This window comes from Arachis ipaensis, chromosome B1 (assembly GCF_059453495.1).
Source record: "Arachis ipaensis isolate K30076 ecotype BB chromosome B1, ASM5945349v1, whole genome shotgun sequence".
NCBI classification, from domain to species: domain Eukaryota; kingdom Viridiplantae; phylum Streptophyta; class Magnoliopsida; order Fabales; family Fabaceae; genus Arachis; species Arachis ipaensis.
In genome coordinates, this window is record NC_142436.1 from 101,136,661 (window position 1) to 101,208,749 (window position 72,089).

At 37.8% G+C, this 72,089-nt stretch overlaps 2 non-coding genes across 2 annotated transcripts; both read left to right on the top strand.

The window, feature by feature from the left end:
• Positions 1 to 21,457: 21,457 nt before the first annotated feature.
• On the top strand, positions 21,458 to 21,565 carry LOC148577668 (small nucleolar RNA R71). The gene has a single exon (XR_015903451.1). It is a non-coding gene; the product is annotated as a small nucleolar RNA R71 (small nucleolar RNA).
• A 39,920-nt stretch (positions 21,566 to 61,485) lies between these two features.
• LOC148577669 (small nucleolar RNA R71) lies at positions 61,486 to 61,593 on the top strand. The gene has a single exon (XR_015903600.1). It is a non-coding gene; the product is annotated as a small nucleolar RNA R71 (small nucleolar RNA).
• Positions 61,594 to 72,089: the final 10,496 nt, after the last annotated feature.

The window sequence follows — 72,089 nt, forward strand, 5'->3', positions numbered from 1 at the left end:
GAATGCAGTTGCAAAACCAAAACCAAAGTACAATTTAGGATTCCTATTTAAAATAAATAATAATATGTTAGGATTTCTTTTTCCCGTTTTTTTATATGTATAACATATTAGGTATATGTATAATATGTTATACCTCTTATATTTGCATATGGTTAAGTTAATTGCTATGGTTGAAAATCATATGTTGTTGGTTTTATTGACACTTTAACACTTGAAGTTATATTGTTATGGTTGAAAATTATTTGCTAGACTTCCTGTTTTTTTTCACTTTTGAATTTGTGCCTGGATTTGTGCATCTGTTTATCTTTGTCTATTGCCCATTTATCTTTGTCTGCATTTGCTTTGGATTTTTCCTTGTTCTCTTTTGTTGTTTTCTGCATCATTTGTAGCTTCAGTTTGACTCTTTTATTTGATTTGGGCCTGGAACTATATTGTTCTTCTCCTGCTGCAATTTATTTTCTTTTCTATTTTTGTTGGGAGCCTCTTCTTCTAGTCGTGCCTGGATTGTTCTATTTTTGTATCTTTAGGTTCACTAGCTTCTCCAATAGTTTCTTCTAGCTATTCACATTCTTTGCATCTTGCATATGCCCTTCTTTGGTTTTCCCTTTTTCTCTGTCATCTCCATCCTCTCCATTTGTTATTTTTACCTCTATTATTTTAGCCCTGATCGAAGGTCCCTATTCCTTAGATTTTCATTGCGTTCCATCTTCTTTCTCCTCTGCTTTCTCGCAAGATCCTTCATCATACCCTATCATCCTAAAAAAATAGCATATTGTTGGGAGCTTCTCATACTTGAAGTCATATAAAGATTATTAGAGTTGTGCTAACTGAAGCAGCACCAAGAATTGTGCTAACTTTATTTTTTAAGTTGACATAGTTTTGATAATTTATACAACTATTTTCAGTTTGGTTTCTAATTATTTTCAGTTTGATTTTTTAATTTTTATAATTGCAAATGTCATTACAAATTTTTTTAATTACTTTTTTATATAATTATAGAGGATAATATTGAGTATGATAATGAAGATTAAGCAGTTTATCATTGTGGTTTATGGGTTAAGATGGAGTAATGTTGAGAATAGATACAAGTATAGTAGACTAATTACTTTTATTAGAACATACTTATATAGAATATAATATTTTAGTTTTTCGTAGAGTATTGTAGTAAATTCTATGTGGTTTCATGCCTATTTTGATATGGCTATGTTTAATTTAGTGTGAGATGTATGAATATTAGTACTTTTGAATTATTATAAATATATTTTATTTACAGATAATCTTTATTATTTAAAGAAATTATTTAGTGTAATTATGTATTTATTTTTATTTTATAATATTTAACTCATTTAATTAAAAGTACAGAATTATATATGTAATCATATTACTAAATATTATGTACAAAAAATTATTAGAATATGAATATATATATATATATATATATATATATATATATATATATATATATAGGAACCTATGGCTACACTTATATAGAGTAGCTTTGGCTATACAAAAAATAAAAAAAAATAATGAGAAATGGTGCACGAATTGTGAATCACACTTTTCACAACTCGTACCACTAACCAACAAGTGCACTGGGTCGTTCAAGTAATACCTTACGTGAGTAAGGGTCGATCCCACGGAGATTATTGGTTTGAAGCAATCTATGGTTATCTTGTAAATCTTAGTCAGGAAATCAATTAAAATTATCAGTATGAATTGTAAAGAATAAAAGAGCATGGACCAAATACTTGTTCTGCAGTAATGGAGAATATGTTGGAGTTTTGGAGATGCTTTGTCTTCTGAATCTCTGCTTTCTCCCTGTCTTCTTCTTCACGCATGCAAGGTTCCTCCTATGGCAAGTTGTGTGTTGGTGGATCACCGTTGTCAATGGCTACCATCTGTCCTCTCAGTGAAAAAGGTCCAGGTGCGCTGTCACCGCACGGCTAATCATCTGTCAGTTTCCACTCGTGCTGGAATAGGATCCATTGATCCTTTTACGTCTGTCACTACGACCAGCCCTCGTCACAGTCATTTAATCCCTAAATCCTACTCAGAATAGCACAGACAAGGTTTAGACTTTCCGGATTCTCAAGAATGCTGCCATTGGATTCTAGCTTATACCACGAAGATTCTGATTAAGGAATCCAAGAGATATTCATTCAATCGAAGGTAGAACGGAGGTGGTTTTCAGGCACGCGTTCATAGGTTGAGGATGATGATGAGTGTCACGGATCATCATATCCATCATATTGAGGTGCGAATAAACATCTTAGATAGAAACAAGCGTGTTTGAATAGAAAACAGAAATAATTGCATTAATTCATCGAGACACAGCAGAGCTCCTCACCCTGAACAATGGAGTTTAAAGACTCATGCCGTCAAAGAGTACAAAGTTCAGATCTAAAATGTCATGAGTTGCAAAATAAATCTCTAAAAGTTGTTTAAATACTAAACTAGTAACCTAGGTTTACAGAAGATGAATAAACTATGATAATTGGTGCAGAAATCCACTTCTGGGGCCCACTTGGTGTGTGCTGGGGCTGGGACTTAAGCTTCTCACGTGACTAGGCTATTTCTGGAGTTGAACGCCATGTTGTAACCTGTTTCTGGCGTTCAACTCCAATCTATAACCTGTTTCTGGCGTTTGACGCCAGACTGCAACATGGAACTGGCGTTGAACGCCAGTTTACATCGTCTATCCTTGAGCAAAGTATGAACAATTATATATTGCTGGAAAGCCCTGGATGTCTAGTTTCCAACGCAATTGAGAGTGCGCCATTTGGATTTCTGTAGCTCCAGAAAATCCATTTCGAGTGCAGGGAGGTCAGAATCCAACAGCATCTACAGTCCTTTTCAGCATGAATCAGATTTTTGCTCAGCTCCCTCAATTTCAGCCAGAAAATACCTAAAATTACAAAAAAATACACAAACTCATAGTAAAGTCCTGAAATATGATTTTTATTTAAAAACTAATAAAAATATAATAAAAACTAACTAAATCATACTAAAAACATACTAAAAATAATGCCAAAAAGCGTATAAATTATCCGCTCATCACAACACCAAACTTAAATTGTTGCTTGTCCCCAAGCAACTGAAAATCAAATAGGATAAAAATAAAAGAATATACAATGAATTCCAAAAACATCTGTGAAGATCAGCATTAATCAGATGAGCGGGGCTATTAGCTTTTTGCTTCTGAACAGTTTTGGCATCTCACTTCATCCTTTGAAGTTCAGAATGATTGCCATCTATAGGAACTTAGAATTCAGAAAGTGTTATTGACTTTCCTAGTTCAGTATGTTGATTCTTGAACACAGCTAGTTTACGAGTCTTGGCCGTGGCCCTAAGCACTTTGTTTTCCAGTATTACCACCGGATACATAAATGCCACAGACGCAAGACTGGGTGAACCTTTTCAGATTGTGACTCAGCTTTGCTAGAGTCCCCAATTAGAGGTGTCCAGGGTTCTTAAGCACACTCTTCTTTTTGCTTTGGATCTCGACTTTAACCGCTCAGTCTCAAGTTTTCACTTGACATCTTCACGCCACAAGCACATGGTTAGGGACTGCTTGGTTTAGCTGCTTAGGCCAGGATTTTATTCCTTTAGGCCCTCCTATCCACTGATGCTCAAAGCCTTGGATCCTTTTTATTACCCTTGCCTTTTGGTTTTAAGGGCTATTGAATTTTTCTGCTTGCTTTTTCTTTTTTTTTTCTTTTTCTTTCATTTCCGCTTTTTTTTTTTGCAAGCTTTTGTATTCACTGCTTTTTCTTGCTTCAAGAATCATTTTTATGATTTTTCAGATTATCAAATAACATTTCTCCTTTTTCATCATTCTTCAAGAGCCAACAATTTTAACATTCATGAATCGACAATATCAAAAATATGCACTGTTCAAGCATTCATTCAGAAAGACAGAAGTATTGCCACCACATCAAAGTAATTAAACTCTTTTAAAATTCAAAATTCATGCACTTCTTTTTCTTTTTCAATTAAAAACATTTTTCATTTAAAAAAGGTGATGGATTCATATTCATAACTTTAAAGCATAGACATTTAGACACTAATGATCATGTAACAAGACAAAAACATAAACATAAAGCACAGTAAATGAAAAACAGAAAAATAAGAACAAGGAGATTAAGGAATGAGTCCACCTTAGTGAGGGTGGCGTCTTCCTCTTCTTGAAGAACCAATGGTGCTTTTGAGCTCCTCTATGTCTCTTCCTTGTCTTTGTTGCTCCTCCCTCATAGCTCTTTGATCTTCTCTAGTTTCATGGAGGATGATGGAGTGCTCTTGGTGCTCCACCCTTAGTTGTCCCATGTTGGAACTTAATTCTCCTAGGGAAGTGTTGATTTGCTCCCAATAATTTTGTGGAGGGAAGTGCATCCCTTGAGGCATTAGTGGTTATGGAAAAACAAAAAAAAAGCACTACTTTTTCCACACCAAACTTAAAATGTTTGCTCGTCCTCGAGCAAAAGAAAGAAAGTAGTAGAAGAAGAAGAAAATAGATGAGATGGAGAGGTGTGAGTGGTTTGAATTTGAGTGGGTGGGTGTAGGTGGGTTGTATGATGGTTTTGGAGGAGTAATGGAGGTGATTGGTGGAGGTTAATTTAGGGAAGAGTGTTATGGAAAGGTGTAATAAGGAGAGAAGAAGAGGTGGGGATCCTGTGGGATCCACAGATCTAGTGGGTTAAGGACTTAACATCCCTGCTCCAATTAGGCGTGTAAAACGCCCTTGCTGTGCAATCCTAGCGTTTAACGCCAGACTGCTGCCTGTTTCTGGCGTTAAACGCCCAAATGTAGCTTGTTTCTGGCGTTTAACACCAGGTAGATGCTTGCTTCTGGCGTTAAACGCCAGCTTGGTGCCTGTTTCTGGCGTTAAACGCCAGACAGATGCTTGTTTCTGGCGTTTAAACGCCAGACTATTCCTCCTCCAAGGTGTGCTATTTTTAATGCTATTTTTTCATTCTGTTTTTGATTTTTCAGTTGTTTTTGTGACTTCATATGATCATCAACCTAAGGAAAACATAAAATAGCAATAGAAAATAAAAAGATATAGTTAAATAACATTGGGTTGCCTCCCAATAAGGGCTTCTTTATTGTCTTTAGCTGGACCTTGCTGAGCTTTTAATCTAGCCTCAGCCTTGAGCACTCTTGCTCAACATTGCCTTCAAGATAGTGCTTCATTCTCTGTCCATTAACAATGAACTTCTTATCAGAATCAATGTCTTGAAGCTCCACATAACCATATGGTGATACACTTGTAATCACATATGGTCCCCTCCACCGGGATTTCAGTTTCCCGGGGAATACCCTGAGCCTAGAGTTAAACAACAGAACCTTTTGTCCTGGTTCAAAGACTCTAGATGACAGCTTTCTGTCATTCCACTTTTTTTATTTCTCTTTATAAAGTTTGGCATTTTCGAAAGCAGTGAATCTAAATTCCTCTAGCTTATTCAGCTCGAGCAATCTTTTTTCTCCAGCTAATTTGGCATCAAAGTTTAGGAATCTGGTTGGCCAGTAGGCCTTATGTTCCAGTTCCATGGGCAGATGACAGGCCTTACCATACACAAGCTTGTATGGAGAGGTCCCTATAGGAGTCTTGAATGCTGTTCTGTAAGCCCATAGAGCATCATCCAAACTTCTTCCCCAATCCTTTCTATGGGTATTTACAGTCCGTTCCAGGATTCTTTTTATTTCTCTATTAGAAACTTCAGCTTGTCCATTTGTCTGTGGATGATATGGAGTCGCCACCTTGTGGCGAATCCCATACCGGACCATGGCAGAGTAAAGTTGTTTGTTGCAAAAGTGAGTGCCTGGTGCACGAAATTGTGATCCCTGGTGATGGCTCCAAAAACTTAGTGCTCTAATATTAATTCATAATTTGTCACAACTTCGATACAACTAACCAGCAAGTGCACTGGGTCGTCCAAGTAATAAAACCTTACGTGAGTAAGGGTCGATCCCACGGAGATTATTGGTATGAAGCAAGCTATGGTCATCTTGTAAATCTCAGTCAGGCGGATATCAAATGGTTATGGAGTTTTTGAATAATAATAATAAATAAATAGAAAATAAAGATAGAAATACTTATGTAAATCATTGGTGAGAATTTCAGATAAGCGTATAGAGATGCTTTCGTTCCTCTGAACCTCTGTTTTCCTGCTGTCTTCATCCAATCATTCCTACTCCTTTCCATGGCAAGCTTTCTGTAAGGCATCACCGTTGTCAATGGCTACATCCCATCCTCTCTGTGAAAAAGGTCCAAATGCTCTGTCACGGCACGGCTAATCATCTGGAGGTTCTCGATCATACTGGAATAGGATTCAGCCTCCTTTTGCGTCTGTCACTACGCCCAGCACTCGCGAGTTTGAAGTTCATCACAGCCATCCCTTCCCAAATCCTACTCGGAATACCACAGACAAGGTTTAGACTTTCCGGATCTCAGGAATGGCCATCCATGGGTTCTAACTTATACCATGAAGATTCTAATATCTCGGACTCGGTCCTCTGTATTAGATATCTAAGAGATACTCATTCTAGCTTGTTTACATGTAGAACGGAAGTGTTTGTCAGGCACGCGTTCATAAGTGAGAATGATGATGAGCGTCACATAATCATCACATTCATCATGTTCTTGGGTGCTAATGGATATCTTAGAAGCAGAATAAGTTGAATTGAATATAAAACACTAGTACTTTGCATTAAATCATGAGGAACAGCAGAGCTCTACACCTTAATCTATGGAGTGCAGAAACTCTACCGTTGAAAATACATAAGTGATAATGGAGTTCATTGGTCTTGGCCCCATAGGGGAACCGGAGTAACCAAGACTTGATCAAAGGATCAAAAGATAATCCAAAGATGTAAATACAATAGTAAAAAGTCCTATTTATACTGGACTAGCTACTAGGGTTTACAGAAGTAAGTAATTGATGCAGAAATTCACTTCTGGGGCCCACTTGGTGTGTGCTTGGGCTGAGCATGAAGCTTTCATGTGCAGAGGCTTCTTTTGGACTTGAACGCCAAGTTGTAACGTGTTTTTGGCGTTCAACTCTGGTTCGTGACGTGTTTCTGGCGTTTAACTCCAGACTGCAGCGTAGAACTGGCGTTCAATGCCCTTTTGCATCATCCAAACTCGGACAAAGTATGGACTATTATATATTGCTGAAAAGCCCTGGATGTCTACTTTCCAATGCCATTAAGAGCGCGCCATTTGGAGTTCTGTATCTCTAGAAAATCCACTTTGAGTACATGGAGGTCAGAATCCAACAGCATCAGCAGTCCTTCTTCAACCTCTGAATCTGATTTTTGCTTAAGTCCCTCAATTTCAGCCAGAAAATACCTGAAATCACAGAAAAACACAAAAACTCATAGTAAAGTCTAGAAATGTGAATTTAACATAAAAACTAATAAAAACATCCCTAAAAGTAACTAGATCCTACTAAAAACATACTAAAAACAATGCCAAAAAGCGTATAAATTATCCGCTTATCACAACACCAAACTTAAATTGTTGCTTGTCCCCAAGAAACTGAAAATCAAATAGGATAAAAAGAAGAGAATATACTATAAATTCCAAAATATCAATGAAACATAGCTCCAATCAGATGAGCGGGACTTGTAGCTTTTTGCCTCTTGAATAGTTTTGGCATCTCACTTTATGCATTGAAGTTCAAAATGATTGGCATCTATAGGAACTCAGAGTTCAGATAGTGTTATTGATTCTCCTAGTTCAGTATGTTGATTCTTGAACACAACAACTTTATGAGTCTTGGCCGTGGCCCTAAGCACTTTGTTTTCCAGTATTACCACTGGATACATAAATGCCACAGACACATAACTAGGTGAACCTTTTCAGATTGTGACTCAGCTTTGCTAAAGTCCCCAATTAGAGGTGTCCAGGGTTCTTAAGCACACTCTTCTTTTGCTTTGGACCTTGACTTTAACCGCTCAGTCTCAAGTTTTTACTTGACACCTTCACGCCACAAGCACATGGTTAGGGACAGCTTGGTTTAGCCGCTTAGGCCAGGATTTTATTCCTTTAGGCCCTCCTATCCACTGATGCTCAAAGCCTTGGGATCCTTTTTATTTACCCTTGCCTTTTGGTTTTAAGGGTTATTGGCTTTTTGCTCTTGCCTTTTGGTTTAAAGAGCTTTTGGCTTTTTCTGCTTGCTTTTTCTTTTTCTTTCTCTTTTTTTTTCCGCAAGCTTTTGTATTCACTGCTTTTTCTTGCTTCAAGAATCATTTTTATGATTTTTCATATTATCAAATAACATGTCTCCTTGTCATCATTCTTTCAAGAGCCAACATATTTAACATTCTTAAATAACAACTTCAAAAGACATATGCACTGTTCAAGCATTCACTCAGAAAGTTAAAGGATAAATTCGAAACTCATGTACTTCTTGTTCTTTTGAATTAAAAACATTTTTCATTTAAGAGAGGTGATGGATTCATAGGACATTCATAACTTTAAGACAAAGTTACTAAATACTAATGATCATGTAATAAGACACTAACATAGATAAGCACTTAACATAAAGAAAACGAAAAATAGAAAATTTTGAGAACAAGGAATGAGTCCACCTTAGTGATGGTGGCGTTTCCTTCTTGAGGAACCAATGATGTCCTTGAGCTATTCTATGTCTCTTCCTTGTCTCTGTTGCTCCTCCCTCATTGCTCTTTGATCTTCTCTAATTTCATGAAGGATGATGGAGTGCTCTTGATGTTCCACCCTTAATTGTCCCATGTTGGAACTTAATTTTCCTAGGGAGGTGTTGATTTGCTCCCAAAAATTCTGTGGAGGAAAGTGCATCCCTTGAGGCATCTCAGGGATTTCTTGGTAATGAGCTTCTTCGTGCGTCCCTTGAGATCCATGAATAGGCTCTCTTGTTGGCTCCATCCTATTCTTAGTGATGGGCTTGTCCTCATCAATGAAGATATCTCCCTCTATGTCAATCCCAGCCGAATTACATAGGTGGCAAATGAGGTGAGGAAAGGCTAACCTTGCCATAGTGGAGGACTTTTCAGCCACCTTGTAGAGTTCTTGAGGTATAATCTCATGAACCTCCACTTCCTCCCCAATCATGATGCTATGGATCATGATGGCCCGGTCTATAGTAACTTCAGACCGGTTGCTAGTGGGAATGATTGAGTGTTGAATGAACTCCAACCATCCTCTAGCTACAGGCTTAAGGTCCAGTCTTCTCAGTTGAACCGGTTTGCCTTTTGAGTCAATCTTCCATTGAGCTCCTTCCACACATATGTCCATGAGGACTTGGTCCAACCTTTGATCAAAGTTGACTCTCCTTGTGTAGGGGCGTGCGTTCTCTTCCATCATTGGCAAGTTGAACGCCAACCTTACATTTTCCGGACTAAAATCTAAGTATTTCCCCCGAACCATGGTGAGATAATTCTTTGGGTTCGGGTTCTTACTTTGATCATGGTTCCTAGTGATCCATGCATTAGCATAGAACTCTAGAACCATTAGAATTCTGACTTGTTGGATGGGGTTTGTTAGAACTTCCCAACCTCTTCTTTGGATCTCATGTCGGATCTCCAAATACTCATTTTTCTTGAGTTTGAAAGGGACCTCGAGGATCACCTTCTTCTAGGCCACAACATCATAGAAGTGGTCTTGATGGGCTTTGGAGATGAATCTTTCCATCTTCCATGACTCGGAGGTGGAAGCTTTTGTCTTCCCTTTCCTTTTTCTAGAGGATTCTCCGGTCTTAGGTGCCATCAAAGGTAATGGAAAAACAAAAAGCTTATGCTTTTACCACACCAAACTTAGAATATTGCTCGCCCTCGAGCAAGAGAAGAAAGAAAAGAAGAAGAAGAAGAAGAAATGGAAGAGAGGGAGAGAGGGTTGTGTTTCGGCAAAGAAGGGGATGAGAAAGTTGTGTTGTGTAAGAATGAAGAAGAATGGAGAGGTTTATATAGTGGAGGGAGAGGGGTTAAGGTTCGGCCATATGGGGTGGGATTGGGTGGGAAAGTGATTTTGAATTTTGAAGGTAGGTGGGGTTTATGAGGTAGGTTTATGGGGAAGAGTGGATGGATGTGAGTGGTGAATGGGTAATAGGAAAGAGAGAGATTGAGGTGATTGGTGAAGGGTTTTGGGGAAAGGTGTTTATTGGGAAGAGAGGATGAATGAGAAGAGGGGAGAGTATGAGTGGAGGTAGGTGGAGATCCTGTGGGGTCCACAGATGCTGAGATGATCCTGTGGGGTCCACAGATCCTGAGGTGTCAAGGATTTACATCCCTGCACCATTGGGGCATCTAAAATGCCTTTGCATGCAATTCTGGCGTTTAAACGCCGAATTGATGCTTGTTCTGGGCGTTCAACGCCCAGATGCAGCATGTTTCTGGCGTTGAACGCTAGTTCTATGCTTGTTTCTGGCGTTGAACGCCAGTTCTATGCTTGTTTCTGGCGTTCAGTGCTAGCTTTCCTCAGTGTACATTCCTGGCGTCTGAACACCAGGATGCTGCTTGTTTCTGGCGTTCAACGCCAGATGCTCCTTACTGGCATTTAAACGCCAGTAAGCCCTTCCTCTAGGGTGTGATTTTTCTTATGCTGTTTTTTATTCTTTTTTTAATTTTTCTATTTATTTTGTGACTCCACATGATCATGAACCTAATAAAACATGAAAGAACAATAAGAATGAAAATAAAATTAGATAAATAAAAATTGGGTTGCTTCCCAACAAGCGCTTCTTTAATGTCAATAGCTTGACAGTGAGCTCTCATGGAGCCTCACAGATGTTCAGAGCATTGTTGAGACTTCCCAACACCAAACTTAGAGTTTGGATATGAGAGTTCAACACCAAACTTAGAGTTTGGTTGTGGCCTCCCAACACCAAACTTAGAGTTTGACTGTGGGGGCTCTGGTTGACTCTGCAGTGATAGAAGCTTTTCATGCTTCCTCTCCATGGTTACAGAGAGAGGTCCTTGAGTTTTAAACACAAGGTTGTCCTCATTTAGTTGAAGGACTAATTCACATCTGTTAACATCTATCACAGCTCCTGTTGTGGCTAGGAAAGGTCTTCCAAGGATGATGCATTCATCCTCATCCTTCCCAGTATCTAGGATTATGAAATCAGCAGGGATGTAAAGGCCTGCAACCTTTACTAGCATGTCCTCTACTTGTCCATAAGCCTGTTTTCTGTAATTGTCTGCCATCTCTAATGAGATTCTAGCATCTTGTACCTCAAAGATTCTCAGTTTCTCCATTACAGAGAGTGGCATCAGGTTTATTCCTGACCCAAGGTCACATAGAGCCTTCTCAAAGGTCATGGTGCCTATGGTACAAGGTATTAGGAACTTTCCAGGATCCTGTTTCTTTTGAGGCAATCTCAGTTGATCCAATGCATTTAGTTCATTGGTGAACAGGGGAGGTTCATCTCCCCAAGTCTCATTACCAAATAAATTGGCATTCAGCTTCATGATTGCACCAAGGAACTTGGCAACTGGCTCTTCAGTAACATCCTCATTCTCTTCAGAAGAGGAATACTCATCAGAGCTCATGAAGGGCATAAGGAGGTTCAATGGAATCTCTATGGTCTCTAGATGAGCCTCAGATTCCTTTGGTTCCTCAAAGCGAAACTCCTTGTTCATCACTGGACGTCCCAGGAGGTCTTCCTCACTGGGATTCACGTCCTCTTCCTCCCTTGTAGGTTCGGCCATATTGGTTATATCAATGGCCTTGCACTCTCTCTTTGGATTCTCTTCTGTATTGCTTGGGAGAGTACTAGGAGGGGTTTCAGTGATCTTCTTACTCAGCTGGCCCACTTGTGCCTCCAAATTTCTAATGGATGACCTTGTTTCATTCATGAAACTCAGAGTGGCCTTAGATAGATCAGAGACTAAATTTGCTAAGCTAGATGGATTCTGCTCAGAATTCTCTGTCTGTTGCTGAGTCGATGATGGAAAAGGTTTACTATTGTTAAACCTGTTTCTTCCACCATTATTAAAACTTTGTTGAGGCTTTTGTTGATCCTTCCATGAGAAATTTGGGTGATTTCTCCATGAGGGGTTATAGGTATTCCCATAAGGTTCACCCATATAATTTACCTCTGCTATTGCAGGGTTCTCAGGATCATAAGCTTCTTCTTCAGAAGATGCCTCTTGAGTACTGTTGGATGCAGCTTGCATTCTATTCAGACTCTGAGAAATCATATTGACTTGCTGAGTCAATATTTTGTTCTGAGCCAATATGGCATTTAGAGTATCAATTTCAAGAACTCCCTTCTTTTGAGGCATCCCATTACTCACAGGATTCCTCTCAGAAGTGTACATAAACTGGTTGTTAGCAACCATGTCAATAAGTTCTTGAGCTTCTGCAGGCATTTTCTTTAGGTGAATGGATCCACCTGCAGAAGTATCCAATGACATCTTAGCTAATTCAGACAGACCATCATAGAATATATCCAGGATGGTCCATTCTGAAAGCATGTCAGAAGGACAATTTTTGGTCAGTTTCTTGTATCTCTCCCAAGTGTCATAGAGGGATTTTTCACCTTCTTTCTGTCTGAAGGTTTGAACATCCACTCTAAGCTTGCTCAGCTTTTGAGGAGGAAAGAACTTGGCTAAGAAAGCCGTGACCAGCTTATCCCAAGAGTTCAGGCTATCTTTGGATTGAGAGTCCAACCACACTCTAGCTCTGTCTCTTAAAGCAAACGGGAAAAGCATAAGCCTGTAGACCTCGGGGTCAACCCCATTGGTCTTAACAGTATCACAAATCTGCAATAATTCAGTTAAGAACTGAAAAGGATCTTCAGATGGAAATCCATGAAACTTGCAGTTCTGTTGCATCAGAGAAACTAATTGAGGTTTCAGCTCAAAATTGTTTGCTCCAATGGGAGGAATGGAGATGCTTCTTCCATGTAAATTGGAATTAGGTGCAGTAAAGTCACCAAGCATCCTCCTTGCATTATTATTATTTTCGGCTGCTATCTCCTCTTCTTGATCAAAAATTCCTATAAGGTTGTCTCTGGATTGTTGTATTTTAACTTCTCTTAGTTTCTTTTTTAGAGTACTTTCAGGTTCAGGATCTACTTCAACAAGAATGTTCTTGTCCTTGCTCCTGCTCATGTGAAAAAAAAGAGGACTAAAGATACCGGGGATCCTCTTTACCACAGTATAGAGGTTCCCTTGTGTGAGTAGAAGAAAAGAAGAATAAGAATGTAGAAGAGAAGAATTCGAACTCAGAGGAAATGAAGGGGTTCGAATTTTGGGTGAAGAGAAGTGTTAGTGGATGAATAAATAAATAAAAGGATATGAGAGAGAGAATTTCGAAAATTACATTTTGAAAAAGAGTTAATGATTTTCGAAAATTAAGATAAAATTAAAATTGAAATTAAAAATTGAAACAATTAATTAATTAAAAAGAATTTTTGAAAAAGAGGGAGGTATTTTCGAAAATTAGAGAGGGAAGAGTAGTTATGTGGTTTTGAAAAAGATAAGAAACAAACAAAAAGTCAATTAGTTAGTTGAAAAAGATTTGAAAATCAATTTTTGAAAAGATAAGAAGATAAGAAGTTAGAAGAGATATTTTACAATCAAATTTTTTAAAAAATTAGATTTAAAAAGATATGATAGAAAGATATGATTAAAATTAGTTTTGAAAAAGATTTGAATTTTAAAATCAAAATTAATGACTTGACTCACAAGTAATCACAAGATATGATTCTAAAACTTAAAGTTTGAATCTTTCTTAACAAGCAAGTAACAAACTTGGAATTTTTGAATCAAAACATTAATTGTTGATAATATTTTCGAAAATTATGAGATAGAATTAAGAAAAAGATTTTTGAAAATCAAATTTAAAAATTTTCGAAAATAATAAAAAAAAATGAAAAAGATTTGATTTTTGAAAAAGATTTTTAAAAACATAGGATTTTTAAATTGAAAATTTGATTTGACTCATAAGAAACAACTAAATTTTAAAAAGTTTTGGAAAAGTCAACTCAAATTCTCGGAAATTTATGAGTGAAAAAGGGAAAGATATTTTTTTGATTTTTCAATTTTTAATGATGAAAGAGAAAAACATCAGAAATACTCAATGCATGAAAATTTTGGATCAAAACATGTGATGCATGCAAGAACACTATGAATGTCAAGATGAACACCAAGAACACTTTGAATGTCAAGATGAACACCAAGAACTTATTTTTAAAAAATTTTTTATGCAAAGAAAATATGCAAGACACCAAACTTAGAAATCTTTAATGCTTAGACACTATGAATGCAAAGATGCACATGAAAAACAACAAAAAACACAAAATAAGAAAACATCAAGATCAAACAAGAAGACTTACCAAGAACAACTTGAAGATCATGAAGAACACTATGAATGCATGAATTTTCGAAAAATGCATAAATTTTTAGAAAAAATACAATTGACACCAAACTTAAAAATTGACTCAGACTCAAACAAGAAACAAAAAATATTTTTGATTTTATGATTTAATTAAAATTTTTTTTTTGGATTTTTGTATATTTTTATTTTTTTGAAAACCTATAGGGAAAAGGAAGCAATGAATTCACAGTCCTCAATCAAGATTCCAGGAATCATACCAGGTTAGTCTAAAGCTTGATGGCCAGCCAAACTTCAGCATACCATTTTGAAACTTTAGAATTCATTCTTAAAATTTTTTAAAATAATTTTCGAAAACAAAGGAAAAAATTTTTTTGAAAGATTTTTGAAAAAATTTTTTTTCTTTTTTTTGAAAATAAAACAAAAAGAAAATTACCTAATCTGAGCAACAAGATAAATCGTCAGTTGTCCAAACTCGAACAATCCCCGGCAACGGCGCCATAAACTTGGTGCACGAAATTGTGATCCCTGGTGATGGCTCCAAAAACTTGGTGCTCTAATCTTAATTCATAATTTGTCACAACTTCGATACAACTAACCAGCAAGTGCACTGGGTCGTCCAAGTAATAAAACCTTACGTGAGTAAGGGTCGATCCCATGAAGATTGTTGGTATGAAGCAAGCTATGGTCATCTTGTAAATCTCAGTCAGGCGGATATCAAATGGTTATGGACTTTTTGAATAATAATAATAAATAAACAGAAAATAAAGATAGAAATACTTATGTAAATCATTGGTGAGAATTTCAGATAAGCGTATAGAGATGCTTTCGTTCCTCTGAACCTCTGCTTTCCTGCTGTCTTCATATAATCATTCCTACTCCTTTCCATGGCAAGCTTTCTATAAGGCATCACCATTGTCAATGGCTACATCCCATCCTCTCTGTGAAAAAGGTCCAAATGCTCTGTCACGGCACGGCTAATCATCTGGAGGTTCTCGATCATATTGGAATAGGATTTACCCTCCTTTTGCGTCTGTCACTATGCCCAGCACTCGCGAGTTTGAAGTTCGTCACAGCCATCCCTTCCCAGATCCTACTCGGAATACCACAGACAAGGTTTAGACTTTCCGGATCTCAGGAATGGCCATCCATGGGTTCTAACTTATACCATGAAGATTCTAATATCTCGGACTCGGTCCTCTGTATTAGATATCTAAGAGATACTCATTCTAGCTTGTTTGCATGTAGAACGGAAGTGTTTGTCAGGCACGCGTTCATAAGTGAGAATGATGATGAGCATCACATAATCATCACATTCATCATGTTCTTGGGTGCGAATGGATATCTTAGAAGCAGAATAAGTTGAATTGAATATAAAACACTAGTACTTTGCATTAAATCATGAGGAACAGCAGAGCTCTACACCTTAATCTATGGAGTGCAGAAACTCTACCGTTGAAAATACATAAGTGATAATGGAGTTCATTGGTCTTGGCCCCATAGGGGAACCGGAGTAACCAAGACTTGATCAAAGGATCAAAAGATAATCCAAAGATGTAAATACAATAGTAAAAAGTCCTATTTATACTGGACTAGCTACTAGAGTTTACAGAAGTAAGTAATTGATGCAGAAATTCACTTCTGGGGCCCACTTGGTGTGTGCTTGGGCTGAGCATGAAGCTTTCATGTGCAGAGGCTTCTTTTGGACTTGAACGCCAAGTTGTAACGTGTTTTTGGCGTTCAACTCTGGTTCGTGACGTGTTTCTGGCGTTTAACTCCAGACTGCAGCGTAGAACTGGCGTTCAATGCCCTTTTGCATCATCCAAACTCGGGCAAAGTATGGACTATTATATATTGCTGAAAAGCCCTGGATGTCTACTTTCCAACGCCATTAAGAGCGCACCATTTGGAGTTCTGTATCTCTAGAAAATCCACTTTGAGTACATGGAGGTCAGAATCCAACAGCATCAGCAGTCCTTCTTCAACCTCTGAATCTGATTTTTGCTCAAGTCCCTCAATTTCAGCCAGAAAATACCTGAAATCACAGAAAAACACAAAAACTCATAGTAAAGTCTAGAAATGTGAATTTAACATAAAAACTAATAAAAACATCCCTAAAAGTAACTAGATCCTACTAAAAATATACTAAAAACAATGCCAAAAAGCGTATAAATTATCCGCTTATCACAACACCAAACTTAAATTGTTGCTTGTCCCCAAGAAACTGAAAATCAAATAGGATAAAAAGAAGAGAATATACTATAAATTCCAAAATATCAATGAAACATAGCTCCAATCAGATGAGCGGGACTTGTAGCTTTTTGCCTCTTGAATAGTTTTGGCATCTCACTTTATCCATTGAAGTTCAGAATGATTGGCATCTATAGGAACTCAGAGTTCAGATAGTGTTATTGATTCTCCTAGTTCAGTATGTTGATTCTTGAACACAGCTACTTTATGAGTCTTGGCCGTGGCCCTAAGCACTTTGTTTTCCAGTATTACCACTGGATACATAAATGCCACAGACACATAACTGGGTGAACCTTTTCAGATTGTGACTCAGCTTTGCTAAAGTCCCCAATTAGAGGTGTCCAGGGTTCTTAAGCACACTCTTCTTTTGCTTTGGACCTTGACTTTAACCGCTCAGTCTCAAGTTTTTACTTGACACCTTCACGCCACAAGCACATGGTTAGGGACAGCTTGGTTTAGCCGCTTAGGCCAGGATTTTATTCCTTTAGGCCCTCCTATCCACTGATGCTCAAAGCCTTGGGATCCTTTTTATTTACCCTTGCCTTTTGGTTTTAAGGGTTATTGGCTTTTTGCTCTTGCCTTTTGGTTTAAAGAGCTTTTGGCTTTTTCTGCTTGCTTTTTCTTTTTCTTTCTCTTTTTTTTTCCGCAAGCTTTTGTATTCACTGCTTTTTCTTGCTTCAAGAATCATTTTTATGATTTTTCAGATTATCAAATAACATGTCTCCTTGTCATCATTCTTTCAAGAGCCAACATATTTAACATTCTTAAATAACAACTTCAAAAGACATATGCACTGTTCAAGCATTCACTCAGAAAGTTAAAGGATAAATTCGAAACTCATGTACTTCTTGTTCTTTTGAATTAAAAACATTTTTCATTTAAGAGAGGTGATGGATTCATAGGACATTCATAACTTTAAGACAAAGTTACTAAATACTAATGATCATGTAATAAGACACTAACATAGATAAGCACTTAACATAAAGAAAATGAAAAATAGAAAATTTTGAGAACAAGGAATGAGTCCACCTTAGTGATGGTGGCGTTTCCTTCTTGAGGAACCAATGATGTCCTTGAGCTATTCTATGTCTCTTCCTTGTCTCTGTTGCTCCTCCCTCATTGCTCTTTGATCTTCTCTAATTTCATGAAGGATGATGGAGTGCTCTTGATGTTCCACCCTTAATTGTCCCATGTTGGAACTTAATTTTCCTAGGGAGGTGTTGATTTGCTCCCAAAAATTCTGTGGAGGAAAGTGCATCCCTTGAGGCATCTCAGGGATTTCTTGGTAATGAGCTTCTTCGTGCGTCCCTTGAGATCCATGAATAGGCTCTCTTGTTGGCTCCATCCTATTCTTAGTGATGGGCTTGTCCTCATCAATGAAGATATCTCCCTCTATGTCAATCCCAGCCGAATTGCATAGGTGGCAAATGAGGTGAGGAAAGGCTAACCTTGCCATAGTGGAGGACTTTTCAGCCACCTTGTAGAGTTCTTGAGGTATAATCTCATGAACCTCCACTTCCTCCCCAATCATGATGCTATGGATCATGATGGCCCGGTCTATAGTAACTTCAGACCGGTTGCTAGTGGGAATGATTGAGTGTTGAATGAACTCCAACCATCCTCTAGCTACAGGCTTAAGGTCCAGTCTTCTCAGTTGAACCAGTTTGCCTTTTGAGTCAATCTTCCATTGAGCTCCTTCCACACATATGTCCATAAGGACTTGGTCCAACCTTTGATCAAAGTTGACTCTCCTTGTGTAGGGGCGTGCGTTCTCTTCCATCATTGGCAAGTTGAACGCCAACCTTACATTTTCCGGACTAAAATCTAAGTATTTCCCCCGAACCATGGTGAGATAATTCTTTGGGTTCGGGTTCTTACTTTGATCATGGTTCCTAGTGATCCATGCATTAGCATAGAACTCTAGAACCATTAGAATTCTGACTTGTTGGATGGGGTTTGTTAGAACTTCCCAACCTCTTCTTTGGATCTCATGTCGGATCTCCAAATACTCATTTTTCTTGAGTTTGAAAGGGACCTCGAGGATCACCTTCTTCTAGGCCACAACATCATAGAAGTGGTCTTGATGGGCTTTGGAGATGAATCTTTCCATCTTCCATGACTCGGAGGTGGAAGCTTTTGTCTTCCCTTTCCTTTTTCTAGAGGATTCTCCGGTCTTAGGTGCCATCAATGGTAATGGAAAAACAAAAAGCTTATGCTTTTACCACACCAAACTTAGAATATTGCTCGCCCTCGAGCAAGAGAAGAAAGAAAAGAAGAAGAAGAAGAAGAAATAGAAGAGAGGGAGAGAGGGTTGTGTTTCGGCAAAGAAGGGGATGAGAAAGTTGTGTTGTGTAAGAATGAAGAAGAATGGAGAGGTTTATATAGTGGAGGGAGAGGGGTTAAGGTTCGGCCATATGGGGTGGGATTGGGTGGGAAAGTGATTTTGAATTTTGAAGGTAGGTGGGGTTTATGAGGTAGGTTTATGGGGAAGAGTGGATGGATGTGAGTGGTGAATGGGTAATAGGAAAGAGAGAGATTGTGGTGATTGGTGAAGGGTTTTGGGGAAAGGTGTTTATTGGGATGAGAGGATGAATGAGAAGAGGGGAGAGTATGAGTGGAGGTAGGTGGAGATCCTGTGGGGTCCACAGATGCTGAGATGATCCTGTGGGGTCCACAGATCCTGAGGTGTCAAGGATTTACATCCCTGCACCATTGGGGCATCTAAAATGCCTTTGCATGCAATTCTGGCGTTTAAACGCCGAATTGATGCTTGTTCTGGGCGTTCAACGCCCAGATGCAGCATGTTTCTGGCGTTGAACGCCAGTTCTATGCTTGTTTCTGGCGTTGAACGCCAGTTCTATGCTTGTTTCTGGCGTTCAGTGCTAGCTTTCCTCAGTGTGCATTCCTGGCGTCTGAACACCAGGATGCTGCTTGTTTCTGGCGTTCAACGCCAGATGCTCCTTACTGGCATTTAAACGCCAGTAAGCCCTTCCTCTAGGGTGTGATTTTTCTTATGCTATTTTTTATTCTTTTTTTAATTTTTCTATTTATTTTGTGACTCCACATGATCATGAACCTAATAAAACATGAAAGAACAATAAGAATGAAAATAAAATTAGATAAATAAAAATTGGGTTGCTTCCCAACAAGCGCTTCTTTAATGTCAATAGCTTGACAGTGAGCTCTCATGGAGCCTCACAGATGTTCAGAGCATTGTTGAGACCTCCCAACACCAAACTTAGAGTTTGGATATGGAAGTTCAACACCAAACTTAGAGTTTGGTTGTGGCCTCCCAACACCAAACTTAGAGTTTGACTGTGGGGGCTCTGGTTGACTCTGCAGTGATAGAAGCTTTTCATGCTTCCTCTCCATGGTTACAGAGAGAGATCCTTGAGTTTTAAACACAAGGTTGTCCTCATTTAGTTGAAGGACTAATTCACATCTGTTAACATCTATCACAGCTCCTGTTGTGGCTAGGAAAGGTCTTCCAAGGATGATGCATTCATCCTCATCCTTCCCAGTATCTAGGATTATGAAATCAGCAGGGATGTAAAGGCCTGCAACCTTTACTAGCATGTCCTCTACTTGTCCATAAGCCTGTTTTCTGTAATTGTCTGCCATCTCTAATGAGATTCTAGCATCTTGTACCTCAAAGATTCTCAGTTTCTCCATTACAGAGAGTGGCATCAGGTTTATTCCTGACCCAAGGTCACATAGAGCCTTCTCAAAGGTCATGGTGCCTATGGTACAAGGTATTAGGAACTTTCCAGGATCCTGTTTCTTTTGAGGCAATCTCAGTTGATCCAATGCATTTAGTTCATTGGTGAACAGGGGAGGTTCATCTCCCCAAGTCTCATTACCAAATAAATTGGCATTCAGCTTCATGATTGCACTAAGGAACTTGGCAACTGGCTCTTCAGTAACATCCTCATTCTCTTCAGAAGAGGAATACTCATCAGAGCTCATGAAGGGCATAAGGAGGTTCAATGGAATCTCTATGGTCTCTAGATGAGCCTCAGATTCCTTTGGTTCCTCAAAGCGAAACTCCTTGTTCATCACTGGACGTCCCAGGAGGTCTTCCTCACTGGGATTCACGTCCTCTTCCTCCCTTGTAGGTTCGGCCATATTGGTTATATCAATGGCCTTGCACTCTCTCTTTGGATTCTCTTCTGTATTGCTTGGGAGAGTACTAGGAGGGGTTTCAGTGATCTTCTTACTCAGCTGGCCCACTTGTGCCTCCAAATTTCTAATGGATGACCTTGTTTCATTCATGAAACTCAGAGTGGCCTTAGATAGATCAGAGACTAAATTTGCTAAGCTAGATGGATTCTGCTCAGAATTCTCTGTCTGTTGCTGAGTCGATGATGGAAAAGGTTTACTATTGTTAAACCTGTTTCTTCCACCATTATTAAAACCTTGTTGAGGCTTTTGTTGATCCTTCCATGAGAAATTTGGGTGATTTCTCCATGAGGGGTTATAGGTATTCCCATAAGGTTCACCCATATAATTTACCTCTGCTATTGCAGGGTTCTCAGGATCATAAGCTTCTTCTTCAGAAGATGCCTCTTGAGTACTGTTGGATGCAGCTTGCATCCTATTCAGACTCTAAGAAATCATATTGACTTGCTGAGTCAATATTTTGTTCTGAGCCAATATGGCATTTAGAGTATCAATTTCAAGAACTCCCTTCTTTTGAGGCATCCCATTACTCACAGGATTCCTCTCAGAAGTGTACATAAACTGGTTGTTAGCAACCATGTCAATAAGTTCTTGAGCTTCTGCAGGCATTTTCTTTAGGTGAATGGATCCACCTGCAGAAGTATCCAATGACATCTTAGCTAATTCAGACAGACCATCATGCAATATATCCAGGATGGTCCATTCTGAAAGCATGTCAGAAGGACAATTTTTGGTCAGTTTCTTGTATCTCTCCCAAGCGTCATAGAGGGATTCACCTTCTTTCTGTCTGAAGGTTTGAACATCCACTCTAAGCTTGCTCAGCTTTTGAGGAGGAAAGAACTTGGCTAAGAAAGCCGTGACCAGCTTATCCCAAGAGTTCAGGCTATCTTTGGATTGAGAGTCCAACCACACTCTAGCTCTGTCTCTTAAAGCAAACGGGAAAAGCATAAGCCTGTAGACCTTGGGGTCAACCCCATTGGTCTTAACAGTATCACAGATCTGCAAGAATTCAGTTAAGAACTGAAAAGGATCTTCAGATGGAAATCCATGAAACTTGCAGTTCTGTTGCATCAGAGAAACTAATTGAGGTTTCAGCTCAAAATTGTTTGCTCCAATGGGAGGAATGGAGATGCTTCTTCCATGTAAATTGGAATTAGGTGCAGTAAAGTCACCAAGCATCCTCCTTGCATTATTATTATTTTCGGCTGCTATCTCCTCTTCTTGATCAAAAATTCCTGTAAGGTTGTCTCTGGATTGTTGTATTTTAACTTCTCTTAGTTTCCTTTTTAGAGTACTTTCAGGTTCAGGATCTGCTTCAACAAGAATGTTCTTGTCCTTGCTCCTGCTCATGTGAAAAAAAAGAGGATTAAAGATACCGGGGATCCTCTTTACCACAGTATAGAGGTTCCCTTGTGTGAGTAGAAGAAAAGAAGAATAAGAATGTAGAAGAGAAGAATTCGAACTCAGAGGAAAGGAAGGGGTTCGAATTTTGGGTGAAGAGAAGTGTTAGTGGATGAATAAATAAATAGAAGGATATGAGAGAGAGAATTTCGAAAATTACATTTTGAAAAAGAGTTAATGATTTTTGAAAATTAAGATAAAATTAAAATTGAAATTAAAAATTGAAACAATTAATTAATTAAAAAGAATTTTTGAAAAAGAGGGAGGTATTTTCGAAAATTAGAGAGGGAAGAGTAGTTATGTGGTTTTGAAAAAGATAAGAAACAAACAAAAAGTCAATTAGTTAGTTGAAAAAGATTTGAAAATCAATTTTTGAAAAGATAAGAAGATAAGAAGTTAGAAGAGATATTTTACAATCAAATTTTTGAAAAAATTAGATTTAAAAAGATATGATAGAAAGATATGATTAAAATTAGTTTTGAAAAAGATTTGTATTTTAAAATCAAAATTAATGACTTGACTCACAAGTAATCACAAGATATGATTCTAAAACTTAAAGTTTGAATCTTTCTTAACAAGCAAGTAACAAACTTGGAATTTTTGAATCAAAACATTAATTGTTGATAATATTTTCGAAAATTATGAGATAGAATTAAGAAAAAGATTTTTGAAAATCAAATTTAAAAATTTTCGAAAATAATAAAAAAAATGAAAAAGATTTGATTTTTGAAAAAGATTTTGAAAAACATAGGATTTTTAAATTGAAAATTTGATTTGACTCATAAGAAACAACTAAATTTTAAAAAGTTTTGGAAAAGTCAACTCAATTTCTCGGAAATTTATGAGTGAAAAAGGGAAAGATATTTTTTTGATTTTTCAATTTTTAATGATGAAAGAGAAAAATATCAGAAATACTCAATGCATGAAAATTTTGGATCAAAACATGTGATGCATGCAAGAACACTATGAATGTCAAGATGAACACCAAGAACACTTTGAATGTCAAGATGAACACCAAGAACTTATTTTTAAAAAATTTTTTATGCAAAAAAAATATGCAAGACACCAAACTTAGAAATCTTTAATGCTTAGACACTATGAATGCAAAGATGCACATGAAAAACAACAAAAAACACAAAATAAGAAAACATCAAGATCAAACAAGAAGACTTACCAAGAACAACTTGAAGATCATGAAGAACACTATGAATGCATGAATTTTCGAAAAATGCATAAATTTTTAGAAAAAATACAATTGACACCAAACTTAAAAATTGACTCAGACTCAAACAAGAAACAAAAAATATTTTTGATTTTATGATTTAATTAAAATTTTTTTTTTGGATTTTTGTATATTTTTATTTTTTTGAAAACCTATAGGGAAAAGGAAGCAATGAATTCACAGTCCTCAATCAAGATTCCAGGAATCATACCAGGTTAGTCTAAAGCTTGATGGCCAGCCAAACTTCAGCATACCATTTTGAAACTTTAGAATTCATTCTTAAAATTTTTTAAAATAATTTTCGAAAACAAAGGAAAAAATTTTTTTGAAAGATTTTTGAAAAAATTTTTTTTCTTTTTTTTGAAAATAAAACAAAAAGAAAATTACCTAATCTGAGCAACAAGATAAATCGTCAGTTGTCCAAACTCGAACAATCCCCAACAACGGCGCCATAAACTTGGTGCACGAAATTGTGATCCCTGGTGATGGCTCCAAAAACTTGGTGCTCTAATCTTAATTCATAATTTGTCACAACTTCGATACAACTAACCAGCAAGTGCACTGGGTCGTCCAAGTAATAAAACCTTACGTGAGTAAGGGTCGATCCCATGGAGATTGTTGGTATGAAGCAAGCTATGGTCATCTTGTAAATCTCAGTCAGGCGGATATCAAATGGTTATGGACTTTTCAAATAATAATAATAAATAAACAGAAAATAAAGATAGAAATACTTATGTAAATCATTGGTGAGAATTTCAGATAAGCGTATAGAGATGCTTTCGTTCCTCTGAACCTCTGCTTTCCTGCTGTCTTCATACAATCATTCCTACTCCTTTCCATGGCAAGCTTTCTGTAAGGCATCACCATTGTCAATGGCTACATCCCATCCTCTCTGTGAAAAAGGTCCAAATGCTCTGTCACGGCACGGCTAATCATCTGGAGGTTCTCGATCATATTGGAATAGGATTCACCCTCCTTTTGCGTCTGTCACTACGCCCAGCACTCGCGAGTTTGAAGTTCGTCACAGCCATCCCTTCCCAGATCCTACTCGGAATACCACAGACAAGGTTTAGACTTTCCGGATCTCAGCAATGGCCATCCATGGGTTCTAACTTATACCACAAAGATTCTAATATCTTGGACTCGGTCCTCTGTATTAGATATCTAAGAGATACTCATTCTAGCTTGTTTGCATGTAGAACAGAAGTGTTTGTCAGGCACGCGTTCATAAGTGAGAATGATGATGAGCGTCACATAATCATCACATTCATCATGTTCTTGGGTGCGAATGGATATCTTAGAAGTGGAATAAGTTGAATTGAATATAAAACAGTAGTACTTTGCATTAAATCATGAGGAACAGCAGAGCTCCACACCTTAATCTATGGAGTGCAGAAACTCTACCATTGAAAATACATAAGTGATAATGGAGCTCATTGGTCTCGGCCCCAGAGGGGAACCGGAGTAACCAAGACTTGATCAAAGGATCAAAAGATAATCCAAAGATGTAAATACAATAGTAAAAAGTACTATTTATACTAGACTCGCTACTAGGGTTTACAGAAGTAAGTAATTGATGCAGAAATTCACTTCCGGGGCCCACTTGGTGTGTGCTTGGGCTGAGCATGAAGCTTTCACGTGCAGAGGCTTCTTTTGGAGTTGAACGCCAAGTTGTAACGTGTTTTTGGCATTCAACTCTGGTTCGTGACGTGTTTCTGGCGTTTAACTCCAGACTACAGTGTAGAACTGGTGTTCAATGCCCTTTTGCGTCATCTAAACTCGGGCAAAGTATGGACTATTATATATTGCTGGAAAGCCCTGGATGTCTACTTTCCAACGCCATTAAGAGCGCGCCATTTGGAGTTCTGTAGCTCCAGAAAATCTACTTTGAGTGCAGGGAGGTCAGAATCCAACAGCATCAGCAGCCCTTCTTTAACCTCTGAATTTGATTTTTGCTCAAGTCCCTCATATTCAACCAGAAAATACCTGAAATCACAAGAAAAACACACAAACTCATAGTAAAGTCCAGAAATGTGAATTTAACATAAAAACTAATAAAAACATCCCTAAAAGTAACTAGATCCTACTAAAAACATACTAAAAATAATGGCAAAAAGCGTATAAATTATCCGCTCATCAGTGCCCCCATCACTGATTAGTACTCTAGGGACACCAAACCTGCTGAAGAAATGTTTTTGGAGGAACTTCAGCACTATTTTGGTATCATTGGTGGGTGTGGAAATGGCCTCTACCCATTTTGATACATAATCGACTGCCACTAGAATGTAAGTGTTTGAGTATGATGGTGGGAAAGGTCCCATGAAGTCAATTCCCCATACATCAAACAACTCAATGTCCAAGATTCTCTGTTGAGGCATGGCATAACCATGAGGCAGATTACCAGCTCTTTGGAACCTGTCACAGTTACGTACAAACTCTCGGGAATCCCTATAGAGTGTAGGCCAGTAGAAGCCACATTGGAGGACCTTGATGGCTGTTCGCTCACCTCCGAAATGGCCTCCATATTGTGATCCATGGCAATGCCATAAGATCCTCTGTGCTTCTTCTCTAGGCACACACCTACGAATTATTCCGTCCGCACATCTCTTAAAGAGATAGGGTTCATCCCACAAGTAGTACTTTGCATCAGTAATTAATTTTTTCTTTTGTTGTCTGCTGTACTCCTTGGGTATGAACCTTGCAGCTTTATAGTTTGCAATATCTGCAAACCATGGTGTTTCCTGAATGGCAAATTCTCATCCGGAAAGGTCTCATAGATTTCAATAGAGGGGGGAAACTTTCCTTCTACTGGTTCTATCTGGGACAGATGATCAGCCACTTGGTTCTCTGTCCGTTTTCTGTCTCTTATTTCTATATCAAACTCTTGCAGAAGCAACACCCATCTTATGAGCCTGGGTTTTAAATCCTGCTTTGTGAGTAGATATTTAAGAGCGGCATGATCAGTGTACACAATCACTTTTGATCCTACAAAGTATGATCTAAATTTCTCAATGGCATAAACCACTGCAAGCAATTCTTTTTCTGTGGTTGTGTAATTTTTCTAGGCATCATTTAAAACATGGCTAGCATAATAAATGACATGCAGAAGCTTGTCATGCATCTGGCCCAGTACTGCACCAATGGCGTGGTCACTGGCATCACACATTAATTCAAATGATAAAGTCCAGTCTGGTGCAGAAATAACTGGTGCTGTGACCAGCTTAGCTTTCAGAGTCTCAAACACTTGCAGACACTCTTTGTCAAACACAAATGGCGTGTCAGCAGCTAGCAAATTGCTCAGGGGTTTTGTAATTTTTGAAAAATCCTTTATAAACCTCCTATAGAATCCTGCATGTCCCAGAAAGCTTCTGATTGCCTTAACATCGGTGGGTGGTGGTAATTTTTCAATTACCTCTACCATAGCTTGATCCACCTCTATTCCCTTGTTCGAAATTTTATGCCCAAGGACAATTCCTTCAGTCACCATAAAGTGACATTTTTCACAATTTAGAACCAGGTTAGTCTCTTGGCATCTTTTCAGAACAAGTGCTAGATGGTTAAGACAGGAGCTAAATGAGTCTCCAAATACTGAAAAGTCATCCATGAAGACTTCCAGAAATTTCTCTACCATGTCAGAGAAGATAGAGAGCATGCACCTCTGAAAGGTTGCAGGTGCGTTACACAGACCAAAAGGCATTCTCCTGTAAGCAAATACTCCAGAAGGACATGTGAATGTTGTTTTCTCTTGGTCCTGTGGATCTACTGCAATTTGGTTGTAACCTGAATAGCCATCCAAAAAGCAGTAATATTCATGACCGGCTGGCTAGTCTCTCTAGCATCTGGTCTATGAATGGTAAAGGAAAATGATCCTTCCTGGTGGCTGTATTGAGCCTTCTATAGTCAATACACATACGCCACCCTGTAACTGTTCTTGTGGGAACCAGTTCATTCTTTTCATTATGAACCACTGTCATTCCTCCCTTCTTAGGGACAACATGGACAGGGCTCACCCAGGGGCTATCAGAAATAGGATAGATAATTCCAGCCTCTAGTAACTTAGTGACCTCTTTCTGCACCACCTCCTTCATGGCGGGATTTAGCCGCCTCTGTGGTTGAACCACTGGCTTAGCATCATCCTCCAATAGGATTTTGTGCATGCATCTAGCTGGGCTTATGCCCTTAAGCTCACTTATGGACCACCCAAGAGCTGTCTTGTGTGTCCTTAGCACTTGAATTAGTGCTTCCTCTTCCAGTGGGTTTAAAGCAGAGCTTATGATCACTGGAAAAGTGTCACCTTCTCCCAGAAATGCATATTTCAGGGATGGTGGTAATGGCTTGAGCTCGGGTTTAGGAGGTTTCTCCTCTTCCTAAGGAAATCTCAGAGGCTCTTTCAGTTCCTCTGAACCCTCCAAATCAGGCTGAACATCTTTAAAGATGTCTTCCAGCTCTGATTCGAGACTCTCAGCCATGTTGACCTCCTCTACCAAAGAGTCAATGAGATCAACTTTCATGCAGTCTTTTGGTGTGTCTGGATGTTGCATGGCCTTGACAGAATTCAACTTAAACTCATCCTCATTGACTTTCAGGGTTACTTCCCCCTTTTGGACATCAATGAGAGTTCATCCAGTTGCTCGGAAAGGTCTTCCTAGAATGAGAGTAGCACTCTTGTGCTCCTCCATTTCCAGCACTACAAAGTCAGTGGGAAAGGCGAATGGCCCAACCCTGACAATCATGTCCTCAATCACGCCTGATGGGTATTTAATGGAGCCATCAGCAAGTTGGAGACATATCCGGGTTGGTTTAACTTCTTCAGTTAAACCAAGCTTTCTGATAGTGGATGCAGGTATTAAGTTGATGCTTGCCCCAAGATCACATAAAGCTGTCTTGGTGCAATTACCCTCTAATATGCATGGTATCAGAAAGCTCCCGGGATCTTTAAGCTTTTCTGGAAAGCTTTTCAGAATGACTGCACTGCATTCTTTAATGAGGAGAACTCTTTCAGTTTCTCTCCAATCCTTCTTATGACTCAAGATCTCCTTCATGAACTTGGCATAAGAAGGTATTTGCTCAAGTGCCTCTGCAAATGGAATCTTTATTTTAAGAGTCCTGAGATAATCTGCAAAGCGAGCAAATTGCTTATCCTGCTCCCCTTGGCGGAGTTTTTGAGGATAAGGTATCTTGGCTTTATATTCCTCAACCTTAGTTGCTGCAGGTTTATTTCCTACAGAGGTGGTTGGAGAAGCCATTTTAGAGGGGTTGTTATCAGCACTTGTGTGTGTCTGATCCCTCACTGGCATTTGAATGCTAGGGTTAGAAGCTGGAGTGGCGTTGGATGCCAACTCCTTACTTGTTCCTGGCGTTCGAACACCATAACTGAGCTTTCATTGGGCGTTTGACGCCAAATCCTTGCCTGTTTCTGGCGTTTGAATGCCGGAGTTATTCCTCTCTGGGCTCTTACTGTCCTCAGATGGATTTTGGATAGCAGTTTGTTCTTTTCTTGGCTTCCTGCTGCCTTGAAGTGAGGTATTTAATGTTTTTCCACTTCTTAATTGAACTGCTTGGCACTCTTCTGTTATTTGTTTTGATAACTGTTGTTCTGTTTGCTTCAACTGTACCTCCATATTTATATTAGCCATTCTTGTGTCTTGTAGTATCTCCTTGAATTCGGCCAGCAATTTTTTTAGAAAGTCTAATTGCTGATTCAATTCAGTAATTTGTTCTGCAGGACTGAGTTCAGCAGTTACTGTCTTAGCCTCTTCTTTCATGGAAGATTCACTATTTAGGTACAGATGCTGATTTCTGGCAACTGTATCAATAAGCTCTTGAGCCTCTTCAATTTTCTTTCTCATGTGTATAGATCCACCAGCTGAGTGATCTAGAGAAATTTGAGCTTTCTCTGTAAGCCCATAATAGAAGATGTCTAACTGCACCCATTCTGAAAACATTTCAGAGGGACATTTTCTTAGCATCTCTCTGTATCTCTCCCAGGCATCATAAAGAGATTCATTATCTCCTTGTTTAAAGCCTTGGATGTCCAGCCTTAGCTGTGTCATCCGTTTTGGAGGGAAGTATTGATTCAGGAATTTTTCTGACAGCTGTTTCTATGTCCTTATGCTAGCCTTAGGTTGGTTATTTAACCACCTCTTAGCTTGGTCTTTTACAGCAAATGGAAACAATAATAATCTGTAGACATCCTGATCTACTTTCTTATCATGTACTGTGTCAGCAATCTGTAAAAATTGTGCCAGAAACTCTGTAGGTTCTTCCTGAGGAAGACCGGAATACTGGCAACTTTGCTGCACCATGATAATGAGCTGAGGATTTAACTCAAAGCTACTGACTCCAATGGAGGGTATATAGATACTACTCCCATATGAAGTAGTAGTGGGGTTGGCATATGACCCCAGAGTCCTTCTGGACTGTTCAATTCCACTTAGATCCATGATGGAGAAAAGGGAATTGATATGAATAGCAAATAGAATATATTTTTATTTTTTATTTTTTTGAAAACCGAAATTAAAAAAAATAAAAGAAAAGAAAATAAATAAAAAATTAACTATAATTTTGAAAATTTGAAGAAAAATAAATAAAAGAAAATTGAAAACCAAATTAATTAATTAAAAAGATTAGAAAAAGATGTGGGTGAGGATTTTCGAAAAAATGAAGAGAGAGAAATTGGTTATGAAGTTTTGAAAAAGATATGTCTTAAAATTAAGGATACTTGTAGAAAATAAAATAAAATAAAATAAAATAAAATAAAAGATATGAAAAAGATTTTATTTTAAGATTTGTGGTTAGAAAAGATAAGATAAGCTAGGTAAGAGAAGATAAGGAATTTAAATTAAAAAGTTTTGAAATTTGAATTTTGAATTTTGAATTTTGAATTTTGAAATTTGAATTTTGGAAGTTGAAATTTGAAATTTGAAATAAGATAAGATAAGATTTTGAAAAAGATATGATTTTTTTTTTTGAACAAGATTTGAATTTTGAAATTTTAAAACTAAGATAAGATAAAATAAAAAAATTTAAAATAAAATATGAATTTTTAGAAGGAAAATTCAAAAAATCAATTAAGATAAAGGAAAAAGATATTTTTGAATTCAATGAGGAAAGAGAAAAAAAATAAAAAGACACAAAACTTAAAATTTTTAGATCTAATACTCCTTATTTTCGAAAATTTGGAGGAAAAATACCAAGGAACACCAAACTTAAAAATTTTAAGATCAAAACACAAGAAAGACTCAAGAACACCTTGAAGATTCACAAGAACACGAAGAACAAAAAGTCGAAGACTCAAAGGACTCAAGAACATAAAAAAAAAGAACACCAAACTTAAAATTTTTAGAAAACCAAAAACTAATTTTCGAAAATTAGATAAGAACTAACAAGAAAACACCAAACATAAAACTTGACACAAGATTTAATCAAAGAAAAATTATTTTTGAAAAGATTTTAGAAAGAAAGACTCAAAGGAGCAACTATTCACAAGAACATAGACACAACGCTCTAGCCAATTGAGTTATAAATTTAAAGTGTTTTAACAAGTTGTTTAATGTATAAAAATATTTTATTTTTTTTAGATACCAATAATTCTAGAATGCATAAGAAAAAGAAGAAAAATCACAAAACAAGAGAAACTAAAGATGAAACAAGGAAAATAAACAAGAACAACTTGAAGATTAAGAAAGAACAATGAACAGAAATTCAAAAATTTAAAAGAAAAATAAAATTATGCAATTGACACCAAACTTAAAATATGAGACCGAACTCAAACAGAAGACTAAATCATGAAGTTATTGGTTTTTTTTTAAAAAAAAATTCAAAAATAATTTAGAAAAATAAAATAAGGATTTTAAAATTTTAACCAAAAATAATAATAGAAGACTCTAAACCAAAAAGAAAAATTTTTCCTAATCTAAGAAACAAAATAAACTGTCAGTTGTCCAAACTCGAACAATCCCCGGCAACGGCGCCAAAAACTTGGTGCACGAATTGTGAATCACACTTTTCACAACTCGTACCACTAACCAGCAAGTGCACTGGGTCGTCCAAGTAATACCTTACGTGAGTAAGGGTCGATCCCACGGAGATTGTTGGTTTGAAGCAATCTATGGTTATCTTGTAAATCTTAGTCAGGAAATCAATTATAATTATCAGTATGAATTGTGAAGAATAAAAGAGCATGGACTAAATACTTATTCTGCAGTAATGGAGAATATGTTGGAGTTTTGGAGATGCTTTGTCTTCTGAATCTCTGCTTTCTCCCTGTCTTCTTCTTCACGCACGCAAGGTTCCTCCTATGGCAAGCTGTGTGTTGGTGGATCACAATTGTCAATGGCTACCATCCGTCCTCTCAGTGAAAAAGGTCCAGGTGCGCTGTCACCACACGGCTAATCATTTATCGGTTCCCACTCGTGCTGGAATAGGATCCATTGATCCTTTTGCATCTGTCACCACGCCCAGCTCTTGTGGGTTTGAAGCTCATCACAGTCATTTAATCCCTGAATCCTACTCGGAATACCACAGACAAGGTTTAGACTTTTCGGATTCTCAAGAATGCTGCCATTGGATTCTAACTTATACCACGAAGATTCTGATTAAGGAATCCAAGAGATATTCATTCAATCAAAGGTAGAACGGAGGTGGTTGTCAGGTATGCGTTCATAGGTTGAGGATGATGATGAGTGTCACGGATCATCATATCCATCATATTGAAGTGCGAATAAACATCTTAGATAGAAACAAGCGTGTTTGAATAGAAAACAGAAATAATTGCATTAATTCATCGAGACACAGCAGAGCTCCTCACCCCCAACAATGGAGTTTAGAGACTCATGCCATCAAAGAGTACAAAGTTCAGATCTAAAATGTCATGAGTTACAAAATAAATCTCAAAAAGTTGTTTAAATACTAAACTAGTAACCTAGGTTTACAAAAGATGAATAAACTACGATAATTGGTGCAGAAATCCACTTTTGGGGCCCACTTGGTGTGTGCTGGGGCTGAGACTTAAGCTTCTCACGTGCCTAGGCTGTTTCTGGAGTTGAACGCCAGGTTGTAACCTGTTTTTGACGTTCAACTCCAATCTGTAACCTGTTTCTGGCGTTTGACGCCAGACTGCAACATGGAACTGGCGTTCAACGCCAGTTTACGTCATTTATCCTTGAGAAAAGTATGGACTATTATATATTACTGGAAATCCCTGGATGTCTACTTTCCAACGCAATTGAGAGCTTGCCATTTGGACTTCTGTAGCTCTAGAAAATCCATTTTGAGTGCAGGGAGGTCAGAATCCAACAGCATCTGCAGTCCTTTTTCAGCCTGAATCAGATTTTTGCTCAGCTCCCTCAATTTTAGCCATAAAATACCTGAAATTATAGAAAAACACACAAACTAATAGTAAAGTCCAGAAATATGATTTTTATTTAAAAACTAATAAAAATATAATAAAAACTAACTAAATCATACTAAAAACATACTAAAAACAATGCCAAAAAGCGTATAAATTATCCGCTCATCAATAAACCTAAGGCTACACTTATATAGAGTAGCTATGATATACAATGTGGCTACGCGTTACAGGTGATGCAGTAGTGTTGAAAAACGTAGCCTATTCTGGTAAAAATGAAAGCTGAAAAAAGCGTAGCCTTTAATTTTGGACAGCATCACTTGAAAAGCGCACCCTATTCCCAAATGCCAAAAGCGTAGCCCTTGGTGCAGAAAAGCGTAGCCTTTGAGAATAGGCAATGGCCGAATAGGAATCACCCTAAGAAGCGTAGCCATAGCCCAGAAAGAATAGCCGTAGCCTAAGGCATCATTTTTTTTCATTTTTGGCTACACTTTTCAAGTGTACTTGAATGGGTGTTTTTCTTGTAGTGATGGTATATTTTCTTGATCTTTTGATTTTATAAATTTTGTAGGAAATAAGTGGAAATAGAAGCAAAATAGCACAAAATCAGCTCAAAAGAAGAAAAAAAGAGTTTGGGGGCACACTTTGAAGTTTGAGCACATTTTGGAACTTTAGGCCACGCTTTTAAAAGCGTGGCCCATGACCATGAGGCCATGACATGCATTAATGCCTTATGCATGCATTTAATTATTAATGCCATCATGATGCATTATTAATGCATTAGGCATGGAAAATGAATGCTACGTTAAAGCAATTGGTATTACTAGTCAATGAATGCATGCATGAAATGTTGCATGAAACATTAATTAATTATGCCAATAAGAATGAATGAATGCTACCTTGAAATAAATGAATTATACATTGGCATTATTAATTAAGTTCATGAAAGAATGCATGTAATATTATTAATACCAATAAGGCGTTAATGAAATGCATGAATGAAACCATTAAATCATTAATGCCATAATGAATGAATGCTTTAACGTAATGCAATTGGATTTATTAACTAAGTAATATAATAAAAGCATGCATGTGTTTAGTTAATTAGTACCATCATGGACTATGCATTGGCTTTATTAATTAAGATAGAATGAAAGCATGTAGCATTGATTTTTGCAACGGAGCACCTCAACAAAGCCAAGGAGAAACAAGAGAGCGCTCCGTTCATTCATTTCACTTTTTTGGGCATGACCGATGAGGAAAACCAAGGCGCGAACAAAGGAAGCAAAGTAGCGCTACGTTTGTGCTCTTAACTGAGCGCTACAAGGCTTGGCAAGAAAATTGGCCAAAGTGACTTCACCAAGATTCGAAGAGGGAAACCACGCACCATGAGGAGAGCGCTCAAAAAGGCAACGTAGCGCTCTAATTGTGAACGCTATGAGGCACCAAATTGTGGCACGAGGAAGGCACACAACAAGGGAGTGAGCGCTCAGTTCACTAACTTAACTGAGCGCTCCACTAGAGCATGGCTCTAATCCAATTCAAACCAAAAGCACCCTGACCCATGCAAATTAGATCAAGCCATCCGGATTCACTCCTCTTCAAATCCAAAGCAAGCAAAGCCCATTATCATCACTCAAAGGCACAAGAGATAGTTAGAATAGGAATTCCATTTAATTGTAATTTATTTTTAATTTCAATTTCATTTTCATTTGTAAAGCCTATGTAAAGGCATCAATTCTATTTCATTAGAAAGGCTAGCTCTACTAGAGAGCAGTAGGAGTAAGAGTAGAATAGAGAGCTCTCTTTTAATTTTCCTTGTTGAATTTGAAGATTTGAAAATCAGATCTGGGTTCTCTTTTCTTCTCTGCTTCATTTTCTTTCCAACGCAATTTCGCTTATACACTTTCAATCTCTTCAATTCTCTCTTCTGCAATTCATTTTCTGCACTTTTAGATTTTGCTTGAGCTGATTCTTCTTTCTATGCAATTTAAATTCTCTACCTCCTTGCTATTTTACATTTGAGCTTGCTGTGATCTGAATTTAATTTTCCTGCAATTCAAATTTCTTGTTTTGAGTTCTGATTTACTGTCTCTTTAATTTCCAGCACCCAGCCCCCTTTACATTTCATGCAATTTACATTTCATGTCATTTAAGATTCTGTCAATTTACATTTCTTGCTCTTTATGATTCCTGCCCATTTACATTCTGTCATTTACAATTCACTGCAATTTACTTTCTGTTGGTTCAATTTTCACTCAAATCATCAAATGTTAGCTTGACTAGACTAATCACCCACTAAAATTGCTTGATCCATCAATCCCTGTGGGATCAACCTCACTCTAAGTGAGTTTTACTACTTGATGCGACCCGGTACACTTGCCGGTGAGTTATGGTGTTGGAATCCAATTCCAACCCATCAAGTTTTTGGCGCCGTTACCAGAGATTGATTTAGATCAATAATGATTAAGTGGGTGAGAAGTCTAGATTAAGCATTTTCTTTGTTTTATTCTCTGTTTTAAGTTGAAACCAAGGTGTTTGTGTTTTTGCCTCTCTAAGAAATTCTCATCTCTGATATGAGTAATTTCAGTTTTCACTGGTTTTGTGTTTTACAAAACTCAAATGGAGTTCAACTCATCTTATGATCAAACAAATTTTATGGGATATTACCCACCATCACCAATCTCTAATGGTGGCTGGGAATATCACCAAGAAAATACAAATTCTGAGCACTCCAATCCATGGAGATTTGCTTCAGAGACACAAGATGAGCAAGAAAATCATATGGGATACCAACCACCACCACAAAATGATTCATATCATTATCCTCATGGTGGTTGGGAGTATCACCAAGAATTGAAAGAGTATGAACATCTCCCAAAGCCACAAAGTGACTCATACTGTGATGATAGTTACACAAACCGTGGCTGGGAAGGGAATGTCAACAGTTCATACTCCATTCATCAAGAGACATCTTCCCTGGAGTATACTCTCATTAAAGTCATGCAAGATTGTCCACCCTCACTTCCAGTTTCTCATTTGAAAGTTCTTCATCACTTCATTATGCCTCAACACAAAGTTTCCTCCAAGATCCATACAACTCATCTCATCAACCACAAAATTCATTCCACAACTCACAAAATTCACTCCATAACCCTCAAAACAACTTCACTACAACATGTTCATGTCCATAAAATTACTCTCAACCTTAAGAGGATCTCCTTCAAAAGTCCAGAGAATTTTTTGAAAGACAAGAACAATCCTGGAAAAGACAAAAAACCCTCTACAATAAGATGAATGGACATTTTGAGCAGAGGAAGACTCATTTAGGATTACCAAGTGTTAAGGATGAGGAACAATCTGTGAGTGAAGAAGAGATCCCTGTATCAAGTGAAATTTCAATGGAGAAGGAGGTGGTGGAGGCATTTGAACCTGAAACTGCACTTGAGATGAAAAAGAAACATGAAAACTCACAACCTTCACAAACCTCCCTGAACCAAAAATTCTCAACACTTGGATCTGTAATTGAGAAGTATTAAGAGGAGATGAAGAAATCTTGGGAAGAACAATAAACCTCCTCCATGAAAGTGCTATTAAGTCAAATGTTGAGTGTAAAGGAGGAAGTGAAGGAACAAGGAAGTGAGGAAGACAATCAAGGAAGCTCATACACAAGTGAAGCAAAGAGGTATATAGAGGAAGAGCTCATGGAACCAATAATTCAAAAGGCTCTTGATGAAGAAATCACTCCAACAATCACACAACCATCAAGTTTTAATATCCAAGAAGTGAAGGCAACTAACAAGAGCACCAATCGTGTCCCTGATCCAGCAAGCAAGCTCAATCAAGCCATTTACTAAAGAAAGCTTGCTGAGGAGAGGCCAAGACAAGGGACAATAGCTGAATCTTCTCCCCCATTGAGGTCATTCCTCTTAAAAAACTGGAAGAAGAGGAAGAAAGTGAAGAACCACATGTTAACCGTAGGTAACATTTCTCTTCTTTGCTTTATTTTCTTTCTTTGCTTTGTTTAAATTTCAATAAATTGGCATATGGTTACATTCTAAGTTTGGTGTTGCCCTGCAACAATTTGTTCTCAATCCCTTTGGGTGATTGCATCAATTCTACATGGAAGTGTCACACCAAGATTCTAAGTTTGGTGTGCCACTTATTTTTCTATGCAATTCATTCAGCAACACCACTTGTCTGCATAATCATAAGGCCCTTTGTAGCATTATCTTTCTTTTAGTTAGACAATTTTAGTTTTCTTGTGTTTTAGTCATTTCCTTGTTTTTAATGCTTTCTTCTGTTAACTGTTTTTTTTAATACATCACTGATGAGCGGATAATTTATACGCTTTTTAACATTGTTTTTAGTATGTTTTTAGTAGGATCTAGTTACTTTTAGGGATGTTTTCATTAGTTTTTATGTTTACTATGAGTTTGTGTGTTTTTCTATGATTTCAGGTATTTTTTGGCTGAAATTGAGGGACTTGAGCAGAAATCAGATTCAGTGGTTGAAGAAGGACTGCTGATGCTGTTGGATTCTGACCTCCCTGCACTCAAAGTAGATTTTCTGGAGCTACAGAACTCGAAATGGCGCGCTTCCAATTGCGTTGGAAAGTAGACATCCAGAGCTTTCCAGCAATATATAATAGTTCATACTTTGGCCAAGAATAGACGACGTAAACTGGTGTTCAACGCCAGCTTTCTACCCAAATCTGGCGTCCAGCGCCAGAAAAGGAGCCAAAACCAGAGTTGAACGCCCAAACTGGCACAAAAGCTGGCGTTCAACTCCAAGAAGGACCTCTACACGTGCAACACTCAAACTCAGCCCAAACACACACAAAGTGGGCCCAGAAAGTGGATTTATGCATCAATTACTTACTCATGTAAACCCTAGTAGCTAGTTTATTATAAATAGGACCTTTTACTATTGTATTAGACATCTTTGATCAGTGTAAACCATCTTTGGACGCCTGGTTCTTAATCAGAGGGGCTGGCCATTCGGCCATGCCTGGACCTTTCACTTATGTATTTTTAACGGTAGAGTTTCTACACTCCATAGATTAAGGTGTGGAGCTCTGCTGTTCCTCAAAGATTAATGCAAAGTACTACTGTTTTCTATTCAATTCTTCTTATTTCGCTTCTAAGATATTCATTCGCACTTCAACCTGAATGTGATGAACGTGACAATCATCATCATTCCCTATGAACGCGTGCCTGACAACCACTTCCGTTCTACATTCGAATTGAATGAGTATCTCTTAGATCTCTTAATCGGAATCTTCGTGGTGTAAGCTAGAATGATGGCGGCATTCAAGAGAATCCGGAAGGTCTAAACCTTGTCTGTGGTATTCCGAGTAGGATTCAATGATTGGATGACTGTGATGAGCTCCAAACTCGCGATTGCGGGGCGTTAGTGACAGACGCAAAAGGATAGTAAATCCTATTCCAGCATGATCGAGAACCGACAGATGAATAGTCGTGCCGTGACAGGGTGCGTTGACCATTTTCACTGAGAGGATAAGATGAAGCCATTGACAAGGGTGATGCCTCCAGACGATTAGCTGTGCCGTGATAGGGCATTGGATCATTTTCCCGAGAGATGACCGAAAGTAGCCATTGACAATGGTGATGTATCACATAAAGCCAGCCATGGAAAGGAGTAAGACTGACTGGATGAAGATAGCAGGAAAGCAGAGGTTCAGAGGAACGAAAGCATCTCCATTCGCTTATCTGAAATTCTCACCAATGAATTACATAAGTATTTCTATCCCTATTTTATTAATTAATTTCGAAAACTCCATTATTATTTTATATCCGCCTGACTGAGATTTACAAGGTGACCATAGCTTGCTTCATACCGACAATCTCCGTGGGATTCGACCCTTACTCACGTAAGGTATTACTTGGACGACCCAGTGCACTTGCTGGTTAGTTGTGCGAAGTTGTGAACCATGGTATTGGCATCATGTTTTTGGCGCCATTACCAGGGAAAGAAAGAGCGATGAATTTTACATAATCAAAGTGTAATCACAATTTCTGCGCACCAAGTTTTTGGCGCCGTTGCCGGGGATTGTTTGAGCCTGGACATCACAATTTTGTGCACCAATCACCAAGAGATCCTTATTCATGATAGATTCTTGGCTTGGTGATTGTGCTTAACATATAATAGTTTCAGTTGCTTAGTTATTCAAATAAATTGACATATGATTGCATTCTAAGTTTGGTGTTGCTATGCAACAAAATTTGGTTCCAATCCTTACTAGATACTTGCATGAATTCCAAGTGAAAGTGTCATACTAGTTTGGTGTGCCACTTATCTTTTATGCCATGTATCATGCACACCTTCTTATGTTTGCAATCACAATGCCTCTGTCTCTTGTGCTTTGATTATTATCTTTAATTTTGCTTGCTTGAAACACATGTACTGCTAACATTTCATTGTGTAAGACATTCATGATCCATCTTAGCTCCATGGCAATTGTTCTAATTGTTGCTTAAGGATGAGCAAGCATTCTGAGTTTGGCAAGGGAAAAGGGAAGAATAGGAAGAAAATAACAACAATAGAGAAGATGAATTACAAGGTTGTAAAGTTCCTTTTCCTCTCCTTTGTTTCCAGCACTTTAAATTGCATGATTGCCTTTATCTTCTCTATATGCATGTGTGGTATGAATAAGCATAGCTTGAATTATGATCTGTAACATGTTGCTATTCCATTATGACTACCAACTTGAGTTTTGTGAATTCAAAAGCAGTAAAGTATCATGATCACAAACAAACAAGGACATTAAAGAAGAATTTAGCATGTGCATACAAGTATTGGAAGGCTAGTATGATTGATTGTTGCTCAATTGCATTAGATTTTATTTAATTAAAGTTTTTATCTAGTACACTTTGTGAAATCTTTTGAAATCATTAAAACCTTGAAGAAGCAATTGCAAATTAAGGCAAGAAAAGAAAAAGGGAAAGAATGAGAAAGCTGAAGGCTCTTAGTACCAATGACGATTTCATTGTTAAGTACTTATGGTGTTTATGTATGAAGCAAAAATCTTGAAAACAAAACACTTAGGGTCAAGGTTAGGTTCAAGTGCAAATGCACTCCCTCAAAGCTCAAGGCTCTGAGCATCAATGATTAGAGAGTTAAGTTAAGAAAAGAAACAAATAAGCTTAAAGAAGTCCTCTAATTAAATGCTTGTGGTGCTTATGTGTCAAGCGGTAATACTTGAAAACAAAGCATTTAGAGTCGTAGTTTTGTTATCAACTCATGGGGCAAAGCACCCAAAAGGAGAAGCTAATAAAAAAAATCAAAAGCATGTTTCAAGGAAGAAATATAAGAAAAAGATTTCATAAATTGAGCTAGATAGAAGCATCAATCATTTACATTTCTTTTGTGATTGAAGCATGCATAGAAAACTAGCTAACCATGAACATTGAGTTGCTATTCTTCTTATCTTGGATTGTCAATCTTTATTGCATGATTCTTTTCTTGCTTGGGGACAAGCAAGGTTTAAGTTTGGTGTTCTGATAACATGTCATCATCTCATGTTTTTCTATGCTTTTTCATACAAGAAATTGATGATTTGTGCTTAGATATTGAAAGCTTTTGTGCTTAAATGGTATATTTCCTTGATCTTTTGATTTTATAAATTTTGTAGGAAATAAGTGGAAAAAGAAGCAAAATAGCACAAAATCAGCTCAAAAGAAGAAAAAAAGATTTTGGGGGCACACTTTGAAGTTTGAGCACACTTTGGAACTTTAGGCCACGCTTTTAAAAGCGTGGTCCATGACCAAGAGGCCATGACATGCATTAATGCCTTATGCATGCATTTAATTATTAATGCCATCATGATGCATTATTAACGCATTAGGCATAAAAAATGAATGCTACATTAAAGCAATTGGTATTATTAGTCAAAGAATGCATGCATGAAATGTTGCATGAAACATTAATTAATTATGCCAATAAGAAGGAATGAATGCTATGTTGAAATAAATGAATGATACATTGGCATTATTAATTATGTTCATGAAAGAATGCATGTAATATTATTAATACCAATAAGGCGTTAATGAAGTGCATGAATGAAACCATTAAATCATTAATGCCATAATGAATGAATGCTTTAACGTAATGCAATTGGCTTTATTAACTAAGTAATATAATAAAAGCATGCATGTGTTTAGTTAATTAGTACCATCATGGACTATGCATTGGCTTTATTAATTAAGATAGAACGAAAGCATGTAGCGTTGATTTTTCCAACGGAGCGCCTCAACAAAGCCAAGGAGAAACAAGAGAGCGCTCCGTTCATTCATTTCACTTTTTCGGGCATGATCCATGAGGAAAAGCAAGGCGCGAATAAAGGAAGCAAAGTAGCGCTACGTTTGTGCTCTTAGCTGAGCGCTACAAGGCTTGGCAAGAAAATTGGCCAAAGTTACATCACCAAGATTCGAAGAGGGAAACTGTGCACCATGAGGAGAGCGCTCAAAAAGGCAACGCAGCACTCTAATTGTGAACTCTATGAGGCACCAAATTGTGGCACGAGGGAGGCACACAACAAGGGAGTGAGCGCTCAGTTCACTAACTTAACTGAGCAATCCACTGGAGCATGGTTCCAATCCAATTCAAACCAAAAGCACCCTGACCCATGCAAATTAAATCAAGCCATCCGGATCCACTCCTCTTCAAATCCAAAGCAAGCAAAGCCCATTATCATCACTCAAAGGCACAAGAGATAGTTAGAATAGGAATTCCATTTAATTGTAATTTATTTTTAATTTCAATTTCATTTTCATTTGTAAAACCTATATAAAGGCATCAATTCCATTTCATTAGAAAGGTTGGCTCTAATAGAGAGCAGTAGGACTAGGAGTAGAATAGAGAGCTCTCTTTTAATTTTTCTTGTTGAATTTGAAGAATTGAAAATCATATCTGGGTTTTCTTTTCTTCTCTGCTTCATTTTCTTTGCAATGCAATTTCGCTTATACGCTTTCAATCTCTACAATTCTCTCTTCTGCAATTCCTTTTCTGCACTTTTACATTTTGCTTGAGCTGAGTCTGCTTTCTATGCAATTTAAATTCTCTACCTCCTTGCTAATTTACATTTGAGCTTGCTGTGATCTGAATTTAATTTTCCTGCAATTCAAATTTCTTGTTCTGAGATCTGATTTACTGTCTCTTTAATTTTCAGCACCCAGCCCCCTTTACATTTCATGCAATTTACATTTCTTGTCATTTAAGATTCTGTCAATTTATATTTCTTGCTCTTTAAGATTCCTGCCCATTTACATTCTGTCATTATAATTCACTGCAATTTACTTTCTGTTGCTTCAATTTTCACTCAAATCATCAAATATTAGCTTGACTAAACTAATCACCCACTAAAATTGCTTGATCCATCAATCCCTGTGGGATCGACCTCACTCTAAGTGAGTTTTACTACTTGATGCGACCCGGTACACTTGCCGGTGAGTTTTGTGTTGCAATCTAATTTGCACCCATCAAATATTCCTTCTCCTTCCACATCACAAGCACCTTCAACAAATCAACTGCTCTATCAGATACTTGAGAGGTTGGACCGGCTTGACCGGCAAGGAAAGCGAAGAGAGCACTGTAACAAGCGTTGATTTACATACCTCAAGGAGCTACTTGTTGGTAACCACCCACCTGAAGAAGACCCAAACACCCCAGACACCACTTTATTTACCAGCACAGGGAGCCATGACGGTCCCGATTGTGGAGATACTGCTACCAGCCCCCCTTTGTTCCTGACTGATGGCACCGACGATGGTGCCAAGATTTAAGTGTGGGGAGGTCGGTCAGTACCTGACTTCCGGAGGTAATTTTTCTTTCTTAACACCAACAAATTATTTATTTTTCTTTTATTTAGGATAGGATAGATTGCATAGTAATAGGTATTTGCATGCATTTTCTAATTGGTTGAAAAATAATAAGTTTTCTTTTTAAGACTCTATTTTTGAAAAATTTTACTAACTTAAATCAAAACCTTTGTGTTAAAACCTGTTTGAAGACTATAAATTGGAACATAAATGATAGCTAAGAACACACAACCTGTGAGACTTGAGCTTAATTACATGGTTACATTATTTAACCATAATATTTTATTCTTGTGTGTTTGCTTCTCTATGATTGTAATCTATATTTTGTTCCATCCTATATGTCCAATGTTTAATGTGTTATATGCATGCATATGATTGAGGCCATCATTTGTTATTAGCTCACTTATCCCAAATAGCCTACCCTTTCAATTGCCTTTGTTAGCCACTTTGAGCCTTTTAAATCCCCATTTGTTCTATATTTTACCACATCACTAGCCTTAAGCGGAAAAATAATTAAATACCCCAAATTGAATCTTTGGTTAGCTTAAGATAGAGATTATGTGTCAATTAAGTGTGGAAAAATTGTGGAAACATGGGTTAATAGGGAATGTGTCATGATAAAATATTGGGAATTTGGGTACCTACTCATGTAAGACTAAAAAAAATTAAAAATCTATGTGCATTGATAAGTTATGTTTAATTTTCTCTATTTCAAAAAAAAATATATTCAATAAATAAGTAAATAAATAAGGGGACAAAATTACCCCAGTGCTAAGTTAAGTTAATGAAAAGATCAATGCATATGTGATGCAAATTAAAAGAAAAGTTGATGCATGAGTATGAAATGCAAAAGTGGGAATTTTGGGTAGCTATGCATGATTTTAAAAGTATATAGAGTATGTATAGGTGAAATATTAGGTTCATCAAGGATTCAATTTATAGCTCACTTAGCCATATATATATCCTTACCTTTACCTTGGCCCCATTACAACCTTGATAAGACCTCATGATGTTTGCATTGGTACATTAAATATTTGTTGATTGGTTAGGTGAAGAACAAAGTTTAGAAAGCATGACTAGAGAAGAGTAGAGTGATTACCCTATACACATGAGTGATTAGAGTGCACATATACTATCAGTAAGGGTTCAATGCTTGATTCTATGTTCCCTGCTTTCATGAGCTGTCTTCTTACAAGTTTACTTATTTTTACTATATGATTTTAATTAGTGATATTTGATTTATATTTGTCTTGAGGAACTTATTTACTTTTAACCAAGTAGGCAAAATTATCTTAGCATATAGTTGCATTCATACATAGGTTGCATTGCATTACATGAGTCTTACTTTTCCCTACTCATTTATTTTATCTCCTTGAGCTAAGCATGAGGACATGATAATGTTTAAGTGTGGGGAGGTTGATAAACCACTATTTTATGGTTTATCTTATACTTAATTGAGTGGTTTCATCAAGTCTTTACCCACTTATTCATATGATTTGCATGATTTTACAATTCCTTCCTAATTTTGTTCTATGGTTGAAAACTTGCTTCCTAGAGATCTTTAATTTGTATATTTTAATTCTCCTTTATACCAATCGATGCCGTGATCAGTGTGTTAAGTGTTTCAGGCTTTATAGGGCAGGAATGGCTTAGAGAATGGAGAGGAAGCTTACAAAAATAGAAGGAACACAAGAAACTAACGAGATAACCAGCGAGCATCGACGCGGACGCATGGCTCACGCGAGCGCGCGATATGGAGAAATTTGCAGCAACGCGTGCGCGTGCCTGACACGTACGCGTGGATTGGAGTTTTGCAAGATGACGCGTGCGCGTGCCTGACGCGTACACGTGACAAGAAAATTCGCCAAATGACGCGCACGTGTGACTGATGCGTACGCGTGACATGCGCGATCTGCAGAAATAATAGAAAATATTGGGGGCGATTTTGGGCCGAGTTTTGACCCAATTTTTGGCCCAAAAACACCGACTAGAGCCAGGGAACCTGCAGAGACAACAGACATTCTCATTAGCATAGTTTTAGCTTTTTAGATCTGAATCTAGAGAGAAAATTACTCTTCCTCTAGGTTTTCTTTACATTCATACATTCATAGTTTATTGCTTTTGCTTTTGGATACTGAAGAGTCATCACCTCCATTGAAGATACTATTTTAGTTTGTTTTCTTACTCTTTTATTTATTCCATATTCTTAATTCTTGTTTAGAGTTACAATTGGATTATTTTCATGGATTGTTAATGCAAAGGATTATCTTTATTTTAAATTAAATTGCAGTTATTGTCTATCATGTCTTTCTTTTATTTCCTTTTTAATTCTATGCAAGTAATTTACATGTCAATGGAGTAGATTCCCTACTTGACATGGGGGTTGATTAAAAGGAGACACTTGTGTTGGAATGCTCAAGTAATTAGTTAAATTGGAAGTTGTTGGCTAAATCTATATTTACTAACGCTAGACCTTCCCAAGGGAGAGGACTAGGATTTGCGAATAAGAGTTAGCTTAATCGCTTGACTTTCCTTTATTTAGTAAGGGTTAACTAAGTGAAAACAACAACCTCTTTATACTTCACTTGAGAGAATTCCAACAAGGATAGAACTTCCAATTAATCATTTCCCCAGTCAAGGCTTTTTATTTAGAATATTATAAATCTCTTTTAATTCTCATTGCTTTAATTTACAATTATTTGTTTACTCATTACCCAAACTCAAAATTACCCAGAAACTCCTGATTAATAACTTAGCACCCTTTCTAGCAACTCGTTGGGAGACGACCTAGGACTTATACTCCCAGTATTTTTTATTCTAAACTTTTGTGACAACCTTTGTAAATTGATGAGGCAGATTTTTGCTGGTTAAGAGCTATACTCGCAATGCTGTTCTTATATTATAATCTCTTAATTGGTCTAATTTCAGCCATGCACCAGGCTTCTCACTCAATTGATCCCACAATCCATGATGCATTCCATTATTGAGGTTATCACTTCCTACAACATCATAACAACTAAACTCCAAGCCAAATGGGTGAGAATTCATAGATAAAAGCGGAAATAAAGACAATAGCTAACAAGAAAACAAGTAAAATAATCTCATAAAACTAGCAAAAACAAGCAACTAATCAACCAAAAATAAGCTATTCACAATATTCACACATGCACAATAATGATAAACCCCAAATTTTATGGTTTATCTTGTGTTGAATTTAGTGGATGTTATCAACCTTTCTCACATTTATTCACTAAAATAGCATGGTTTTATAAATTCTTGCTAAATTGTGCTTAAGAGTAAAAACATGTTTTTAGGCCTTAAAATTGCTAAATCTAATTCAGCTTTCTCCCATTCGATGCCTTGATATGTTTGTTTGAGTTATTTAAGATTTTAAAGGCAAGGATAGCTTGAGGAAAATGGAAGAAAAGCATGCAAAGTGGGAAAATTTATGAAGAAATGAAGGAATTGCTAAGCTGTCAATCCTGACCTCTTCAAACTAAATCGATTATAACTTGAGCTACAAGGGTCTAAATGAGGCGGTTTTAGTTGCGTTGGAAAGATAACATCGGGGGCTTCAAAATGATATATAATTTGCTATGGTGGACATCTATTAAGATGTCAGCGTATGCAGCCAAAGTGCCAAATATGCCTTATCTGCGTATGCAGCCTGAATTCCACGTCTATGTGTACGCAAGCATATAGTATGCGTACGCATACGAAGGAAAACGTGCCTCATTAATGAGAACAACCAGTGATTTCTGAAGCATTTTGGGCCCAAACCAACCCATGTGTAATACTATTGAACCAGGGATTGAAGGGGGAATGAACTAAGTAGTCATAGAATAGTTTTCATTATATTTTAGGTTAGAATTCTAGAGAGAGAAGCTCTAACTTTTCTCTATAATTTAGGATAGTTTAGGTCAAATTTTCTTAGATCCAAGTTATAATTCTTGTTTTTAGTTCAACTCTCTTTATATTTTATTATTCTATTATCTTAATAGTTTTAGTTTCTCTTGTTTATTTCTTTATGTTGCTATTTTAGTTCATAAACACTCTTATTGGATTTTGAGTTTCTTTAATACAATTTGATGTTATTATGTCTATTGATGTTTAATTGAGTTGTTATTATTGTTATTTTGCTTTGGTAGTCTTAGATTTTATTAATTCTTGCTATTTACCATGCTTTCCTTTTATGCCTTCCAAGTGTTTGATAAAATGCTTGGTTGGATTTTAGTGTATAATTTTGTGCTCTTGGCTTGGGTTGAGTGATTGGAGACTCTTGAGTTATCAAACTCTTTTGTTAATTAGTGATTGAGGATTGCTAGTTGGCTTGAATTCCACTAAAACTAATCTTTGATTAGGACTTGTGGATTAGAGCTGACTTTGCTCACTTGACTTTCCTTCAATTGTTAGTGGACGACTAAGTGAGAGTAAGAGACAATTACCATCATAATTGAGGATGATAATGAGGATAGGAATTGTAATTCTCATTCCATGCCAAGACTTTTCTTACTTGTTAGCTTTATTTTTTTGTCATTTACATTTCTTGTCTGTTATTACAAAAACCCCCCCAAAATACCTTGTAACCAATAATATGTAAACTTCCCTACAATTCCTTGAGAGACGACCCGACGTTTAAATACTCTCGATTTTTGTTGGTTTGACTTAAGTGACAAACAAATTAGACTTTGATTGAGGTTTGATTGTTGGTTTGGATATATACTTCAACGGAATTATTTTGTGAAAATTCCTAACGAACGATTTCCCTCCGCCAAATAGCCAATAACATAACACCAATCGCAACTCTCCGGCAATGGCACCAAAACTTGATGAAGAGAATTTATGCCGATTTGGAATTTCTCAATAGAAATTAAGTATTTCGTTGTAAGCATAGTCCAAACCAGCAATGGATCCTCACATCAAAGTTTAAATCAAGAATTGTCACAATCCAAAACAAATTTAACTGGGAGTTTAAGTCCCGGGTCGTTCTCCTTAGGAATTGTAATGAAGTGTCCTATTATTGGCTATGAGGTCAATGGGGGTTGATGATAGAGAAGTGATAAACTACTATTTTATGGTTTATCTTGTGTTGATTTGAGTGGCTTTTATCAAGTCTTTACTCACTTATTCATATGATTTGCATTGTTTTACAATTCCTTCCTAGTTTTGTTCTATGATTGAAAACTTGCTTCCTAAACCTTTAATTTGTGTATTTTAATTTTCCTTTATACCATTCGATGTCGTGATCTGTGTGTTAAGTGATCTTGGGGTTTATAGGGTGGTGCACGAAATCGTGATCGTTCATTCCTTGGTAACGGCGCGAAAGACTTAATACGCACGTTCATAGTCTTAGTTCTTTGTCACAACTTCGCACAACTAACTAGCAAGTGCACTGGGTCGTCCAAGTAATAAACCTTATGTGAGTAAGGGTCGATCCCACGGGGTTTGTCGGCTTGAAGCAAGCTATGGTCACCTTATAAATCTCAGTCAGGCGGATTCAATTCGTTATAGAGATTTGATAATTAAAAGATAAATAAAACATAAAATAAAGATAGAGAAACTTATGTAATTCATTGGTGAGAATTTTAGATAAGCGTATGGAGATGCTTAGTTCTTTCTGAATATCTGCTTTCCTACTGCTTTCATCCAATCCTTCATACTCCTTTCTATGGCAAACTGTATGTTGGGCATCACCGTTGTAAATGGCTATATCCCGTCCTCTCAGTGAAAATGGTTCAAAATGCACTGTCACTGCATGGCTAATCATCTGTCGGTTCTCGATCATACTGGAATAGGATTCAGTAATCCTTTTGTGTCTGTCACTACGCCCAGCACTCGCGAGTTTGAAGGTCGTCATAGCCATCCCTTCCCAGATCCTACTCGGAATACCACAGACAAGGTTTAGACTTTCCGGATCTCAAGAATGGCCGCCAATAATTCAAGCCTATACCACGAAGACTCTAATCTCATGATCAGGAGGCTAAGAGATATACATTCAAGCTTGTTTGCATGTAGAACGGAAGTGGTTGTCAGGCACGCGTTCATAGGTGAGAATGGTGATGAGCGTCATATAATCATCACATTCATCATGTTCTTGTGTGTGAATGAATATCTTAGAGAAGAAATAGGCTTGAATTGAATAGAAAAATAATAGTACTTTGCATTAATTCATGAGGGACAACAAAGCTCCACACCTTAATCTATGGGGTGTAGAAACTCCACCGTTGAAAATACATAAGTGAAAATAGGGTAGACATGGCCAAGTGGCCAGCCTCTCGTAGAGGTCTAGAGATCTAAAAATGATCAAAAGATGGAAATACAATAGTAAAAAGTCCTATTTATACTAAACTAGTTACTAGGGTTTACAGAGATAAGTAAATAATTTAGAAATCCACTTCCGGGCCCACTTGGTGTGTGCTTGGGCTGAGCATTGAGCTTTCATGTGTAGAGACTCTTTTTGGAGTTAAACGCCAGGTTGTAGCCTGTTTCTGGCATTTAACTCTGATTTGCAACCTGTTTCTGGCGTTTAACTCCAAAATAGGGCATGAAGCAGGCGTTAAACGCCAGTTTGCGTCATTTAAACTTGGGCAAAGTATGGACTATTATATATTGCTGGAAAGCCCTGGATGTCTAATTTCCAATGCAATCAAGAGCGCACCATTTGGACTCCTATAGCTCCAGAAAATCCACTTTGAGTGCAGGGAGGTCAGAATCCAACAACATCTGCAGTCCTTCTTCAGCCTCTGAATCTGAAATCACAGAAAAACACACAAACTCATAGTAAAGTCCAGAAACGTGATTTTTATTTAAAAACTAATAAAAATATACTAAAAAGTAGCTAAATCATACTAAAAACTATGTAAAAACAATGCCAAAAAGCGTATAAATTATCTGCTCATCACAACACCAAACTTAAATTGTTGCTTGTCCCCAAGCTACTAAAAATCAAATAGGATAAAAAGAAGAGAATATACTATAAATCCCAAAATATCAATGAAACTTAGCTCCAATTAAATGAGTGGGACTAGTAGCTTTTTGCCTCTGAACAGTTTTGGCATCTCGCTTTATCCCTTGAAGTCCATAATGATCGGCATCTATAGGAACTCATAATTCAGATAGTGTTATTGATTCTCCTGGTTCAGTATGTTGATTCTTGAACACAGCTACTTTATGAGTCTTGGCCTTGCCCCTAAGCACTTTGTTTTCCAGTATTACCACCGGATACATAAATGCCACAGACACATAACTGGGTGAACCTTTTCAGATTGTGACTCAGCTTTGCTAGAGTCCCCAATTAGAGGTGTCCAGGGTTCTTAAGCACACTCTTCTTTTTGCTTTGGACCTCGACTTTAACCGCTCAGTTTCAAGTTTTCACTTGACACCTTCACGCCACAAGCACATGGTTAGGGACAGCTTGGTTTAGCCGCTTAGGCCAGGATTTTATTCCTTTGGGCCCTCCTATCCACTGATGCTCAAAGCCTTGGATCCTTTTTATTACCCTTGCCTTTTGGTTTAAATGGTTGAAGAACTGAAGATTGATGGTTTAGAGGTTATAGTAAACTCTCGTTGCAATTATAGTTACTAAACCAAGCAATCAACCTTTCTTACAAACGTTTTGGTTATCACAAGTAACAAACCCCTTTAAAATTGATAACCGAGTATTTAAACCTCGGGTCGTCTTCTCAAGGAATTGCAGGGAAGTATGTTCTTATTATTGGTTATGAAGATTGTAAATTGGGGGTTTTGGAAGTAAGGTGGGAATATGTTATATGACAAGTAAAATAAAACAATAATAATAAAATCTCTTGGCAAGGTATAAGAAATTGGAAGTCCAGACTTAGTTATCCTTATCAATAACAATGAAATTCGAATCTTAATTCCACTTGGTCAGCCTTTACTAAAATAAAGGAAAGTCAAGGGACTAATTAGTTTGATCTTCGAATCCTATTTATTTCCTAAGAAAAGGTTAGGATTATTGAAGTTTAATTCAATTGGCAAGATAGCAGTTAACAATTATGCTGTTGAATTGGATAACTCCTGAGTTATTGATTTCTTAACCAAAACCAAAAGGAAAAGAGTAAATCAACTGGAATAAAAATGTCTTCAGATGGGAAGCAATAATCATGTAAATAAAAGAGAGCAATAATAACTGAAATACCTCAAATTGCATTAACAAAGAACTTAAATCTGGCATAGACATGCATGGAAAAATAAATAAAATAAAGAACCTGGGATTGAGAGTCACTCCTAAAAGTAAGAGAAATCCTAAATCCTAATCCTAAGAGAGAGGAGAGAACCTCTCTCTCTAAAAACTACATCTACTCCTAAAATTGTGAATGTGAGAGCCTCTCTATGAATGGATACATTCCCCCACTTTATAGCCTCTAATATGTGTTTTCTGGGCCGCAAACTGGGTCAGAAACAGTCCAGAATTCGCTGGTTTCGAATTTTAATGCGCTGATTTCCGTCACTACGACGCGGCCGCATGTATCACGCGGTCGTGTCACCTAGCGTCAGGGGAACTATATCATATTATATATCAAATCGAAGCCCCGGACATTAGCTTTCCAACGCAACTAGAACTGCATCGTTTGGACCTCTATAGCTAAAGTTATAGCCGTTTGAGTGCAGAGAGGTCAGGCTGGACAGCTTAGCAATTTCTCCAACTTCTTGCATTCCTTCCACTTTTGCATGCTTTCTTCCCATCCTCCAAGCCATCCTTGCCTTATAATATCTGAAAATACTTAACACACATATCAAGGCATCTATTGGTAATAAGAGAGGATTAATAATAAGCAAATATAAGATCAAAGAAGCATGTTTTTAATCAAAGCACATAATTAGGAAGGAAATATAAAACCATGCAAATAGTATGAATAAGTGGGTAAAGTGCTGATAAAAACCACTCAATTGAGCACAAGATAAACCATGAAATAGTGGTTTATCAACCTCCCCACACTTAAACATTAGCATGTCCTCATGCTAAGCTCAAGAGAAACTATAAAGATGAAGAGGAATGGTAGGATGTATGAAATGCAACCTATCTATATGAATGCAACTATATGCAAAAAAATGTTTCTACCTACTTGGTTAAAAGTAAATAAATTCTCCAAGACAAACATAAACCAGATTTCACTAATCCAAATCATACAATAAAAAGCAAGTAAACTTGTAAGAAGACAGCTCATGAAAGTAGGGAACATAGAATCAAGCATTGAACCCTCACTGGTAGTGTGTATCACTCTAATCTCTCAAGTGTATAGAGTTATTCACTCTACTCTTCTCTATTCATACTTTCTAAACCTTTTTCTTCATCTAACCAATCAACAATATTTAATATACCAATGCAAACGTCATGAGGTCTTTTTCAAGGTTGTAATGGGCTAAGGTAAGGGTAAAGGTATATATATGGCTAAGTGAGCTTTATAAATTGAATCTTTAATTAACCTAAGCTCTCACCTAATATACATATACTCTATATACTTTTAAATTCATGCCTAGCTACCCATAATTCCCACTTTTGTATAATTCCCATACTCACGTACCAAATTTTTCTTTTTAATTTATCACATGTGCATTGATCTTTTATTAAACTTAATATTTGGGGTAATTTTGTCCCCTTATTTATTTTATTTTATATATATATATATATATATATATATATATATATATATATATATATATATATATATATATATATTTTAAACTCAATCATAAAAGCAAACATAACTTATCAATGCACATGGATTTTCCATTATTTTTCTATTTTGGTTTTTCATGAGTAGGTTCCCAAATTCCCAATATTCAAATAAATTAGAAACATGTTACATTCCCTTATTAACCCATGTTCCCACGGTTTTCCCACACTTAGTTTGATGCACAATCTCTATCTTAAGCTAATCAAAGATTCAATTGGGATATTTAATTATTTTTCTGCTAAAGGTTAGTGATGTGGAAAAATACAGAACAAATGGGGATTAAAAGGCTCAAAGTGGCTGACAAGGGTGATTTAAAGGGTAGGCTCATTTGGGATAAGTGAGCTAAAATCAAACAATGGCCTCAATCATATGCAAGCATGTAAATATACTAAATATTGGACATATAGACTGAAACAAAGTATAGATTACAATTATAGAGAAGAAAACACACAGGAATAAAAATTTATGGTTAAATAATGTAACCATGTAAATAAGCTCAAAGTCTCACAGGTTGTGTGTTCTTTGGCTCAAAAACCATGTTCCAAATACAACTTCAAACAAGTTTTAACATAAAAATTTTGGTTTTAAATTAGTGAAAATTTTCAAAAAATAGGATCTTAAGAAGAAACTTATTATTTTAACCAAGCAGTAACTAAATACAAAAATCAAATAAACATGCAATTAAATATGCAAATGCAACAATTAACAAAGAAAATAAAATATTGGTGTTTGAGACAGGAAAATACTAACCCATGGAGATCGGCATCGACCTCCCCACACTTAAAGATTGCACCGTCCTCGGTGCATGCTAAGATGTGCAAGTGGATGGGGGTTGTGGTTCCTTAGCTGGGGCTCTTTTTGTTCCTTTCCTTGATGTTGATTTGGGAATGGCTTTCTCTTTTCCTTTCTTGGTGGCCATCCTGAAAAAGGGAAGAGAAAGTAAATTAAATTCAAAGAGATATATATAGCAAGGAAGACAACGGAAAAGGTGGTGATGGATGCACATTAAGATATAACTGACATTATCACATGCTCGCGAGTACATGTGAAAAGCCAACAATGGAAAATAGCTAGTGCATGTAAAGACAAGTGAATGCAAGGTGTTTATTGGCATGCCGGCAAAGGGCATGAGTAGCATAGACCATGCAATACTTTGTAACAAACCATCATGTTTGTATTGACAATTAATTTCAATTAATACAATAGTAAAGGAAGTTTATGAAAAGCAAGCATTCAGAGTAGTAGGATAAAAGATACTGAAAAGCAGTGCACAATGCCATACGGGCGTTTTCACAAACACATAGCATGCATGTTAAATAATCTAATGAAAATAATAAATTGAACATGCAAGCAACCCTTTAAAAATAAATATATACAATTGTCAAATAATTCCTCTAATAATCCACAAGTAAAATATAGAAATAATGACCCAAATAAATTTCTAACACCAATGAAAATAATGCAATGAATGAAAGTATGTAAATAAATTAAAATAAAACAAAAAGAAAAATAAGAAAGATGAGAAGGGAAAGAAGATAAGAAAGGAAGAAGAAAGAAATAAGAAAAGATAAGAAAAATAGGATTAGAGAAGAAAAGATAAGAAATTTGGCTGATCTGGATAATCTGTGCGCCGCTTGTGACGCGAACGCGTGAGTGACGTGGTCGCGTGGTGCGTGGTAAGGTCAGGTGACGCGGACGCGTGGGTCACGCGATCGTGTGGCCTGTTTTGGGCGATTGGCGCAAGTGCAGCCTCGTGGTCGCGCAACTCTCTGTTCGAAACTCTTTTTGCCAAAATTTTGGGCGACACGATCGCGTGGGGCATGCAATCGCGTGAGTGGCCATCATGGGGATATGACGCGGACGCTTGGGGCACGTGTTCGCGTGGTGAGGCTTGGGCTACCAGCACGAGTCCAGCCCAACTCCAGCTCAACTTTCGGCCATACACCTTGATACGTCGAAATCCAGGGCCACGCGGCCGCGTGGGGCACGCGGTCGCGTGGGAGGCCAATATTCCCATTCGACGCGGACGCGTCAGCGACGCGGTAACGTGGGATGATTTGTGCCACGGGCACACTTCCAGCACTGCTCCTGCGTAACTCTCTGTTCGATTTATTATTCTCTCATCTCCTTGCGACGCGGACGCGTCGCGGATGCGGTCGCTTCGCGTGCTCTCCTTTTTTTTTTATAATCTGAAAAATGCAGAATGCAGTGTTAATATGAATGTGATGCAAAACTCGAGGTTCAATATAACAAAATAAAATAAAATTCAAAAATAAATAAAACTAAGTAATGAAAAGGGAACGATCATACCATGGTGGGTTGTCTCCCACCTAGCACTTTTAGTTAAAGTCCTTAAGTTGGACATTTGATGAGCTTCCTGTTATGGTGGCTTATGCTTGTATTCATCCAGGAATCTTCACCAATGTTTGTATCTCCAGTAACCTCCAGGATCCCAAACTAAGCATGTAAAGCCCTTAAGAAGCTTCAAACAGATTCTTAGGCTCCCAGAGTGACAAATGTCATAGCAGATTCCAGGATCCCAAATCTTGCTTTTATACCCGTCTTTGTGTTGATCATTATGATTCCATCTGGGTGGCAAGCAATCTGAATTCTCACTGAAGTGTCCAAACAACTACCTAGACCCATTCAGTTGAGCTTTATACCAACCTTTGCGTTTAAACTTAAAGCTTCCAACTATAATGAACCTTGCAGAACAATTCTTACCACTGACCATCTTCCTCTTACTCTTAATGTCACAAAGAGCTCTGAGTTGACCATCCGTCTCCAGTAGCCCATATTCAAGTGGAATTAGAAAGCTATGGGATATGAATTTTACCCACTTGAATGTTGTGAAGGATGATGGCAACTTAGGGGGAGGTGTTTTTAATGAAATTTCAAGCTCCACTCCCTTGTGCTCTTCTCTGATAATTACTACCTCTTTGAAAACTTCTTCAAATTCAACCTCTTCCTCTTGGTAGCTCTCTTTCAATTCAATCTCCTCTTCATTGCTTTCCAAGGGCATGGGAGGTTGTGCTTCTTCTTCTTGAATCTCCATCTCTTGATCAACCTCTTCCAAGTCTTCAAATATGATATGATTTGGAGGTTGTACACCCTCCTCAGCATCGAATTCAACCGTCTCGGAAAAAGGCTCTATGTCTTGACTTTTCCATGGGGGTTCTGCATCTCCTAAGTCTTCAACCACTTCTTCTTCTTCAATAATTCCGGCTTCCTCTACTTGTTCCAGTACAAATTCATGCTCCGTACTGTTCACTGGAGTTTCTAGTATCTCCTTCATACTACGTTCTTCATTAGATTGTCCACATGAAGCCATGTGGGTCCTTGAGTGTCCGAACATCGGGAAGCTAATTGACTCATTAGGAGTTGCCCCAATTGATGAAGGGTTGCCTGACATCGATCCACTGTTTCCTTGAGACGATCCTTTGCCTCTTGATGCACTCAGCTTTCATGAATAGGATCATAGTGCTCTTGGATTGATGGATATGGAGATGGTGAATATTGAAGTGGTGGTTCTTGTGAGTAATTGGGTTGGAATTGGGGTGGTTCTATATATGGTTCATATGGCTCATAAGGTGGTTGGTATGGTGGTTGAGGGTTAGGGTCATATGGAGGTGAATGGTGGAAAGGGGCTTGTGAGTATGGTGGTCCCAAGTTGTGTTGAGGAGGTTCATAGGCATATGATGGTGGTTGTTGATAGTCCATTGGAGGTGGTTGCTGCCATGAGGGTTGATTAAATCCTTGTAGCTCCTCCCATCTTTGATTTTTCCAACCTTGATGCCTGTTCTCATTGTAATTTCTTCTTCCTGCAACATAATTGTAACCAGACTCATAGCCAAAGGGGTGAGAGTTCATAGTAGAAAATAGAAATTAAAAATGAAAATAAAAATAAATTTAAATTAAAAGTTTATCTAAATTTTGAATTAAATTTTGAAATTTGAAATTTAAAATTTGAAAATTTTTAAATTTAAATTTTGAAAGTTTTTTAAATTTGAATTTTGAAATTTGATTTTTGAAATAAGATAAGATAAAAAATTTTAAAAATAAAAATCAATAACCTCTTAATTTAATAAAAAAAACAAAAATAAAAACAAATAAACAAGCAAAAATAAAATATTTACAATAACCAATAATAAGGTACACGTTTGCAATTCCTCGGCAACGGCGCCATTTTGAAGAACTGAAGATTGATGGTTTAGAGGTTATAGTAAACTCTCGTTGCAAGTATAGTTACTAAACCAAGCAATCAACCTTTCTTACAAACGTTTTGGTTGTCACAAGTAACAAACCCCTTTAAAATTGATAACCGAGTATTTAAACCTTGGGTCATCTTCTCAAGGAATTGCAGGGAAGTATGTTCTTATTATTGGTTATGAAGATTGTAAATTGGGGGTTTTGGAAGTAAGGTGGGAATATGTTATATGACAAGTAAAATAAAACAATAATAATAAAATCTCTTGGCAAGGTATAAGAAATTGGAAGTCCAGACTTAGTTATCCTTATCAATAACAATGAAAGTCGAATCTTAATTCCACTTGGTCAGCCTTTACTAAAATAAAGGAAAGTCAAGGGACTAATTAGTTTGATCTTCGAATCCTATTTATTTCCTAAGAAAAGGTTGGGATTATTGAAGTTCAATTCAATTGGCAAGATAACAATTAACAATTATGCTGTTGAATTGGATAACTCCTGAGTTACTGATTTCTTAACCAAAACCAAAAGGAAAAGAGTAAATCTACTGGAATAAAAATGTCTTCAGATGGGAAGCAATAATCATGTAAATAAAAGAGAGCAATAATAACTGAAATACCTCAAATTGCATTAACAAAGAACTTAAATCTGGCATAGACATGCATGGAAAAATAAATAAAATAAAGAACCTGGGATTGAGAGTCACTCCTAAAAGTAAGAGAAATCCTAAATCCTAATCCTAAGAGAGAGGAGAGAACCTCTCTCTCTAAAAACTACATCTACTCCTAAAATTGTGAATGTGAGAGCCTCTCTATGAATGGATACATTTCCCCACTTTATAGCCTCTAAGCTGTGTTTTCTGGGCCGCAAACTGGGTCAGAAACAGTCCAGAATTCGCTGGTTTCGAAATTTAATGCGCTGATTTCTGTCACTGCGACGCGGCCGCATGGATCACGCGGTCGCGTCGCCTAGCGTCAGGGGAACTATATCATATTATATATCAAATCGAAGCTCCGGATGTTAGCTTTCCAATGCAACTAGAACCGCGTCATTTGGACCTTTTTAGCTAAAGTTATAGCCATTTGAGTGCAGAGAGGTCAGGCTGGACAGCTTAGAAATTTCTCTAACTTCTTGCATTCCTTCCACTTTTGCATGCTTTCTTCCCATCCTCCAAGCCATCCTTGCCTTATAATATCTGAAAACACTTAACACACATATCAAGGCATCTAATGGTAATAAGAGAGGATTAATAATAAGCAAATATAAGATCAAAGAAGCATGTTTTCAATCAAAGCACATAATTAGGAAGGAAATATAAAACCATGCAAATAGTATGAATAAGTGGGTAAAGTGTTGATAAAAACCACTCAATTGAGCACAAGATAAACCATGAAATAGTGGTTTATCAAGGGTTACTGGCTTTTTGCTCTTGCCTTTTGGTTTAAAGAGCTTTTGGCTTTTTCTGCTTGCTTTTTCTTTTTCTTTCTTTTTTTTTCGCCAATTTTCTTTTCTTTTTTTTTTTGCAAGCTTTTGTATTCACTGCTTTTTCTTGCTTCAAGAATTAATTTTATGATTTTTCAGATTATCAAATAATATTTCTCCTTTTTCATCATTCTTCAAGAGCCAACAATTTTAACATTCATAAACAACAAATTCAAAAGATATATGCACTGTTCAAGCATTCATTCAGAAAACAAAAAGTATTGTCACCACATCAAAATAATTAAACTAATTTCAAGGATGAATTCGAAATCATTTACTTCTTGTTCTTTTGTAATTAAAGCATTTTTCATTTAAGAAAGGTGATGGATTCATAGGACATTCATAGCTTTAAGACATAGACACTTAAATACTAATGATCATGTAATAAGACACAAACATCAACATAAAGCATAGTAAACAAAAAATAGAGAAAAATAAATAGACAAAGAGATTAAGGAACGGGTCCATCTTAGTGAGGGTGGCGTCTTCCTCTTCTTGAAGAACCAATGGTGCTCTTGAGCTCCTCTATGTCTCTTACTTGTCTTTGTTGCTCCTCCCTCATAGCTCTTTGATCTTCCCTAATCTCATGGAGAATGATGGAGTGCTCTTGGTGTTCCATCCTTAGTTGTCCCATGTTGGAACTTAATTCTCCTAGAGAGGTGTTGATTTGCTCCCAATAGTTTTGTGGAGGGAAGTGCATCCCTTGAGGCATCTCAGGGATTTCATGGTGAGGAATTTCCTCATGCTCTTATTGAGGTCCATGATCTCTTATTTGCTCCATCTTTTTCTTAGTGATGGGCTTGTCCTCTTCAATGAGGATGTCTCTTGGCCACAACTTCATAGAAGTGATCTTGATGGACCTTTGAGATGAATCTCTCCATCTCTCATGACTCAGAGGTGGAAGCAATTGCCTTCTCTTTCCTCTTTCTTGAGGTTTCTCTGGCCTTAGGTGCCATTGATGGTTATGGAAAAACAAATAGCAATGCTTTTACCACACCAAACTTAAAAGGTTTGCTCATCCCCAAGCAAAAGAAGAAAGAAAGTAGTAGAAGAAGAAGAAAATGGAGGAGATGGAGGGAGAGAGTGTATTCGGCCAAGGGGGAGAAGTCGTGGTTGTAATGTGTGAAAATAGAGTAGTGTTGAGGGGTTTATATAAGGGTGGAGGGAAGGGTAGGTTTCAGCCATTAGGGTTGGGTTCGGGAGGAAAAAGAATTTGAATTTTGGAGGTAGGTGGGATTTTTGGGGAAGAGTGGATGGATGTGAGTGGTTAAGGGTATTTGGGGAAGAGGTATGGAGGTGATTGGTGAAGGGTATTTGGGGAAGAGAGTTATGAAAAGGTGTGAAGAGGAGAGAAGAAAAGGTGGGGTAGATGGGGATCCTGTGGGGTCCACATATCCTGTGGAGTCAAGGACTTAGCATCCCTGCTCCAATTAGGCGTGTAAAACGCCCTTAGAATGCATGTCTGGCGTTAAACGCCATCTTGCTTCTTGTTTCTGGCATTTAACGCCAATTCCATGATCTGTTCTGGCATTAAACGCCAGTCTGGTGCTTGTTTCTGGCGTTTAACGCCAGCTTGATGCTTCTTTTTGGCGTTAAACGCCAGTTTGATGCTTCTTACTAGCGTTTAAATGCCTGTAAGCTCTTCCTCCAGGGTGAGCTATTTTTAATGCTGTTTTTCATTCTGTTTTCGATTCTTCAGTAGTTTTTGTGACTTCACATGATCATCAACCTAAAGAAAATATTAAATAAAAATGGAAAATAATTAAATATAGTTAAATAACATTGGATTGCCTCCCAACAAGTGCTTCTTTAATGTCAATAGCTTCACAGTGAGCTCTCATGGAGCCTCACAGATATTCAGAGCATTGTTGGGACCTCCCAACACCAAACTTAGAGTTTGAATGTGGGGGTTCAACACCAAACTTAGAGTTTGGTTGTGGCCTCCCAACACCAAACTTAGAGTTTGACTGTGGGGGATTTGGTTGACTCTGCAGTGAGAGAAGCTTTTCATGCTTTCTCTCCATGGTTACAGAAGGAGAACCTTGAGTATTAAATACAGGGTAGTCCTCATTCGGTTGAAGGAACAACTCTCCTCTGTCCACATCAATCACAACTCTTGCTGTGGCTAGGAAGGGTCTTCCAAGGATGATGGATTCATTCTCATCCTTCCCAGCATCTAGGATTATGAAATCAGCAGGGATGTAAAGACCTTCAACCTTTACTAACGCATCCTCTACTAGTCCATAAGCCTGTTTTCTTGAGTTGTCTACCATCTCTAATGAGATTTTGGCAGCTTGAACCTCAGAGATCCCAAGTTTCTCCATTACAGAGAGTGGCATAAGGTTAATGCCTGACCCTAGGTCACACAGAGCCTTCTCAAAGGTCATGGTGCCTATGGTACAGGGTATTAAGAATTTACCAGGATCTTGTTTCTTTTGAGGTAATTTCTGCCTATCCAATACATTCAGTTCATTGGTGAGCAAGGGAAGTTCATCTTCCCAAGTCTCATTACCAAATAATTTGGCATTCAGTTTCATGATTGCACCAAGGTACTTAGCAACTTGCTCTTCAGTAATGTCTTCATCCTCTTCAGAGGAAGAATACTCATCAGAGCTCATGAAGGGCAGAAGCAGGTTGAATAGAATCTCTATGGTCTCTGTATGAGCCTCAGATTCCTTCAGGTCCTCATTGAGGAACTCCTTATTGGTCAGTGAACGTCCCATGAGGTCTTCCTCACTAAGATTCACGTCTTTCTCCTCCTTTATGGGTTCGGCCACACCAAGTAAGGTTATGGCCTTGCACTCTCTTTTTGGATTCTCTTCTGTATTGCTTTGGAGAGTACTAGGAGGAGTTTCAGTGATTCTTTTACTTAGCTGGCCCACTTATGCCTCCAAATTTCTAATGGAGGACCTTGTTTCATTTATGAAACTTAGAGTGGCCTTAGATAGATCAGAGACTATATTTGCTAAGTTAGATGGATTTTGCTCAGAATTCTCTGTCTGTTGCTGAGTGGATGATGGAAAAGGCTTGCTATTACTAAACCTGTTTCCTCCACCATTATTAAAGCCTTGTTGAGGCTTTTGTTGATCCTTCCATGAGAAATTTGGATGATTTCTCCATGAGGGATTATAGGTGTTTCCATAGGGTTCCCCCATGTAATTCACCTCTGCTATTGCAGGGTTCTCAGGATCATAAGCTTCTTCTTCAGAAAATGCCTCTTTAGTACTGTTGGATGCAGTATGCAATCCATTCAGACTCTGAGAAATCATATTGACTTGCTGAGTCAATATTTTGTTCTGAGCCAATATGGCATTCAGAGTATCAATTTCAAGAACTCCCTTCCTCTAAGGCATCCCATTACTCACAGGATTCCTTTCAGAAGTGTACATGAAATAGTTATTTGCAACCATGTCAATGAGTTCCTGAGCTTCTGCAGCCATTTTCTTTAGATGAATGGATCCACCTGCAGAATGGTCCAATGACATCTTTGATAATTCAGACAGACCATCATAGAATATATCCAGGATGGTCCATTCTGAAAGCATGTCAGAAGGACACTTTTTGGTCAGCTGCTTGTATCTCTCCCAAGCTTCATAGAGGGATTCACCTTCTTTATGTTTGAAGGTTTGAACATCCACTCTAAGCTTGCTAAGCTTTTGAGGTGAAAAGAACTTGGCTAAGAAAGCCGTGACCAGCTTATCCCAAGAGTTCAGGCTATCTTTAGGTTGAGAGTCCAACCATATTCTAGCTCTGTCTCTTACAGCAAACGGGAAAAGCATAAGCCTATAGACCTCAGGATCAACCCCATTGGTCTTAATAGTATTACAGATTTGCAAGAATTCAGTTAAGAACTGAAAAGGATCTTCTGATGGAAGTCCATGAAACTTGCAATTCTGTTGCATCAGAGAAACTAATTAAGGCTTTAGCTCAAAATTGTTTGCTCCAATGGCAGGGATTGAGAAACACAAACTCATAGTAAAGTCCAGAAATGTGATTTTTATTTAAAAACTAATAAAAATAGACTTAAAAGTAGCTAAATCATACTAAAAACTATGTAAAAATAATGCCAAAAAGTGTATAAATTATCCGCTTATCATAGGGCAGGAATGGCTTAGAGGATGGAAAGGAAACATGCAAAAGTGGAAGGAATAAAAGAAATTGAAGAAACTGCATGCAAAGCTTTCAGCCCTGACCTCTTCGTACTTAAACGGTCATAACTTGAGCTACAAAGGTCCAAATGAGGCAGTTCCAGTTGTGTTGGAAAGCTAACATCCGGGGCTTTGAAATGATATATAAATTTCTATAGTTTCCCTAAAGATAAGTGACGTGCATGCGTGGTTCTGCAGAAATTCTTTACCGATAGAAAATCCGGATCGTCAAAAAATGGCGCCGTTGCCGGGGAATTGCAAACGTGTGCCTTATTATTGGTTATTGTAAATATTTGCCTTTTCATTTCTTTGTTAGTGTTTCTAGTTTTAGGATTTTATTTTCATTAATTTTTATTAGTTTTTATTTCTTTTGTTACTATGAATTCTCACCCCTCTGGCTTTAAGTCTGATTCGAATGTTGTTGTAAGGAATGGAAGCTATAATGAGAACAGGCATCAAGGTTGGAAGAATCAAAGATGGGAGGAGCCACAAAGATTTGATTAACCCTCTTGGCAACAACCCCCTCCAATGCGCTATAACCAACAACCATTCTGTGATGCATACCAAGACAATAGTTATGGTGGACCCTTTCGTGACAAACCACCTCCACCAAATTACTATGGTCAAGAGCCATTCCAGGGAGCGTACCAAGATGATGCATATGGTGGACCCCCTTGTAGTTACCAACAAGCCCCACCATATGCTTTTGAACCACCTCCCCAACATACCTTTGAACCACCTCCCCAACATACCTTTGAACTACCATACTCACAAGCCCCTTTACACCATTCACCTCCATATAACCCTAATCCATATCCACCATACCAACCACCCTATGAACCGTATGAACCATACATAGAGCCACCCCAATTCCAACCCAATTACTCCCAAGAACCACCACCTTCATATACACTATGACCATATCCATCAATCCAAGAGCACTATGATCCTACTTATGATAGCTGATGACAAGTCATCTTAGCCTAGTTTCACTAGTCTTTTTCTTTTGTTTTCACTTGAATTGTGCACTTTCTTGAGCTACAAGTAAACTAATTTGGGTAGATTTTCATGCTTCCTTTGATTGAATCAACCATGTATGAATTCATGCTATTTCATGAGGTTTTAGGCTATAATTGTCACATATTATGATAAAATGAATATCTCATGATTTTAAGCATAGCTTTGATGTGTTTGGTTGATTAATGATAGGTGAAGAAAGCTTGGAGAAAGGTTGAAGCAAGAAGGAATGGCTAGGAGTAAAGAGAGGACAATGGAATAAGTGAAAATGAACCAGGAAGCAAAAAGCTGGACCAAAAGTTAGCCTCAAACTTTTGCACAAACTTTTGGGTGAAAAGTTAGCCCCAACGTTAGCCCCTAACTTTTGGGCTAACGTTGGCACATGAAAGTTACTCCCTGGGCACCAAAAGTTTGCGCCAACGTTAGCCCCTAACTTTGTGGCTAACGTTGGCATGAGAAAAACACTCCCTGGGCACCAAAAGTTTGCGCCAACGTTAGCCCCTAACTTTGTGGCTAACGTTGGCATGAGAAAAACCCTCCCTGGGCACCAAAAGTTTGCACCAACGTTAGCCCCTAACTTTGTGGCTAACGTTGGCATGAGAAAAACACCCCCTGGCCACCAAAAGTTTGCGCCAACGTTAGCCTCTAACTTTTGGGCTAACGTTGGCACATGAAAAACACAAAGGGGGAGCAAAAGTTTGCGCCAACGTTAGCCCCTAACTTTTGGGCTAACGTTGGCGCCATAAGTGCACTAAGGAAGGCCAACGTTGGAGCAAAAGTTAGACCCCTAACTTTTGCACCAACGTGGGTATCAGCAAAACATGGGGGCTGATATGAAAAGTTGGACCAAAAGTTTGCCTCAAACTTTTACTCAAACTTTTACTCAAACTTTTGCAAAACTCCAACCGGGTTCACTTGGTTCACTTTGGTTCCTCTCCAAACTCCAAGAGCAATCAACCAAGGCCTCTCTCAACCCAACTCCACCAAGAGCAAAGGCCCAACTTAAGGCTTGAAGATCATTTGAAGAAAGTGTATAAATAGGATAGAATTCAAGTTCTTAAGGGAGCTTTCCTTTTGAGTTTTCATAATAGTTTTCGGAGAGCTTTGGATATTGAGTGATCTTTAATTTCTTAGTTTCGGGGAAGGAGAATTCCACTCTCTTCCTCTTAGTTTTATTGCTTTCAATTTCAATTGCAATTGTCTTGGATCTTGGGTTGGAGAATTGAAGGAATTCTGTTTCAATCTCATCCGAAGATCTCTCTGTTTCTTCTACTGCTTATTGAATTTAATTTCTGTTAATTGTTCTTCATCTACTTTCTTTGCAATTGTTCTTGTTGGATCTAGGAAGGCATTGAGATCTAGACTTGGTTATCTAGTCTCTTGGGTCCTGAGATCCAGATTCCCCATTTCCCATTCCCTGTTTACTGTTTTCATGCTTATTTACAATTCTGTTTTTAGATCCGGTTCAATCCAAGTGTTCTTTTACTTCTCTGTTGGTTGCAATTTACTTTTCCTCGTTTAATTTCTGCAAATCCAACTCCCAATTCCCTTTACAATTCAAGCTATTTACATTTCTTGCACTTTAAGATTCTGCAATTTACATTTCTTGCGTTCTAAGTTTCTGTCATTTAATTTCTTGTTCTTTAAGATTCAGCATTTAAATTCCTGTTCTCTTTAATTTCATGTCAATTACCCATTCCCTTTACTTTCCATGCAATTTAAATTCTGCAAATCACAAATCACTCAACCAAATCTTGATTCGCTTGACTAAATCAACCACTAAACTAAAATTGCTCAATCCTTCAATCCCTGTGGGATCGACCTCACTCCCGTGAGTTATTATTACTTGATGCAACCCGGTGCACTTGCCGGTTAGTTTTGGGTGTTTTGGAGAAATTTGTTTCTCCGCGAAAATATCCCATCAAGTTTTTGGCGCCGTTGCCGGGGATTGATTAGATTGACAATGATTAAGTGAGGTGGTGATCTAGATCTAGCATTTTTATTTCCTGTTTCTTTAATTTTTGACTAACCCACTAACTGTTTGAAGTTTTGTCTCAACTGACTACACTTAATTTTCAAGAGAATCACTGTGTGTTCCGTTGTTGATTTATATGTCACAGGAAAGAAGAGCGGCCAAAGGGAAGGATATCATTGAAGAAGGAGTTTCTGAAAAAGAAGAACACCACAACATGAAGCCGCAACTCATTACACTAATCGAGAACAATTGTTCCTATGGTGGAACTTCATTGGAGAATCCTAAACAGCACTTATCCAATTTCCTGAGAACTTGTGGTGCTGTCAATCTCGATAGTGTAAATCATGATACCTATAAGCTCTTGTTATTTCCCTTCTCACTGAAGGATGAAGCGGCACAATGGCTTGAAATATTTCCCCAAGGAAGTATCACTAGTTGGGATGATTTGGTTGCCAAGTTTCTAGCCAAATTCTCCTCGTCCCAACAAAACATCAAGATGAAAGAGGGAGTACACCCATTCACCCAAGGAGGGGAAGAACCATTGTTCAAAGCATGGGAAAGATACAAGAAAGCAAGTGACAAAGTGGAGTTTCAAGTGTCCTATGAAGGATTAACCTCAGAAACAATAAGAGCAGTAGATTACTTCTCAGATGGCCTACTCAAGGCAACAGCAACCATCCAAGGAACTGCAGAGTTCAATGACAAAAGAGCCAATAACCAACACTCATTTGAGACACCACGGAATGCAATTTCAGAAAAGGAAGTAATGAATCTTGAAGGAGTGAGAGCAATCATGAATCAAAATAAACAGCTATACCAGCAAACTCAGCAGCAATTGGAATCAATAGCTAGACAAATTGATTCTCTACATTCTGCCACAGTGAATGCACAATTTCCACCATGGAAACCACATTCTTATCTAAGAATGAGGGAATCTCAGCATCAGGAACAAAGGGACTTCAACTATAACAACCCCAACTTCCCAAACCTACAAAAACACCACCATACCAACAAAAATCACTACACACCACCCCAATATACACACCTCCAACCCCGTCCTACCTCACCACCCACCCAAAATGACTTACATCAACCACCACAGCTGACACAGCCACAACCAATCCTAAACTTCCAAAAACTCTATGTTCTAGAAATGATGATGGAAAGGTTTATGAAAGTTCAAGAAATGACAATAATAGAGCAGGAGGATATAAGGAAAAACCAAGAGGCCTATCTCAAAAGAATTGAAAGGCAGATGGAACAACTGGTTCAAAGCCTTGCTGAATTGGGTGAGAAGAAGGGGACTCTGAACCCAAAGAGCCATGAAAAGGATGCTGGGTTAAAAGAGAAGGGAGTCATGGAAAGAAGTGAGAAGGCTACGGTGAAAGGAGGAACCCAAAGGCAACAGAAGCCTTAACTTCCCTGATCAGAGGATGAAGGATGTCAAGCTAGTGACAATAAAAGAGCGCTTGTTGGGAGGCAACCCAACCTGAGGTAGTTTTCTTTTCATAGCAATTTTAATAAAAAGGTTAATTAGTTTTTTCTATATTGCAAGAAGTTAAGTTTAGTGTTGCACACCAAAACAATATAAAGGAGAATGAAGGATTCTAAGTTTGGTGTTCCACCAAAATCTCATTTAAAAACATATTCTCACCTTCTGCATAATGCTAGTTTCAAGCAGTTATATAAACTAGTTAATTATTTTGCTATTCTTTAGTTTTCAGTTTTGTTACTTTTGAAAAAGAAAAAGAGTTTCACATCTGGTTAGTCTGATGAACAAGAACCATTGGCAGGGTACTAAGTTTGGTGTTCCCACACCAAAGTAAGTACAAAAGCCCACAAATAAATCATGCATGCTAACCATTTTTCAAGTGCTTGGGGAACAAGCAACTTTCAATATCACTGTAGGATACCATACAAACTTTTGGAAGGATTAAACATCATCAACCAAAGAGATGAAAGAGGAATGTGTGGATCAGTGATGATGACGATGAGGAGTAAAGCAAGCGAACTCCAAAAGGTTGTATTGTTAAGTGATTATCTTGCATTGAACACTGCTATAATTGAGAGTGGTTTTGTTTCCCTGATTATCTGTCTGTTCAGTATAGTTTTTTTTTTCTTTTCTGAAATTCAATAAGCAAGATGCTTGATCATTCACAACATTTTTCTCTTCAAAACTTGTTTGCACTCAATGTTAAAAAATGCATCACATGAAAGTTCTTTGAAAAGAAGGATTGAGGAATCAAACAATTTTGAGGAAAGCAAAAGATTAGAAGAAGTGGTGGTTCTAGTTGTATGATTATGTATTGAGGTTGCATGCTTGTGAAAACTTGCATGGGAGCTCTTAGGCAGGACATGAAGTTCAAAGAAGTATTGTGGAGATTCTCAAAAATTTATTGATCCAAGAAGCAGCAAACAAAACAAAAGAAAGAAAAGAAAATACAAAGACAAAAAGAATATGGCCCAAGGCTCTGAGCATCAATTACTAGGCAGAAAAGAAAGAAGAAACAATGACTCAAAGAGTTGTTAGCCTAGTAAAATGCTTGTGGTTGAGTTGTGTCAAAGAAAGAGGCTTGAGCAAGTAAATCCTTAGGGGTGCTTTAACACCTAATTTGGTGTTGTGATGACAAGTCATCTTAGCCTAGTTTCACTAGTCTTTTTCTTTTGTTTTCACTTGAATTGTGCACTTTCTTGAGCTACAAGTAAGCAAATTTGGGTAGATTTTCATGCTTCCTTTGATTGAATCAACCATGTATGAATTCATGCTATTTCATGAGGTTTTAGGCTATAATTGTCACATATTATGATAAAATGAATATATCATGATTTTATGCATAGCTTTGATGTGTTTGGTTGATTAATGATAGGTGAAGAAAGCTTGGAGAAAGGTTGAAGCAAGAAGGAATGGCTAGGAGTAAAGAGAGGACAATGGAATAAGTGAAAATGAACCAGGAAGCAAAAAGCTGGACCAAAAGTTAGCCTCAAACTTTTGCACAAACTTTTGGGTGAAAAGTTAGCCCCAACGTTAGCCCCTAACTTTTGGGCTAACGTTGGCACATGAAAGTTACTCCGTGGGCACCAAAAGTTCGCGCCAACGTTAGCCCCTAACTTTGTGGCTAACGTTGGCATGAGAAAAACACTCCCTGGGCACCAAAAGTTTGCGCCAACGTTAGCCCCTAACTTTGTGGCTAACGTTGGCATGAGAAAAACACTCCCTGGGCACCAAAAGTTTGCACCAACGTTAGCCCCTAACTTTGTGGCTAACGTTGGCATGAGAAAAACACCCCCTGGCCACCAAAAGTTTGCGCCAACGTTAGCCTCTAACTTTTGGGCTAACGTTGGCACATGAAAAACACAAAGGGGGAGCAAAAGTTTGCGCCAACGTTAGCCCCTAACTTTTGGGCTAACGTTGGCGCCATAAGTGCACTAAGGAAGGCCAACATTGGAGCAAAAGTTAGACCCTTAACTTTTGCACCAACGTGGGTATCAGCAAAACATGGGGGCTGATATGAAAAGTTGGACCAAAAGTTTGCCTCAAACTTTTACTCAAACTTTTACTCAAACTTTTGCAAAACTCCAACCCGGTTCACTTGGTTCACTTTGGTTCCTCTCCAAACTCCAAGAGCAATCAACCAAGGCCTCTCTCAACCCAGCTCCACCAAGAGCAAAGGCCCAACTCAAGGCTTGAAGATCATTTGAAGAAAGTGTATAAATAGGATAGAATTCAAGTTCTTAAGGGAGCTTTCCTTTTGAGTTTTCATAATAGTTTTCGGAGAGCTTTGGATATTGAGTGATCTTTAATTTCTTAGTTTCGGGGAAGGAGAATTCCACTCTCTTCCTCTTAGTTTTATTGCTTTCAATTTCAATTGCAATTGTCTTGGATCTTGGGTTGGAGAATTGAAGGAATTCTGTTTCAATCTCATCCGAAGATCTCTCTGTTTCTTCTACTGCTTATTGAATTTAATTTCTGTTAATTGTTCTTCATCTACTTTCTTTGCATTTTACAATTCCTTTGCAATTGTTCTTGTTGGATCTAGGAAGGCATTGAGATCTAGACTTGGTTATCTAGTCTCTTGGGTCCTGAGATCCGGATTCCCCATTTCCCATTCCCTGTTTACTGTTTTCATGCTTATTTACAATTCTGTTTTTAGATCCGGTTCAATCCAAGTGTTCTTTTACTTCTCTGTTGGTTGCAATTTACTTTCCCTCGTTTAATTTCTGCAAATCCAACTCCCAATTCCCTTTACAATTCAAGCTATTTACATTTCTTGCACTTTAAGATTCTGCAATTTACATTTCTTGCGTTCTAAGTTTCTACCATTTAATTTCTTGTTCTTTAAGATTCAGCATTTAAATTCCTGTTCTCTTTAATTTCATGTCAATTACCCATTCCCTTTACTTTCCATGTAATTTAAATTCTGCAAATCACAAATCACTCAACCAAATCTTGATTCGCTTGACTAAATCAACCACTAAACTAAAATTGCTCAATCCTTCAATCCCTGTGGGATCGACCTCACTCCCGTGAGTTATTATTACTTGATGCGACCCGGTGCACTTGCCGGTTAGTTTTGGGTGTTTTGGAGAAATTCGTTTTTCCGCTAAAATATCCCATTAATAGCCGAGCGTAACAAGAATCACAGGATCATCTCAAGGAAACAATGGATCAATTTCATGCAACCCTTCATCAACTGGAGCAAGCAATAATCAATTAGCTTCCCGACGTTCGGACACTCAAGGAATTCCCATGGCCTCATGTGGAGAATCTAATGAAGAACGTAGCATGAAGGAGACACTAGAAACTCTAGTGGACAGCAAGGAGCATGTCGTTGTATTGGAACAAGTAGAGGAAGCCAGAATTATCAAAGAAAAAGAAGAATTGGTCGAAGACTTAGGAGATACGGAACGTCCATAGGAAAGCCCAGTCATAGAGCCCTCTTCTAAGGAGTTTGAATTTGATGTTGAGAAGGGTGTACAACCTCCAAGGCCTATCATGGTTGAAGACTTTGAAGGGATGATCAAGAGATAGATTAAATCATTGATGAATTCTTATCTACATTTGAATCCTCTTTCATTGGACTTGACATGGAGATTAAAGAAGAAGAAACACAACCTCCCATGCCCTTGGTGAACAATAAAGAAGAGATCGAATTGGAAGAAAGCTACCAAGAAGAAGAGGTTGATATTGAAGAAGCTTGCAAAGAGGTAGAAGTTGTCAAAGAAGAGCCCAAGGGAATAGAGCTGGAGATCACCTTGCCAAGGTTGTTGGAGACCTCTCTCCCAAAGCCATCACCATCCATCCCTTCATTCAAGTGGGTAAATCTCCCATCTCTAAGCTTAATTAGCCCACTTGAATATGCTTTGCTTGAGACGGATGGGCAACTTAGAGCTCTTTGTGGCTATAAGAGTAAGAGGGAGATGGTCAGTGGTTGGCAACACAATCCTAGGTTCATTGTGGTAGGAAGCTCACGGCTGAATTATCATGGTTGGAAGAATACTAAATTGTATGGGTCTAGGAAGCTGTTTGGATGCCTCAGTGAGAATTCGGATTGCTTACCACCCGGTTGGAACAAAGATGGTCAACAAGAAGACGGGTGCAAAAGCAAGGTTTCGGACCTCGGAATTCAGTCTAGTAATCAACACTCTTGGGGCCATGTCACTTGCTTAATCTTGCTTGAAGGCTCTTTGCACCTTGTTTGGGATCCCGGAGGCCATTGCAATTACAAACATTGGTGGGGATTTCTGGATGAGTTCAAGCACAAGCCACCATAACAAGGGGTTCACCGAATGTCCAACTTAAGGACTAAAACTAAAAGTGCTAGGTGGGAGACAACCCACCATGGTATAATCGCTCCTTTTTACTCTTACTCTTATTTTATTTTATTTTTACTAATGTTCATTCATAATTTCTGCATATTCACCTGCATTCTGCGTTTTGCATTCTTCATACACATAAAAAAAATTATGAAAAAAATGGGGCAAACCCGCCTTCGCGCAGGCCACACGTGGGCGTCGATAGCAATCTCGCTCCCCCATCCAACGAATATAAAGTTGTGATGGAATCGTGCGGCTGGTGTGCTTTGCGGATAATTCGACCCACGCGTACGCGTCTATGACGCGTGCGCATAATCTGCCTCAAGGGAAATCCACGCGTACGCGTCAAGCACGTGCACGCGTGGATAGGGAAATCGGCGTAAATAGCATTTTGGACTGAAAGTTGTGCTGCCCCCACGCTGGAACTGTGCTAGAGGCACAAGGTCATCCACGCGTACGCGTCCTTGACGTGTGCGCGTGCTTTTGCTTCCAAGACCACCCACGCATACGCGTGGGCGACGCGTACGCGTCACATGGCGAATACAGTTCTCACGCGCACGCGTGCCTTGCGCGCGCGCTTCGCATACCGACTTTTCATTCCCTTCTCCTTTGTTCCTTCATTCTTCTTATTGCATTTAATTACATTTGTTTCTTCAAAAACTATTCTCTTTCATGCTTAGTTATTTTTGGTTTCTTTTTCATTCTTTTTTTTCTTCATGCATTTTATGTTGGTGTTGGAGCTTTATTTGGGTCTTATATTACTATACTTGAAATTGTGGATATCATCAAGAGTGATTTGACAATTAATATTAATTTTTAGATTGCATGCATGTTAGAGTTCTTACTTTCCTTAACATATTTTACATGCATACCAAGTGTTTGTGAAAAGCCCGTATGGCATTGTGAATTCTTAATTATTCTATCCTTCTACTCTAATGCCTGTTTTTCACAAAACCATTCCAATATTTTATTAATTAAATATAATTGTCAATACAAACGTTATTATTAGTTTGTTACGGGTGATAATACATTTTGGCTTTTAATGCTTGATCTACGCTACACAATTTATCATGCTATATTTCCATTGATGTCCTAATTGCAAGGAGTCGCGACCATGTGTTAACGACATTCTTCTTTACCTTGGCATGATTATCACTCTTACTGCCCTCTTTCTTGTTCTATCCCTTTG